The following is a 72,089-nucleotide window of genomic DNA, read 5'->3' as shown; positions in this document are numbered from 1 at the left end:
TTTAACTAAAGAAGTCCAACAGTATTAGTTAAAGAGCATCAACTTACTCTGTAGCTTATTCTGTGGCTCTGACCTCTGCTGACCTGTACACAGTCAGGGTGGGAAAATCGTCGCTGGGCTCCAGAGAATTAACCTGAGCTCCTCCTCATTTGTTTACATTGAAAGAAAAGGGGGGGAAAAAACAAAGGATTCTCTGACCTTGGACAAACCTTATTTTAGACAGTAGTACCAGAGTCTGTAAATTGCTCAGGTTTATAGTTTAAATAGCAAAGTAACAAAGAAAAAAGCATCAAGACTTAGTCAACCACCTGTTTTTAGCCTCTGTTTAGCCCCCAGACTGTCCTTCCAGCGCTAACACATGGTGTGGGAGATGGATGATGTCACTCTTCCATATCCCTTTGTCAGTCAGCTGGCTAGAGCTCAGGCAGAGTGGCAAAGGGGGACCAAAGAATTCGACGGATTTAAGCCAGCAATTCATGCTCCCATCACCAAAATGAGAAAATTGAACAAAGGTGCAGACCCCTGAGAAAGCACATTTAGCAAAAGTATTGGTTCTTGTATCTTGAGTGACTGGTGTGCCAACCCCTTCATCCTGTGTACCTCCCTCATTTTACAGCATTCAACATCCTGGTGAACGTCGGAGTAGTGCTGACATACCCAATCCTCATCTCCATTGGCACAGTGCTCAGCGTCCCTGGCAACGCAGGTACTGGTACAACGTGCCATACGCGCTCGCTTTATGCTCTGCCTTGGAATTACGTCTCTTCCTTTGGAAGATGTTTTTAGCTATCTCGAGGTGGAAGACAGCAGAGTGCGCAGCAGGTTTTAAAGCTGAGGCTACAGAGGCACTGTTTTACTTGGACGTGGTTTTAGAATTAAATACCAAATGTATCATTTGGGTTTCATGTAATCTCCCTGACGACCTAATTTCGTGGGTATTTTTAGAGGAAGTCCTATGGAAACAAAAGGCATCGCAGCACAGGGCTGTGAAGCCAGCATCACTAATGAAAGTGCAAGCGATGCACAGGGTGTCGGCGCCCCATGAGAGCATCCTTGGGGAGCCATGGACACTCTCGTGGGGGCTGAGCAAGCAATGCAAGGGTGTCGGCTCCCCATCAGAGCATCCTTGGGGAGCAGTGGACACTCTCGTCGGGGCTGAGCAAGCAATGCATAGGGTGTTGGCTCCCCATCAGAGCATCCTTGGGGAGCCGTGAACACTTTCATAGGGGCTGAGCAGGTGGCCCTCCAGGAAAAGCCATTTGTCTCACTTCAAGGCAGAGAGGAAAATCTATTAGTGTTTTTCTAGGACGTTTCTAGTGGAACCTGCCACTGAAACTAGTCACGGAAATTAGTTCTCTGGGTTCAGTCATTTTGACTTTAAAATTCTTTGGCCCCAAGTCTCTAGTAACATCTTTCTTTTCTTCAGAACAATTAGTCAGTGTTTATTAAGCACTTACTATGTGATCGGGACTATGTATAAGAAAAGAAAATAAATTACATTTGTTGTTCCCTTAAGAAACTTACAGATGAATTTGGAAAAGACAGTAGACATACACAAAACAGGACCTCTACAAAGAAATTTTTTATTAAGTGTAAAATTGTGTGAGATAGACTCCAAGGGCTGTAAGATATTCAGAGGAAAAATGTCAGACAGAAGTGGAGTTGTCAGGAAGTTCATTTATTCATCCATGGATTCGTTTATGCAACAAATAACTTCTAATGTCTTAGCACATGTCAGGAGCCATGCTGATACTGGTGACAGATCCTGACTGTGGCACAGTTTCCACCCTCAAGACCACGAGAGTGGCACAGAGTGGGAAACCAGAGGAACTGAATAACTCTAGCACGCAGAAACAATTGCTCTGGTGGATGTTTGCGCAGAATGCACTGAGCACACATAGGTGTGGCACTCTTTGCGGGAGCCCTTTGTACAGAGGTCTAAAGAATAGCTCAGCAGAATGAAGTGGGACGCAAGGATATGGCGGTGGGGCAGTGAAGCCAGCAACATTGTGAGTGTACTAAATACAGCATATTAAGGCCAAAACAAGAACAGGTTTAACTCATTTAAAAAAAAAAAATCAGTGGTCCAGTACAGCAGAAGAAAGGTGAAAGCATGCCCAGGAAAAGTGCTTAGAAAGCAAACTGAAGACCTTCCTGGCCCAGTTGCATGGACTCTGAGCTGAGCCTTGAACAAGTGCGGATCACAGAGAAGGAACAGGACGCAAGCGTGACTAGCGATAGAGAGTAACTGTGGTATTTGGAAGTCTTGAAAAGGTCTCTGGTTTTCAGAGACGCACACAAACAGCCATAGACGGGTGTGATGGGTGTGGCGGGTGTGACAGGCGTGGTGACGACAAGTGTAACTGTGTGACCTTTCCTTCCCTAGCTGTGGACCTCGTGAAGCAGGAAGTGATCTTCAACGTGGTCCGCCTGGCCGCCACCATCATTATCTGTCTCGGGTTTCTTCTGATGCTGCTGCCTGAGGAGTGGGACGAAGTCACCCTGAGATTTATCAACAGCCTGAAGGAGAAGAAGAGCGAGGAGCATGCAGAGGACCTGGCAGATGTCAGCGTGCACCTACGGAGCAGAAGCAGGGCCAACGGGACAGTGTCCATACCGCTGGCGTGAAAGGAGATGACATCGGGATGCACATGTGTGTATATTCTGTGAATATAACATTTTCTCACTACCTGTACACTCAAACGACAGTATCAGCTCTGAGTTTGAATAAACCATATGTGAAATATTGCCAACAATAAAAAGTTTACATTTATATGCATATCAAGGAACTGATGTAAATAATCATAATAAAATTTTTTATTAAAAATGCATTTCCTTGTTTTGTTTATCCTACTTGGAAAACAGTTCACACAAGTTCATAAAAATAAGAGGTTTGGTTAAGTCATAGACTCATCATTTTCTTAAGTGTAACTGAGACCTTCTTATTAAGAATTAGGTGCCAAATAGAAAAACCTGTGAAACAGCAGAGAAAAACAATGACATCTTGAAATCTACAGGCAAATGGATGGAGCTAGAAAACATCATGTTGAGTGGAGTAACCCAGACTCAGAAAGACAATTATCATATGTACTCACTCATAAGTGGTTTTTAAACATAAAGCAAAGAGAAACCAGCCTACAATCACAATCCCAGAAAAAAATGAGGACCCTAAGAGAGACATACATGAATCTAATCGACACGGGAAGCAGAAAAAGACAAGATCTTCTGAATAAATTGGGAGCATGGGGACCATGGGAGAAGGTTGAATGGGAGGGGAGAGGCAGGGAGGGAGCAGAGAAAAATGTATAGCTCTTTAAAATCAATTTAAAAAGAAAAGAAAAGCCTATGAAAACAATAGATATTTTATATTTACTTCAGCCTGGAAAGTCATTAAACAATACCCACAGAGTCCTTCTGTACACACGCCTACACTGGAATGGCCAGGACATAAAGACAGAAAAGACCCAGCTGAACTCTGCATACTCAAGAAACACACTGACATCTTCACGAGAGAGACATTGCGCTGGAGAAGAGATGTGGAGACCTCACAGATCTCTACAGTCCCTCACCACCAAGTTCCCTGAGAGAATTTTCTATCCTTCCCATAACTCCACTTTGTACCCCTATTCTTTCCTGAACCCACTACCCTTCACCTTCTGTCCCCACCATTGCTCTAGAGTTCCCTTCTCTCACGTCAGTGAGGGATCCTCTCCAACAAAGTCATAGTGGCAATCCCAACTCTTTACTCATTCAGAAACAGTTGATATGATGATCTTCTACCTCCTGCCCTGCTAAAATAGCCTCAATTCTTGGACCCGCCACCTCCTTGTGGTTATCCTGCCTTTGTCTTCCTAGGCTGGTCCCATTGCCACCAAGGTTCTCTGGTCACACTTCTTAACTGTCTCCTCCGGGTTCAACTTTTTCCAGTGTTGATGACTTAAAAAATTCTTTTTCTGCAAACCAAGTTTGTACTTGGAGCTTTAGATCCATTAGGATCTCATCAGCTCATTTGGACACCTCAAATGTTGCAAAGGCAGACTTAAGTCAGTACCCCTCTCCAGACCTAGTCCTTGCTGCTTCCTGTCTAAGTTAATGACATCATTCTTCAGCAGCTACCCAAGCCAGCGGTCCGTCTCCACGCTTGCCTCTTCTCTTCACCGACACCTAACTAGCAGCCTTGCCTCTCTGTAGTCTTGGTAGAGTGACTTTCTACTACAAGTTTGATTCTATCTCCACTCCATAAAACACTCCAGTGGCATCTTATTGGACACAAAATCAGATCTAAAGATTTTGACATATCCTCCAAAGCTCATCATTGCCCGGCCTTGGCTAGTTTATATCGCAGTAATTGCCGCTAAAACGTTCTATGTTAATGGAAGATATCCACATCTTCCATACCTGCTAGGATGTTCTATGATGACGGGCATTGTCTGTATCTGTCTATATAGTCTCTGTTTATGTAGGGATGTATGTAGCCCATCACGCTGTCTGAGACGGTAGTTATGAGCGGCTATTAAAAACCTTGGATGGAGAAACTCTATTTTCCTTTTTATCCATTTACTATGCGTTTCCCATTCAGTTACCATGTTGGAATCTAAGCAGAGAGCCTGGACACATGACGCTTCCATGGTACTATGCCTCTTGTGGTCATTCAGTTAAGCCATGCTGTCTTTCTTATGTTCATTTCTTTCCCTCTCTCAGTGCCTGAAACATGGTACCTTATTTACACCCCCAGATATTACCTACAGCTGTTTTTCTAAGGAGTCTTTTCTTACCCCCAGTCTAATAATGTGGCTTAAGTAAGCCCCGCTGTAGTAATGACTGCCTTCTTTGTTACTCAGCTCTCTTTGGCTGTGACAAAAATATCATATCTGACAGAATCAACTTCCACGTAAGAAAGGTTTCTCTGGGCTTGCCACTCCAGAGCTCTCCGTCCACAGATATTTGGCCTTGTTGTTCATGGTGGCAGAAGCACAAGGTGGAGGAAACCTGATCACCCATGGTAGCTGGAAAACAGAGAGAAAGAGTCCAGAATTCCCATATCCCTTTGGAGTCAAAGCCCAGTGGCCTCACTTCCTCCAATCTGTCCCATCGCCTATGGGTTTCACTGCCTCTCCATAGCGCCCCAGTCAAAAGACCATCAATCATTGCGATATACTTGCTCAAACGCTAGCCCTGTCTATGCTCACTGCCAGCCTGCTGTTCTGGGTTTCCAGCAGACCATGAGCAGGGCTATGTGGCAGTCATGGTTGTGTTCCCAAGTTTTAGCACCTGCAGACATCCCATAGCCGAATGCGCACTCAGCAATGTGTTGGATGTCCTCGTGCCTGAACTGTTTGAGGTCAGTCTTAGTGAGGGACAGATTAGCACAGATAAGATTGGTTAAGTCAGGGACTAAACGACGGCAAGAGCACCACAGTCTCATTTTTCTTTGAAAGGCTGCTGAACTGATAAAAGGGACTTTGACCCTGAGAGGTTGGTTCTGCCTCTAGCACAGAAGATATTCTGTGCTTCACGGGAACTTTAGGACAACAAGTCAAGCATTTATGGTCTCTACCCCCACCACCTTCGGGTTTTCTAAACGTGTACGTGAACCAATCTCCAGGCAAGAGAGAGAAATTCCAAGTGCCTTGTTGGCTGGGTGTCATAATAAAAACTTTAATGTATCAAATCTTTGATTTTTCTGTTCCTTTTGGAGGAGGCACTGCCAGTGTCCTGGTATAGCTAAATGACATGGTATTAAATCAGATAACGAACATGTTAAGCTCCAGGACATGTTTGTAGCTTCGTGAACAATAACACAAAGGAAATGTAATGTTGTTAATACATTGAATTAGTTCCTTATCTACGGATAGTCACTTTGGGCTATTTAAATGCCACATTGATGCAAACATTGTTCTTGCCTCATTAAATTACTGTTAAATTGTAGTAATCACTGCCTAATTCATTAAGCTTGTGTAATATACATGACATTTAAAATTGCATTTTGACAACTTTAAGCAACGAGTTCTTTTGGTCTTTAACGTGGTTCCTTTTGAGAGATGGAATCCACTGCCCTAGAAAGCATTCATTCAATATACGGTGAGCTCTTAGAACTCAACCTGTATGGATCCCTGGAACTAACCCAGCTACTCGAAGAAAACATTTCCATTGTGTTTTTCACACATTTACTCACTCAAACGTTATTTGTTGTTTGGAATTGGCTCTTATGTGAGATGGTTATCAACTGGTCCCTGCTGTTCTCTAGCACTGGAGGCCAAGATTCCTGTAGTCTTAGCACTAATCTATATCTCATAGACAGGGAGGTGGGCACACAGGGATTAGGCTGCGTTGTAGGCGCTTGCTACCTCCGCAGGTAAGCTGTCACCTGACAAAGCAATAGCTTCAAACTGTACTTAGATCACCCTTAGGATTAAAGGCCTCCCCTTTAATTCAGGCACTCAAAAGGAAGGACAACACCTTTCCTTGTTGCCACTCACGGTCATCATGAGAATCAAAGGTGATGTTGTATCTTCAGTAACTGGGCAAATGGGATTGTGTCTGTGTTGTGCCTTAACAAGCCAGCAGCTGGATCGTGGAAGACACTAGAGGAAGTCAGACTAGCCCCTGCTCCGCAGTCGGAAGCACCTTGCTGAGTTCTCGTTACGGAAACATCTTTCATGTCTATAGTCCCCGAAGGCAATGGCTTCTGTGGATTACTGAGTGGCCAATAGAGTTCAGGGAAAGAGTGTCCATGTATGAATATAACATGCACTTCTTCCAGAGAATATTCTGACAGATGAGTCTGATGGTAGACTCTCCCTGGGCCTCAACTTCACAGTCAGTTAAATAAGACAGTACTGTCGCCTGAGATTACTGAAAATTAAAATAACATGTGGAGATCTTAACAGAATGCCAGAGTCAGAAACGATGACCATGCAAGGGCTTGTCTTCCTTCCTCTAAGTCCTTGTCACAGCCTTTGTGTACAGCTTGGCTCCCAGGCCCGTTTTTTTTTGGCCACTAGGCTCATGGCAGGGTGCCCTCAAAAAGCCACGCAGTCTAGTGCTGAGCAGAGAATTTTACCAAAATAAACCAGACAAAAGAAGGCTGGCATAGGGCGAAGTTGGAAGAGGCCGAGCAGGCTCGGGCAGCATTCAAGCCTGGTCTCCGCGGCACTGTGAGTCACAGCATTCATGCCCAGCCAGTGGAACTAATTACCTGACAAAAAGACAGACTAGCAACGTCGGCTCTGAAATTAAAATCACCCCAACCACGTCCTGATCTCTTCACAAACAGATTACAGGCGAATCAATTTTGCTCATCTAGGCCTTCACGCCTGTTAATTTCTTGCAGGCGCTTTGTCAAGATCCAGAGGACAAATGACAGGGAGAAGGACAATGTCTGAGATAAAAGAGGGGATGATATAACCAGCAGAGCATTAGAATGTCCTGCTACTTAAGTACAAATCCTCTTTCTTGCGGATCCATAAACCCCTATCAGAAGCACAAAGAGTGTCTGATGCAGGCCCTGCGGTTTATCTCTGGCAACCAAAACAAGAAGGCTCTGCCAGCTGTGGCTCCGTTTAGTTTCTTGAATTTTCTCCTCTATCCCTGTGACAACTGGAATTGACGTAAAAAAGAGAAATTATGGTGTACAGTCATAGCGCCAAGAGCCCAGAGACAGAAGGGGAGGCATGTTTTAATGCTGGTTGGTAGCATGCCCCTAGAACAAAGCAGCTTGCTTGAGACAGAGACATTGGATGCTTCCAGAGTCTAAGGAATTGAAAGAGCAAGAATCCTTCACCTTGGCTCTAAGAATGAACTTCAACAGTTACCCCAAGAACCCTGATAAGATTTTCAGAGTAGCAGGAACTTAGTTGCTTTATTCCAGAAGACTAACTTCAGAGACCTCTGTGGATCTGAGGGCACATGCTCCTATACATTAGGCACTAGCTAGCCATGTATGCTTCTTGAAATATGCCAAGTGCTAATCGAAACGTGTTGTGCCAAACACTATGAGTTTGGAAGGCTTTGTGTTTTTTCAAGAGAATGCAAGCTGGTTCATATTAGCTTTGTACTCATTTGATATTGGAAGTATTTTTGAATATATTTGGTTAAGTAAAGTGTATTTTAAAAGCAATTTCATCTGTTTATTTTTATTTTTTAGCAATGATGATTAGATCCAGGGCCTTATGCTTGTTAGGCAAGCACTCTACCACTGAGCTATACTACCACTGATCTACACTTCCAGCCCTGTTTCTTTTTTTAACTATAAAGGAAAGCATTAAGTTGGGGTTCACAGTTCCACAGGGTTCTTCATGATAAAGAACATGGAAGCAGACAAGCAGGCGTGGTACAGGAACAGTAGGGGAGGGAAATCTCCATTCACAAGTGTGTGTGTGTGTGTGTGTGTGAGAGAGAGAGAGAGAGAGAGAGAGAGAGAGAGAGAGAGAGAAAGAGAGAAAGAGAGAGAGATTCTGAGAGAGAAAGAGAATAGAGAATGAGAATGGCGGGAGGCTTTTGAAACCTCAAACCCTGCACCCTGATACACCTCCAACTCCAACGAGCCCACACTTCCTAATCCCTCCCAAACAGTTCCGTCAACTACGCATATATGAACCTATGGTGGCATTCTCTTTCAGACCACCACATTCCACTCCCTGGCTTCATAGGCTTGCAGCCATATCATCATGAAAAATCCATTTAGTCAAATAGTCAAATATCAAAAGTTCCCATAATCTTGATCAGTCTCAATAAGTCTTAAAAGTACAAAGTCAGCAGGCTTGACAGTGCGTGTTTTTATCCTTTAATTACAGCACTCAGAGGACAGAGCAGGTGGATCTCTGGGAGTTGGAAGCCAGCCTTGTCTAACAAGGGAGTTCCAAGACAGCCAGGGCTGTTACTCAGGAAAACCCTGTCTTGAAAAAGCAAAAATATAAAAGTGCAAAGTCTCTTCTTAGACATAAGGATATCCCCTAATTGTAATCCCTTATTAAATAAAAAAGCAAACCACATACTTCCAACATACAATAGCACATACTTCTTCTTAATATAATCAGGTTTTCTTTTGCTCATTGCACTGGATTGTCCAGAATGGCGTTGAATAGGATTGATGGGAGCAGACACCCTTACTCGTTCAAGTCTTAGAAGGAACATGCCCAGTCTCTTGCCATGATACTAGCTGTAATTTTCTTGTATGTGTTCTTTGTAAGGAGGGCTCCTTCCATCCTATTTTCTATGAAATGATATTATAAAAAGCTGTTGGATTTTCTCAGATGTTTCTTTTTTTAAAAAATTATTTATTTATTTATTATGGATACAATATTCTGTTTGCATATATGCCTCCTAGAAGAGGACACCAGACCTCATTACAGATGGTTGTGAGCCACCATGTGGTTGCTGGGACTCGAACTCCGGTCCTTTGGAAGAGCATGCAATGCTCTTAACCGCTGAGCCATCTCTCCAGCCCCTCAGGTGTTTCTTAAAGGTCTTTTGAGAGTTGTGATTTTTTTCCTAGGTCCTATTGTGACTATATTGATGGACTATTTCATGAATATATTCCTAGAATAAACCACATGTGGCTATAATATATTATCATTTGGGTATGTCTTGCTACATAGCCCAGCCTAGCTACCCTCAAACATGATCCTCCTCTCCTAGCCTACTAAGTCTTGCAATTATAGGTATGCACCCACACCTGTGATTTTAATCCTTGTATGTGTTGCTGTACTTGATTTAGTAATACACTGTTGAGAGTTTTTATAATCATTTTTGAGAAATACAGTCATTATTTTTTTTCTTATAAAATCTTTGCCTTGTCTTGGTATTAGAAGGATGCTGGCATCCTCAAGCAAGTTGGAAAGCACATTTTCTACTAAAACTGGAGTGGTTTTTGTAGAATTCATGTCAATTCTTCCTTTAATTTATTTTTCCATAATATTTTTATTAATTATTTGGGAGTCTCACATCATGGACCCCAAGCACCCTCACTTACCAGTTCTCCCAGGTCCTTCCACCTCTACCCTGGAGACCTCTCTCCTACAAAAAAAAAAAAAAAAAAAAAAACCTCGTGGTGGTCAGACCCTTAAAAAAACTGAGTCTTTCCGTGCCTGGACTCCCACCAGAAGCCATCAGCTGTGGAGAGCAAGCTATACTTCAACTTTTTACCACAGTTCTCAGGAATTCTATTCCATGACTTTCTGTCTAGGCTTGTCTAGACTGCTACCCTTTTGAGAAGGAGACTTGCCACAGAAGCCTTCTATGCCCTCATTCTCAACTGTGAGTCTGCAGTCATCAAACCATGGCAAAAGTAGCCTCCTTGCCCTTTACGGTCAACAGGAGCACAGATCATGGAGTTCCCTGTGGTTTGTGGCATCAACACACAGACCTCAGCATAGGCTCTGGTGTATTACACATCCGGACATCAGCCTGGCCCTCTGTCACTGCATGGACTGTGAACCCCATCAGAGCCCTGGGCAGCAGCACAGAACAAGGGCATCACCAAGTCCTCAGGTGGCAGAACAGGCCACTTACATCAACATGGCCCTTGGCAACAGCATAGCAACAGACATCAAAATCTGAGCTTGGTTCTCTTGTTGAGTGTAGCAACTAGAAACTTTCAGGTCACACAAGTGACTCCCATCTGTAGCTTACACAATATTTCTGTGGGCTAGCCCTGCTCTGCCAGGTTAAGAATCATTTATTTCAAGGTTCCATTAGCCAATTTGGGCTGTTATAATGAAATATCTGGGCTTAAGAAACAGCGCGTATTTCTGACAGTTCTCAAAGCTGGGAAATCCAAGACCAAGTAGCCAGCACTTCTGAGTCTGGTGGAGGCGTTTTTCCTGGTTCACAGAAACAATCCTCTCTGTGTGGGGGAAGGGGTGAGCCTCAGCCTCATTCTTGAAGACACCAAGCTTCTTTGTGAAAGCAGAATCCATGATCCCCTCCCTCAAGGCCCCCTCCTTATAACATGTTCAGGGTTCACATTTCAACATGGGATTCCGGGGAACACAACCTTTAGACTGTAGACTAGGAAATAATGGGATTCGGCAGGAAGATCGAGCTGCCTTGAAAGAGACAATGATCTGATCAGAGCCTGACAAAGTTCACTGAGCTCTCCTTATGTCAGACAAATGAGCGCTATTAGCCGTGGGCAATGGACAGAAGCAGAAGGACGGATGTTTGAAGCACAAGCTGTTGGCAAACTCTATGAAGAGTTAGCAGTAGATGAAACTAGTAAGGCACGTTGATCTGCCACCCTTCTTGCTAATGCAGAGTGATAGAAATTACCTTGACGAATGAAAGGCAAAAAGACCCTGTGAGGGTGAGAGCACAAGTAAGAAATGATCCTGGGAAAACCTCTTTGACTTTAGATGTTATAACTAAGTTGCGAAAGAGAAGGCGGCTGAATTCCATAGGACGTCATACAGTTGCAGACTGCTCTGAAGACAACAATGCACACGTGCTTGATGACAGGGCCTGAAGAGACAGTTAGTTCAGTGGCTAGAGCAATACTGCCTTTGCACCTCTGCAACTTTGATTCCCAGAATCCACGTCACATGGCTCACAACTGCTGGTAACCCCAGCTCTGGAGGATCTAATACCTTTTTCTATACTCCACAAATAACTGAGTACACACACACACACACACTTCCAGACTCATGGCCTGGAATTCTGGGAAAGGGCAGGGTCAGAGCCATCATTGATAAAATATTTATCTTAGTTACTGTTCTAGTGCTACAATGAAACACTACAACCAAGGTAACTTGTAGAAAAAAGCATTTAATTGGAGGTTTGCTTACAGTTTCATAGAATTAGACCATTATTATCATGGTGGGGGGTGTAGCAGCAGGAGAACTAGCGTGGTGCTGGAGCACCATTGTCATCATGGCGGGAGTGTGGGCGTGGTGCTGAAGCACCATTGTCCATTGTCATCATGGTGGGGAGTGTGGGCATGGTGCTAGAGCACCATTGTCATCATGGCGGGAGTGTGGGCGTGGTGCTAGAGCACCATTGTCATCATGGCGGGAGTGTGGGCATGGTGCTGGAGCACATGTGAAAGCTCAGTTCTGATCAACAAGTAGCAAGACAATAGAGAGACACAGAGACAGAGAGACATGGAGACAGAAAGATACAGAGACAGAGAGATATGCCTATTGTGACATATCTCTTTCACCTACTCCAGCAAAGCCACACCTCCTAATTCTGCCCAAATAGTTTCACTAACTGGGATTCAAACATATGAGGTCATGGATACAGTTTTCATTCAAACCGCCACATTCCCCTCCCTAGCCCCCATAAGCTTATACCCATATCATGATGCAAAAATGCATCTTCAAAAGTTCCCATAGTCTATCACAAGCTCAACAACACCGTTTCAAAGTCCAAAGTCTCTTCTGAGACTCAAGGCAATCTCTTAACTGTCACCCCTGCAAAATCAAAACTCTAGCTATATACCTCCAACACACACAGAATGTACATTATCATTCCAAAAATGGAGGAGAGGGAGCATAATGTGGAAATATTGGGACAAAGTAAGACAGAAAACCAGCTGGGCAAACTCCAAATAAGTCCTGCAACTCCATGCCTGACGTTAGAGGGCTTACTAGATGGCTCTTCCCTTCCAGACTTTCTGACTGCAATATACTTCTCTCTCTCATGGGCTGGTTCCACGTGTATGTATTAGATATTGAATCCCTGCTTGCTAGGCTCCTCTGCCATCAATGCAATAAAACAAATCAAACCAAATTTATAAATTCAGATTTAATAAGCAGAGCAATGCATAGCAGAGCACTGTCTGGTGGCCCTCAGGAAGGCAGGGGCCAGAACACCAGGGCACATGTGGCAGATCTATGGGCCCATCTTAAGCAGCCGGTAGGCATGGTTCCAGGCATCTCCAGGAGAGATGAGGCAGGCTTTGGAGAGAGAGAAATAGGGGAGGGGAATAGAGGAGTAGCTTCCACCAGAACATTCCAGACTCTTTGGGTATATGGACGCCAGGGGCTGAGGTGGAACTTCCACCAGAACATGTCTGGCTGCTTCCTGCAGGCATGGGATGCTGTGGGGAGGGAGGGAGAGTCAGTGGGCTCCCACTCAGCACTTACGTTTACATTAACACCTTCGTATTAATCTCCCTTCTCCCTTCCTAGTTAAAGCCCTCCCTTTCCCCACTTCCCCTTCTAATCACTGTACCCTGCTATTCTTCTCTAGTAGAGCATCATTCTTTAAGTGTTCTCTTGCTCAGAAGTAACTGATGAAAGTTTTATACTTTGTAAAAGAATTTTTATCAATATAAATGTCTTGTCTCAAAAAGCCTTCCAATTTAATTTCACCACCTATGTTTTTAGCCAGCGGGGACAGGTAACTGATGAATCCATTGATCAAATAGTAGCTGACTGGTCAGAAAGTCACACTTGGGTTTGGCTCTTGCATTCTTCCCCGAGTGTGAAGTGCAGTATGAATTATTCATGTGCTCTTGGCAGGTGTAGGGAGTTAAATGAATCACCAAGGCTTGCTGCTAGTTGCTCACACTCACGAAGTCAAACTTGTTGCAGTGGGTGGTAGAGCTAAGGAGCCCCAAACAGACTTGATGTTTGTGCTGTGATTGACTTAGATTCTCCCAGACCTATGACTATTTTTTTTTTCTGGCACACGGCTTGTGTTTTTCAACTATAACCTTGCCATGGAGCTCTTTCTTGTAAATCAAGGTGAATGTGGAAGGAGATAAGCCTAAAACAAAATGGAACACAGTGGTCTTACTGTCAACAAGCAAAGCACTGAGAGTCCCAAAGAAAGTTTAGTCCGTGCTTACTTTGAGTTTCTTTTTCAATTTTTGAAGTTAATCATTCTGATGCAGGATAGTTGATCACACTGTGTGAAGATGTGTCTATTTCAGCTCACCTGCTTAAGGCAACTTCAGATTAGTTTAATAGAGAGCTGAATGGCCAATCGCTAGGAAGGAGAAGATAGGCAGGATTTCCAGGGAGAGAGGGGAACTATGTCGTCAGCCAGACATAGAGGAAGTGGAACTGCTGATACTGAGGAGAGGTAATGAGCCATGTAGCAGAACGTAGAGCAATATAAATGGGTTAACTTAAGTTTTAAAAGCTGGAGCAGCCCTAAGCTAAGGCCAAGTTTTTGTAACTAATAAGATGTCTCCGTGTCGTTATTTGGAGCTGGTGATCCAAAGGAATTCTGACTTCGTCATTCAATGTTCTCAGTCAGGATGGCGTTCCCAGTCTTCTCGGTATGTCTCCAGGCTCTCTCTTTGGACACTGCAGCTTGTCCTTAGTCTTTTGAGGTGAATTCCTCATCAGAAGACTTTGCTATTCCCTCCATTTGCACCCTTCATCTCTCTTACTACTCCAGATTTTAGGCTTTTCCCACCCCGTCATCTGCCTTTCCACTCTTTGCCTGCCCCACACCTTACCTTCACTGGGAATTAAACAAACTATTTGGTTTCTCTAGGCCTTCTGAATGTACAGAAAGAGGAGGGGTCAGTTTATCCCCTCACTATAGTAAAGTACAAGAGAAATGTCTTGAGACAAAGGATCTGAATGACAGCTAGCCTTTTTAGCCTCGGTGATTAAATCTAGATCCACACCTAGAGTTAATGTTTTGCTAAGATTATCTACCTCCACATAGTGTGGTATTGTAAGGGTTCACCTATCTCTGTAGCCTTTGTACATACATGACAGACTCGTTTGGGGATAAACATGAAGATAGAAATCTCCATCTAAGGCTCAAGTCTGCTGAGTCACTGACATTCTGAGCATTCTTTCAGCCAAGAGAGCAAGCATCTGTTTTCAGGGAGGTGGGCAGAATGAGAGGCTCAGAGTAGGGGAAGCAGGGAAGGAATAGAAGCAACCCCTTTCCAACTTCTAGTTGGATCTTCTCAGCACCTCTTCCCTGCCATGGCATTGAGAGAGAAGAAAACTTAGAGATGGCAAAAGCAAGATCTCCAAGAGTCCCAAGCCAGCTTGGACCATATACAGAGTTATAGGCCATTCAGGGACATAGTCTATGTCTCAAAAAAATAATAACAAAAAATTTTAAATGAATCTGCTTCCTTAAAGCAGGCAATGATTCCATCTCATAAAAAATAGGAAAATTGGTGTGCAGACCTTTCAAAAGTGAAATAGAATACAAATTGCCCTTCTGGTTAAAGACAAAGTTGGTGTAAAGTTCTTTAAGTGACCATCATCTTGCTCTCTTTCATCACCAAAAGAGTGGACACTAGAAACAAAATGAAGATTAACAATTACAGTGGAAATTAAAGTGTATGTTATGTGTTTATCTGAAGATGGTGGATAATTTTTAGAATAAAACATGCTGGAAGAAAGAGAAAGATTATCCGGAGATAAGACAGGATGCCTTTGAAGTGATCTTAAGCATAAGTTATCGATCTAAGTTTCTGAGAGAAAAGCACGTGAACCGTAAACCACTGCTGAAGTTGTAACCGAATTCACAGGCCACGCATCCACCGAGGAAAAGACTCACAGTCAAGAGCATTCCGTAGAGGAACAGTGTTTTGAGTGTTTTCCACCAGGGAAGCACAACCAGTAAACAATTGTGGTGGTGTGGGTGGTAAACGGCACCCCGACTCACAAGTCTTTGAACACTTGGTTCCCAGGTAGTAGTGCTGTTTGGATAGGCTTAGGAGGTGTGGTCTTTCTGGAGAAAGTAAGGTCTGGGAAATACTCTGAGAGCTTGAAGACTTTTGTTATCACCATTCTGTTCCCTCTGCTTCCTGCCTGTGGTTCAAGCTGTGTGCTCTCAGCTTCCAGCTTCAGCCATCAGGCACTCAGTCCATCATGTGGACTCTAACCCTCTGGAACCGTAAGCCCAAGCAAGCAAGCACTGTCTTCCATAAGTCATAGAACAGTCATCAAGAGAGATATGTTAGGAATTTGCTCACAGAAATACAAGAAACGGGCTTATGCAGCTGTGGTGGCTGCCTAATCAATGCAAAACCCACAAAAACTGCTCTAAGTGGGCTGCTTTGTGTCATCTTTCCTGCCTCACCTCCCCTTTCTTCTTTCTCTTGTTGTCTTCCTTTACCTTCTTGTCTCTGTCAGAAGTCTTAGCTCACATTCCAAAGCTTATTGACTCTGTGTTTTGCACTTTAATCATACAATCTTGATTTCCCCTCTTGCACCCACTGCCCAAGCTTCCATTTACATACGAATGAAGACATGTGGTTATTCACGTGTGTATTGTACCTTTACATAGGAGGATGGTGATAACATCACTCTTGTTTGTTAAACACACACTAAAGGATGTGCAAACAAGGGACCCTGAACTTCAGACCCATTAGCATCATTAAAGATCTGCTGCTGTCTCTGGCGAAAGAATAGTAAGTTCTGTCTCTTCCAAAAGCAGTGAGAGATGGAGAATATGAATTACAAAGACAGTGCTCTCCTGCGTGTTGAGGAAAGCAAAACCAAGGGAAGTCACTAGTTAGTATGAAAAGCAAGCACACTTTTCAGTTCAGCAAAAATCGAGAGAATGCAAAAAACAATCGATTCAATTCTGTGCTGAAAGAAAAGAGAATGAATAACCTAGATCATTTGTTGGTTCAGATATTCATTAACTCACTATGTTTTACCAAGTACCAAATGCCAGGCCTCGTATCCCTAACCTCCATTGTGGGGCATTCAGTGGGCGACTCTCTCCCTAATCTAGGAATGGTATTTCCTGGGTTTGTTTTGTTATTATTGTTGTTTCTTGTTCTATTCGTTGGTTTTTTCTTGTCAAATAAAAACTATTTCCAATAGTTGGCTCAGTTGGTAAAGGCATTGCTATTCAAGCTTGATGACCTTGGTTCAATTCCTGGAACCCGACTGTGGAAGAGAACACAACTCCACAAAGTTGTCCTCTGACCTCCACATTTAAGTATGTCTGCCTCCCCACTGGAGACATATCATATACACACGCAATAATTCATTTTAAATTTTGAATAACTGATCCAGTATATAAACTCAGGCTCTGTCTTTCCCAAAACACTCACACACTCCAAGATTTTGACATGTGAAATAGAGAGGAAGCAGAGGGGTCCATACTGACTAGTGACCACAAACACATTTCCTCAACTCAAGCCTCACTTCTCAAAGATACCTTACAGGAATTATTCATTGCTTTTTCATTTTTCAGCAGGAAAATTTAGAAACCAAGAAATGAGAAAATTCAGAAAATACTGATGTATTTTTTCCTATTTCCTGATGCAATATTTTAAGAAAGAGGTATAGAATTTTGAATCTAAGCTAGCACAAGAGACAAAAGCGGGGAGGTTAAATGATTCTCAGAAGATGATAGGGCCAGGCTTAGAAAGAGGCTGGCCAGCATACCAAACCCTACCACTATCCCATGGAGGCAAAGGCATCTCATTCGCAGCGCCCCTCAGACTCCATTTGTGTCTTCACAGATTGCACACCCACTGTTTCTACTCTTTGTTCCAGACAACGAGCAACCAAACAACCTGGCTGCTGCTCTATCGGAGTCTGCAATGCAAGATCAAAGACATTTTCTGCAATGTTTGCACAAAGTAATATTGCTCACTTGAGTCTAGCTTTTGCTTTTATTATTTGTTTTAAGATAATAAATGAAGTGCTTCCCAGGGATAATTCTGCAAACACTTTCATTTCCTTGAGGTTTTCCAAGGACATCAAATGAAACCTGCTTTGTCCTGAGGGCCTGAGCCTATGGAGTGGAGCAGACCCCATGAGATCTTGAGCTATCACTATCCCAACACAAGGACCAGCAAGTGCGCTCTTCCGTATGCTCCACACCAATGCCCTGTTCTCTCCTAAAAGGATGCTGCAGGAGAGAGAGCCAGGATACCTGGGGTCGGTCTTTCTTAATGGACAAAATACTGGCCTTCCCATCTATCAACTTTTCCACTGAGGTGCTGTAAGAATGAACAGATAATCAATACTAAAGCAAGGTTAGGTGGTTTCTGCTTGGTTTTGTTCACAAAAGTCAATTGTGTTGTCCTTTCATGTCTTATTTCTCTTACCTGGGCTGTAGGACCAGATCAGTGTTCAAAGATACCCTCAGAGGCCTGGGAAATAACTGAGAAATGGAAGAAGGGCAGCTTTGGTGTAAAGCAGTAGCATTTGTCTAGGATCCAGCTAGTTTCATGGGCTAGCTGCCGGTTCCTCTCCTTCATGAATCCCAGTGGGCCTTGCTTGCTGCAATGCCCAGATGCAGCAGGCGTGCTGTCTGACTTCCTGGTCTCGACACTGATAGACTCTGTAGCCTAAGCCTTTCCCCCTCTTCAAAGTCCTGAGCTGCAAGACAGAGAAGTCAGGCATCCTTGTAAAGAGCCAGTCTAAAGTGAGCTAAGACCTCACTCAGTAGAGTCACCAGACTCTATGCCCTACGATATGAACAAGGCCACCTTGAAAATGCTAGCCTCAACCCAGCCACAGTGCAGCCCTTCATGGCTCGTGTGGCAGCTCTACAGATGTGTCCAGCCAACTCAGAGTTGTTTGGATTATGAAATCCTCCTTGCATTGTTCTCTTTTTCAGACAGCATCTCACCACATAGCCCTGGCTGACCTGTAAATCACTGTGCAGACCAAGCTTGTCTTGACCTCACAGAGAGCTGCCTGCCTTTACCTCCTAAGTGCCAGAATTGTAGGCATTTGCCACCATGTCTGATGGCTCTACTTTAGATCACATTATGCCAGACAATAGGCCCAGTGAAGACAGGCCAGGACCACGGGACTTTTAGACAGACATAAAAGTGTAACTTGGCCAACCCCTGACAGGCAGGCCTCTTGGAACTGGAGCTCATTTTCCAGTAAGGCCGCCCTCAGTGCTCTCTGTAGGACTTTCTCACACAGAAGGGAAACTCAACTGGGAGATCTGGCCTGAGGAAGACTGAGAGTCCTGTCAAGGTCATCCTGTCACGTCATTGCCAAGGTGAGATTTGAATTGGAGGCTCCGAATCAACAGAATACAAAGTCCCAGGCAAAATAATGCACCAGGTAGGATGACTGACAAATGCATAGGCGAAGTGTGAGGTAGCTCAGAAGAGGGAACTCTGAGAGCGGACCACTTCAGTAGAAGCCCTGAGCTCTCTCTGTACTCCCTTTATGACTTCTTTGGGCCGATTTCTTAAGTGGAAAGATCTTCCAAGGCTGAGTTATGAAAGTTCCTTATAACTGCTAAAAATACTCCGGAGATATTAATAAGAACAGAGCCTATATTTACGACTTTCCACTGCTTTCTGAGACTCCCAGGAGAGTTTTCTGAGTTGCTATTGGAGTTGAGATTTGCCTCAACTGTGAAAGTCCGACTAGAAAGGATACAGAAGATAGCTTCAGCCTGGCTGCTTTGCCCAGGAACCTCCCCCTCTGGACTCCCACAGCAAGCATTACAAGCGCAGCTGGGACTCATGGGCAGTGGTGAGGCCTAAGTGGACCCCACACCCTGCTCCAATCCAGTGTGCTCACAAGTCTTGTAGACTCCTAATCTCCCTATCCAACAGGAGTCAATAGACCTTGAGTCCAGACGCAAGGGAACAGTTTCCCAAGCTTCAGGCCGCAAGCCAACGCCAGATCTTTTAGGTGTACAAAGGGCAGCTGTTACCTCCATAAGCCCAGGAAATGAGGAATGGATTCCAAGACCTATATCCAATACTGCGAATGAGCCTTACCTTGTCCCAGGACCTAGAAATCACCAACTGCTCCTACTGAGGAGAGAAGAATGCTTGATGCTTTTTCTAAGACTCCTTCTATGTTCCCAAGATAGAATTAATATCAAAACCTCATTGGGGTGGGTGCTGAGAGCACCTGGTTTCTCCTAGGGGAAAATACATGCAGCTGACTTGCATAGAATTGCCCTAACCTTACCTCATCCTATTTCTTGCACCCTATTCCTATTTACATTTCCCCCCTGTGCACATTCTCCAGGACCCAGTAACCGAGCATAGTTTTCATTAAAGCACCATCGTGTTGCTTCTCTTCACTCACCCTGCCTGAGAGCCGCCCCATGAAAAATGGAAATTTGCAAATTGCAAGAAGCAGTCCCTGCAGCATCAATGCCAAGTGCGTATGTGGTGATAGGAGGAGATATGTCAGGCTGAAACCCAGCTGGATTTAATACCCATCAGCAAAGAGGGATGCCGCAGGAAGGTGCCTGCTCGGCGCAAGGCCTGAAGCTTTGGAAATTGTTCTCTTACAGAACATCAGAAACTGGGAGATGCTGAAGCTGGTACAGTTGGGGGTGCTCGAGGTTCAGCAGCTTTGAAGACCTGTAGAACAACGAGGAAAAAGTCATTTGAGAAAACATGACATTGGGCTGGGGAACCGTGAAAAACAAGGCCTGTCACGCAAGGTTGAGCAAGACAATTTGAGCTGGAAGCTCGTGCCGCATCAAATGTCCCCTTCCCTGCATCATCTAACTTATGATCGCTGAGTTGCATAGGTCACAGTGTTCTCTAACTCGAGCGTAAGCTCCTTAAAAGGCGTAGATTGTTTGCTGATTCTTTTCAAAGAATGTATCCTCCACTCTGGACCAGTAGCTATCTAAGACATACTGGATACAGACCTGCAGCATGTAGCTAGCTAGAACCAGAAAGGAACACAATGTCCTCTTATCTCCTCCAGGGAATTTATGGGAATTAACTGAAGAATAACAACATACAATTTCTTCTAGCGGCTGGATTTTCTATGCAAATGTATTTTTAGTTGATGAATCTGTGCTGGCTAGTTTATGTCAACTTGACGCAGGCTACAGTCATCTGACAGGCAGGAACCTTGATGGGGAAAAGACCTCCATAATGTCAGGCTATAGGAAAGCCTGGACAGCATCTTCTTAGATCATGATTAATGGTAGATGTCCCATCCCATTGTGGGTGGTATCATCCCCGGGCTAATAGTTGTGGATTCTACAAGAAAGCTGGCTGTGCCAGCCGTGGTGAGCAAATCAGTAAGCAGCACCTCCATGGCCTCTGCATCAGCTCCTGCCTCCAGTTTCCTGCCCTGCTTGTGTTCCTCGCCATAAATGATGAACAATGCTGTGGAAGTAGAAGCAGAACAAGCTCTTTTCCTCCTCAAGTCACTTTTGGCCATGATGTTTCATATCCTAGCCTTAGCTAGGATAGTATCCAACTTGCTATAAAAACGGTGAAGGGTTCGTCTTAGTCAGCTTTCCCTGGAATAGGGTTAAACACTTGGATTAATGGAGGATGCGGGATTGAGGAATATGAAACAAAGGAAAAAATTAATAAGAGGGTACAGCACTGAGATCATTGGCGTAGGCATTTGGGCTCAAGGGCATAGGGAAAGGGCCCGCAGAGAAACACTCTGAATGTTTCTCAGAATTGTCTGCCTAATGAATGGGAAGACCGAGTCCAGTCTCTGGCTCCTGGTCTTCTTAGCTGCCCATCCCTAATAGTCAGCATCCTCCCTCACCTGACAGACACAGCCAAAGCACTTATGAGATTTGCTTAATGTCATGGCCCTGCAGGATCTCCTGGAAGGAAGGGAACTCTGGGATGGAACAGTGAAAATTATGTGCTGATGAAAATAAGCCCCGGTGAGAGGTAAGTCCGTGTTCATGGAGGACTCTTGAGTTTAGCTGCCATGAAATCAGATACAGTCGGGGACTGTGATACAAGACATACGAAGGAATCTGCTAAAGCTGTTAATCACATGACTTCTCTTTCCCCATCATTGAAACTTTTCCTTTTCCAAGTGACTTATTCTAGCTCTGTCAAATACTTTTCCACATCCTTAGTGCTCTTATATGTATATTCAGTTTAGAGATTACTGGTTCTCAGTAAGGGGGAAGGGAAGCTTCAATCCCCAGGAAACACCTGGCCATGCCTAGGGATACACTCTGCTGCCTGTAACCAGGGAAGAGGTGTTATCGCCTTGCGGAGAGTTGAAGGGGAGACACTGCTTACTATCTGACCTTGCCCTGGACAATCTTCCACAACAAAGATTTTTCTAGTCCAAATATTAGGAATGCTAAACCTGAAAAGGCAATGTAAGAACAGCCAAGATTGCAGGACAAATCATATCAGAAAATCATATCAATCAGAAAATCCTATCAGAAAATTATATTAGAAAATCATATCAGAAAACCATGGTGCCAGTGCACCAGCTTAAACATCCCAGTCCTGTAGCTAGGCAGCTTTGACAACAAAACCTCAGAATTCTTTGGTCTGTCATCAGTACCTTAACTGGGCTGGTATACAGTTTACTCATATTCTCCAGGTAAAGTCACACAGCAGGTGACTGTGCGGTCAGCTTGGTCAGTTTGTGAAGTGCCCTGGGTGGTTTCAGCTCAGAGCTGAAACAAAGGGTAAGTGGAAAATCGCAAAGACAGAAATGCAAGCTTTACCCTTACCCTGTGAAGGTCTTTGGTTCGTTTCTCTTCTTCCCGAATGATGCTCACTCCCCCAACCCACAGAGATCTCAGAGCACTGCTAAGGGCTTGGCTAAGGGCCAACAGCGAGCTGACTAAGCAGAGGCCCCTGCCTCCTGTATGTCTCTCCACAAATGCTGATTCTGAGGACAGCTAAAAGTGTTTTCCTGGTCCTATCGCTTGTTCATGGTTTCTCTGATCCCCACACTTAACCAGGAGCTCACTGACGTCTCTCCCACACCACTACGGAAGGCCTAAAATCTCTAAGACGTCTCACTGAGAGTCCTTTCTTCTACATAAACCTTAACTGAGATTCCATTTTAAAAGGTGGGCCTTGGGGAAACACAGCCTGCTACAATACAGAAAGAATCAAGAGGTAAGTGATCATCCACCCAGCAGGACACCCCACTCTCTAGGTCTTCCTTACAGAAGCCCAAACCCTGGGCCCCTGCCCCACCTGCCTCAGCTTCTCTAGCCAGCCAGCAGGAGAGTTTTCTGTAGGTAGACTGCCCCGATAACTCCCCATCTATCTGACTCTGCAAGCTATAAGTCCCACCCCTCCCCCAAACACACCTATCTTCCTGCAACCTCGGTGGAACTCTGAAACACAGTCTGCTACAATACAGAGAAGATAAAGAGGTAATTGACCAGCCACCCAGTGGGACACCCCACTAGCTAGGCCCTCCATAGTGGGGCAAAATCCCGGGCCCCTACCCCACCTGCCTCGGCTTCTCAAGTCTTTCCTGCATGTAGGCTGCTCCAATACCCCCACACCATCCGTCAGACCATGAAAGTTAAAGTCCCACTCCACCTCCACACTCTCCAACCCACCCCACCACCCCACAACCTCAGAGGAACACTGAAACACAGGCTGGAACTACACAGAGAGGACCATGAGAGAGGACCAAGAGAGGAACTCTGAAGCACAAGCTGTGTGACTGCACAGAGTGGACCAAGAGAGAAGACCAAGAGAGACCTCAGTGGCTCCCTGATACACAGACAGTGACAGTACAGAGCAGAGCAAAAACTGTCCCCAAAGACACAGACAATCACTGCAAGGACTGGACCAAGACACAAAGACACTGCTGACATCAACTGAAGGAAGAGATGGGAATTCATCCAACAACCTAAAAAGCAACATGGTAACACCAGAACCCAGTGGTCATACAACAGAAGGACTTGATCATCCTAACCCAGAAGAAGCAGAAAAAAATGATTTTAAACATAACTTTGGGAGGATGATGGAGACATTTAGAAAGGAAATGAAAAACTCCCTTAAAGAAATTGAAAATTTGGAAGCAATTAATAAATCCCTCAAAGAAACACAAGGAAAAAAACAAAAAAAATTCAAACAGGTAAAGCAAATAGTTCAAGACTTTAAGACTGAAATAGAAGCAATAAAGAGAATATAAACTGAGGGAATTCTGGATATGGAAAATCTGGGTAAAGAAACAAACTACAGAGGCAAGCATAACCAATAGAATACAAGAAGTGTAAGAGAGAATATCAGGTATTAAAGATACCATAGAGGAAATCTATTCCTTAGTCAAAGAAAACATAAAATCCAACAAATTCTTAACACAAAACATCCAGGAAATCTGAGACAGCATAAATAATGGGGATAGAAGAAAGAGAAGAACTCCAGCTCAAAGGCACAGAAAATATATTCAATAAAATTATAGAAGAAAACTTTCCCAACCTAAAGTAAGATTTCCCTATGAAGGTACAAGAAGCTTACAGAACACTGTAATAGATTGGATCAAAAAAATAAAAATAAAATTCCCTCACCATATAATAATCAAAACACAAAACATAGAAAATAAAGAAAGAATATTAAGAGCTGCAAAGGAAAAAGGTCAACTAATATATAAAGGTAGATCTATCAGAATTATACCCAACATTCCAATGGAAACCATGAAAGCTAGAAGGTCCCAGGCAGATATACTGCAGACACTAAGAGACCAAGGATACAAGCCCAGACGACTATACCCAGCAAAGCTTTCAGTCACCATCGATGGAGAAAACAAGATATCCCATGAAAAACCAGATTTAAACAGTATGTATCCACAAACCCAGCCCTACAGAAAGTACTAGAAGGAAAACCCCAACCCAAGGAAGCTAACTGCACCCTCAAAACACAGGCAACAAATAACCTCCAACCAGCAAATCCCAAAGAAGCAAAACATACACACACACACACACACACACACACACACACGCACACACACACACTGCCACCAAAAAATAACAGGAGTTAACAACCACTGGTCATTAATATCTAATATCAATGGACTCAATTTGCTTATAAAAAAGACACAGGCTAAGAGAATGGATATGAAAACAAGATCCAGCCTTCTGCTGTATACAAGAAACACACCTCAACCTCAAAGACAGACATTACCTCAGAGTAAAAGGTTGGGAAAAGATTTTCCAATCAAATGGACCTAAGAAATGAGCAGATATAGCTATCTTAATATTTAACAAAATACACTTCAAACTAAAATCAATCAGAAGAGATGTAGAATTACACTTTATTCTCATAATAGGAACAATCCATCAAGATGAAATCTCAACCCTGAATATCTATGCCCCTAATACAAGAATATCCACACATGAAAAAAAAATTACTAAAGCTTAAATCATACATCAAACCACACACACTAGTAGTAGGAGATTTCAACACTCCACTCTTGCCAATGGACATGTCAAACAGACAGAAACTTAATAGAGAAATAAGAGAACTAACAGATGTCATGACTAAAGTAGCCTTAACAGATTTCTACAGAACATTCTACCCAAAGACAAAAAATAAACTTTCTTCTCAGCACCTCATGGAACCTTCTCTAAAATTGGTCATATACTCAGTAACAAAGCAAACCTCCACAGATACAAAAAAAAAAAATGGAGTGACCCCCTGTATCTTATTAGATCACCACAGTTTAAAGTTAGAATTTAACAACAACACTACTCTCAGAAAACCTACAAACTCATGGAATTGACAGTGAACAATTGAACCACCCCTGGGTCAAGGAAGAAATAAAGAAATAAATTAAAATCTTCCTAGAATTCAACAAAAATAAAGGTACAACATACCCAAACCTCTTGGACACAGTGAAGACAGTGCTAAGAGGAAAGTTCATAGCACTAAGTGCCCACATAAAGAAAACAGAGAAATCTCACACTAGTGACTTAACAGCACAAGTAAAAGCACTAGAACAAAAAGAAGCAGACTCACCTGGGAGGAGTAGAAAAGAGGAAATAATCAAACAGAGGGCTGAAATCAATAAAATAGAAACAAAGAAAACAATACAAAGACTCAATGAGACAAAGAGCTGGTTCTTTGAAAAAAATCAACAAAATAGACAAACGTTTATCCTAACTAGTCAAAAGGCAGGGCAAGAACATCCAAATTAGCAAAATCAGAAATGAAAATGGGGAAATAACAACAGACACTGAGGAAATCCAGAGAATTATTAGTTCATACTACAAAAACCTATACTCCTCAAAATTGGAAAATGTAAACAAAATGAAAAATTTTCTGGATAGATACCATGTACCAAAATTAAATCAAGATCAGGTGAACAAATTAAATAGACTTATAAACTACAAGGAAATAGAAGTTGTCATCAAAAGCCTCCCAACCAAAAAAGCCCATGGCCAGATAGTTTTAGTGCTTTAGAATTTCTAAGCTAATACCTATACTCTTCAAAGTATTCCACATAATAGAAACAGAAGAAACATTGCCAAACTCTTTTTATAAGGCTGCAGATACCCTGATACTTAAACCACACAAAGACTCAAACAAGAAAGATAATTATAGGCCAATCTCACTTATGAACATAGATGCAAAAATACTCAATAAAATACAGGAAATACAAATTCAAGAACACATAAAAAAAATCATCCACCATGATCAAGTAGGCTTCATCCCAGAGATGCAGGGATGGTTCAACATACTAAAATCTATCAATGTAATCCATCATATAAATAAACTGAAAAAAAAACTTTATTATCTCATTAGATGCTGAAAAAAACATTTGATGAAATCCAGCATCACTTTGTGGTAAAAGTCTTGGAGAGATCGGGGATACAAGGAACGTATCTAAACATAATAAAAGCAATATACAGCAAGCCAGCAGCAAATTAAATGAAGAGAAACTCAAAGGGATTTCACTAAAATCAGAAACAAGGCAAGACTTCCCACTCCCTCTCAATCTATTCAATATAATTCTTGAAGTTCTAGCTATAGCAATAAGACAACAAAAAGAGATTAAGGGGATTTAAATTGGAAAGGAAGAAGTGAAACTTCTGCTATTTGCAGATGATATGATAGTATACATAAGTAACCCCAAAAACTCTCCTACGGCAAACCTACAGCTGAAAAATACCTTCAGAAATGAGGCAGGATAGACTATCAACTCAAAAAATCAGTAGCCCTCCTATATACAAATGATAAGGAAGCTGAGAAAGAAATCAGAGAAATACCACCATTCACATTAGTCACAAATAACATAAAATAGCTTGGGGAAACACAAACCAAAAAAGTGAAAGACCTATTCGACAAGAACTTTAAGTCTTTGAAGAAAGAAACTGAAGAAGATACCAGAAAATGGAAAGATAGCCCATGTTCTTTGATAGGTAGGATCAACATAATAAAAATGGTAATCCTACCAAAAGCAATCTATAGATTCAATGCAATCCCCATCAAAATCCCAACACAGTTCTTCACAGACCTTGAAAGAACAATAATCAACTTCATATGGGAAAATAAAAACAACCAGGATAGCCAAAACAATTCTGTACAATAAAAGAACTTTTGCAGGCATCATCATACCTGACATCACACTCTATTATAGAGCTACAGTAATGAAAACAGCTCGGTACTGACATAAAAACAGAGATGTTGACCAATAAAATCGAATCAAAGACCTGGATATTAATCTACATACCTATGAACACCTGATTTTTGACAAAGAAGCTAAAATTACACAATGGAAATAAAGAGAGCGTCTTCAACAAATGGTGCTGGCATAACTGGATGTCAACATGTAGAAGAATGAAAATAGATCCATATCTATTCCCATGCACAAAACCCAAGAGCAAATGGATTAAAGACCACAATATAAATCCAACCACACTGAACCTGATAGAAGAGAAAGTGGGAAGTAGCCTTGAATGCATTGGGCATGTGCACTTACTAAATATAACCCCAGTAGCTCAAACATTGAGAACAACAATAAATAAATGGGAGCTTCTGAAACTGAGAAGCTTCTGTAAATCAAAGGACATAGTCAATAAGACAAAAAAAGCAGCCTTCCAAATGGGAAAATATCTTCACCAACCCCACATCAGGCAAAGGACTGATCTCCAAAATATATAAAGAACTCAAGAAATTAGACATCAAATTTTCATATAACCCAATTAAAACATGGGGTACAGAACTAAATAGAAAATTCTCGACAGAAGAATCTCAAATAGCCAAAAGACACTTAATGGAATGTCCAACATCCTTAGCCATCAGGGCAATGCAAATCTAAACAACTTTGAGATACAGTTTTACACCAGTCAGAATGGCTAAGATCGAAAACACCAATGACAGTTTATGCTGGAGAGGATGTGGAGTAAGTGGAACACTCCTCCAGTGGTGGTGGGAACGCAAACTTGTTCAACCTCTTTGGAAATCAGTACAGTGACGTCTCAGAAAATTGGGAATTAACCTACCTTAGGATCCAGCAATACCACTATTGGGCATATACCCAAAAGATGCCCAATCATACTACAAAGACATTTGTTCAACTATGTTCATAGCAGCATTATTTGTAATATCCAGAACCTGGAAAGAACCTAGATGCCACTCAACTGAAGAATGGATAAAGATAATGTGGTACATTTACACATTAGAGTACTACTCCGTGATATAAAACAATGACATTTTGAAATTTGCATGCTAATGGATGAAACTAGAAAACTCCATGATGCTATGTTTCCTACATCCACAAGGACCCAGAGTTAACACTCTGTAGGCAAGTGCCTTCCTTCAATTCCTACAGAGTCCATGTCTTGAACTAGAGTTGTGTAGACTGCCATCATCTTATTAGGAGGCAAAAATTTCAAATTGGAGTGGCTACTCTCAGTAACAGAGTTAGTAATCCACAGGAGGATGTTTTCACTTTTATGTATATGTGCCCAATGTGTGTGCACCACATGTATGAAATTACCCATGGAGGCCATAAGAGGGCATCAGATCCTCTAAAGTTACAAGCAGCTGTGAGTACTAGCTGCTGGAAACTAAAATTTGTCTCCTCTACAGAGCAGCAGCAAGTGCTCTTAACTGCTGAGTTGCTGCTGCTGGTGCCTCTTTATCCCCCACCCAATATAAGGAGTTCTTATTCTTATGTTGATACAGTAACTTTTAATTTAGCATTTCAATAGTGCATCTTGCCCAAGGGAGTCAACCATTCCTTTAAACTGGAAGCTGAAACCCTTCCCTCAGCCACTTTGGGTTCTTTGTGCTCAGTGAATGGTTCTTTAGGAACCAACAGTAAGACCTCAAAGCCAGATTCTCAGGGGCTACAGCAGCTTGGATTCTGTGCCATATGGCTTTCAGATAAATCTTGGCTAGTGGGAGATACTGATAAAAAAAAATCTTACTAGACCTGGATTGAGGTGGGTGGTCCTCGGACTTCCCACAGGTCAGGGAACCCTGATTGCTCTTTGGGCTGATGAGGAGGGGGACTTGATGGGGGGNGGGGGAGGGAAATGGGAGGCAGTGGTGGGGAAGAGACAGAAATCTTAAATAAATAAATAAATTTAAATAAATAAATAAAAATTCTTAAAAAGTGGGAGGAAGGACACGAATGTTAGCATTTGAGCCCTCTTGACAATGGAGTCCTTTCCAGAAACTTCTTTTTTGTGCCTATATCTTAGAGTGTTTCATGTATTCCTCTAGAAGTTTCAGTATTTTGCTTTTTAAAGTTTTTGATCACTTTTGAATTTGATATGGATCTGTTTTCATTCGTCAATGGTGGCGATCTTGTTTCTTTGGTACTATCTGGTAAAGAAGCTGTCTTCTCTCTAATTCATATTCTTGACATGTTTGTTTAAAATTAGATGGCTGGAACTTGGTGGGTTTACTTCTGGGTCCTGCATTCTGTTCCTTGGGTCTAGATGTCTGTCTGTTCTTGTGCCAGTACCATGTTTTTATGTTCATGGCTCTGTTACAGAATTTGAGATCAGGTGTTATGATTTCTGCTGATGCTCCTGGGCTCTTTTGTGCTTCCATGTGAATTTTAGGATTTTTCTCAGTTCTGTAAAGAATGTCATAGTATCTTTAGGATCTTTAAGACCATATCACCCAAGTAGAGATAATTTTACTTCTTTTTTTTTCCTGCAGGTAGAGTTTTTGTTTTGTTTTGTTTTTCTTTTCTTATTGCTATAGCTAAGACTTCAAGCTCTATACTGAATAAGAGTGGGAGAAGTGGACACTCTTGATTCATGATACTATTAGCTATAGATTAGTTACATGTGGTATTTATTATCTTGAAATTTGCTAGAGTCCTAGTTTCTTTGGGCCTTTTGTCATGAAGGAATGTTGGACTTGGTTGAAGGCCTTTCCTCCTTGATTGAAATGGTCACATGATTTCTGTTAAGTCTGTTTATGTACTGTATTATGCTTACTTACTTGGACATGTTAAACCATCCTACATTACAGGAATTATACCAAATTGATCATGGCATATGACTTCTTAGTGTGTTTATCATATTTGTTTACCAGACTTTCATGAGAATTTTTGTTCTGTTAACAGAAATTGGTCTATAGCTTTCTCTCTTTGTTTTGTCCTCATCTAGTTTTAATATCAGAGTAATGTCAGATTCTTAGGATTGGTTGGCCATTTTCTACTTTACAGAGCAGGTAGGGGAGCACTGGGGTGGTCATGGGGCAGGGAGAGGAGCACTGGGGTAGTCATGGGGCAGGTAGGGGAGCACTGGGGTAGCTCTTCTTTAAGAGTTTGGTAGAACTTGGTAGTGAATCTATTCAGTTCTGGGTTTTATTTTGTTGGAAAATTTTATTATTACCTCAATTTTATTGATTTGTCGATCTCTTTAAGTTGTTTATAGCTTCTTGATTTGATTTTTATAAGTCTATGAGTTCATGTACTCCTTCTAAATTTCCCTGTGTTTGGGAACTGTGCATTTTCAAAGTATCCTTTAATTATTCTCTGTATTTTATAGATAACCTTCTATTCTTATCATTTTGGGTCTTTTTTCTTTCCTTTTGGTTAATTTGACTAGGCATTTGGTAGTCTAATTTTTTTCAAAAAAACAAATTCTATTATCAATTTTGTGGCTTTTTCTTTGGATCTCTATCTCACTAATTTTCTTGTCATTTCCTGATTAGGGGGTTCTTATTTCGCTAGGACCTTGAGGTACCTCAGTGGTGACTGTTCACATTATAAATTTTTTGAATTTCTATTGTTTTGTTTATTATTGCTCCCATAGCATCTATAATTTTCTTTCTGAATTTTGTTTGTTTTCTGTGTTTGTTCTCACTCATAATTTCTGTATCCTCTCTTTGTGTTATTTCACAGATAGAAAGCACTCTTTTATTTGTTTCTTTCAGAGTAGCAATTAACTTAGAGTGTTTACCATATTGCTTTGTTTCCATTTCTGCCTCCAATAGTCAATGCTTCTTGAAAAATTCTGATGATTCTTATCTACCTGTTCTTTTTTCTTTTTTTGTTTTTGTTTTTTGTTTTGTTTCTGTTTTTTTTTTTTCAAGACAGGGTTTCTCTGTAGCTTTGGATCCTGTCCTGGAACTAGCTCTTGTAGACCAGGCTGGCCTCAAACTCACAGAGATCCACCTGCCTCTGCCTCCTGAGTGCTGGGACTAAAGGTGTGTGCCACCACCACCCTATATACCTGTTCTGAAGATGAATGAGCACAAAGGAAACGTGACCCTGCCAACACCTCAGTGCTGGGTTCAATACCTAGAACTGTGAGGTGATAAACTCCTTGTTGTTTGAAGTGTGTGTACTTGTCTATTTTTTAGTATGTGTCTTGTGAGCTGTGCTCTTCCTGGAAGATGATGAGGCCAGGTAATATCACTCAGGAGTGTCTAGATCAATGTCTCATGCCTTTTCTCTTAAGCTGGCTAGAGTACCCAGACAGGGGTTCCTTGTCTCCTGCCTCAAAGAATTTTGAACTTTGAGTACTTTTCTGGGAAGGGAACCAAAACCAGCATTCTAAATACAAGTGTTTCTCTGAACTTGGTAGGACCAACCTACAGCCATGTTGCAGAGGATAAACCACTAGTCTTTTTTGGGGGTAGGCTGAATTAAAGAAAGGCAATCAGGGTTTTAACTACCTCAAGAAGATTCCAATTATCCTTCTCTTTAGCTCTTTCTTTACTATCATTTCTTAGTGTACCTTTCTGCCTTTTTAAAACATACTTTTACAGCCACCATTGTGATGTTTCAGACAGGAAGTATGACAAACACATGCACGCAATTCACTTTTCAACTAGAAGGCACCATCAATGTTTGTTTTTTTTTCTGTCATTTTTCTGCCATAATCTTGTCTTAAGTTCCATGCAGAAAAATAAAAAGTGACAAAAGTTCTCACTCAATATTTTCTAAATATAATTCATATCAAGGATAGGATGACATTTTTAAAGAAGAAAAATTATCCAGACTTAGTGATAGATTATTTATAAGTGGTAAATAAATTAAGAAATCAGATGTAGTGCCAAAGTTTCTAGTCTGGGTTAATAGGAAAATGTGGTGTCGTTTACAGAGATAAGGAAATGGGGAAACGAACAGATGGGGTGGGATCACTAACAGATGGTCCTATTGAATTTAGACATATGAAACTAAAATGATGGGTAACAACCAAATGGAGATGCTACAGGGACAACTAGAAATGCATTGATGGAGCACAGAGAAGGTGAGGACCGGGTGTGCAGACGTGAGAATAAACTCTATTAGAGTTTATTAAGCTAAGTTAGAGGGGGTAAATATTGCAAGTTTGGGTGCTTAGGAAACATAGCAAAATCAAGATCGAGAATTGAATAATATCAAAGGAAAATAACAGATATATTAGAAACATAAAATTATTAATATTGTGTGCAAATGTATACTACCAATGTGGAGGTTTGGACAGCCACTGGGCTAGAAAGAGGCTGAGTCCAGTGTAGTAGGACGCCACTCTGTTGTGTGGAGAGGTGGGCTACGTTCCTGGTGCCCAGCCACCCGCACGGCTAGCTTTTTCAGAAATAATTACACGGAAGCTGTATTCTTTTAAACACTGCTTGGCCCATTAGTTTTAACCTCTTATTGGCTAGCTCTTACATATTGATCTAACCCATTTCTAATATTCTGTGTAGTACCACGAGCTGGCTTACCAGGAAAGATCTTAACCTGCATCTGTCTGGAGTGGGAGAATCATGGCGACTAACTGACTCAGTTTCTTTCTCCCAGCATTCTGTTCTGTCTACTCCGCCTATCTAAGCTGCTGTCCTATCAAAACGGGCAAGGCAGTTTCTTTATCAATTAAGCAACGAAAGCAACAGATAGACAAATGACCCACCTCTATCAGTCCAGGACAAGAGGCCCATAAAGGGTTGCTTCAGAAGCTGTGGGAGGACCCAAGTTCAAGTCCCAGAACCCACATGGTGACTCACAGTGGTCTGTAACTCCAGTCCTAGGGGATCTGATGACCTCAGACACCAGACTGACACGTAGTGCAGATATACATGCAGACAAAACATCCACACACATGAAAGTAAAAATTAAAAAACTGATGAGTGTCTCCCATTAGTGTAGTGGAGGAGAAGAGAGGTAAGAAGTCAGCGGGGGTTACAACAGGCAGATCCTGTTGCAGCAGAATCACCTAACAGCTTCTTGCTCTGTGAGCTTGCCTCAATCTTAATCTGAGCTGAAAGGTGACATCTCACATAAAGATGCTGCAAACTGGTAAACAGAAATGCTCTACGGCTCATAAAGTCAGTCTTGGTAGATAGCCTAGAAAACATCCACACTTGTGTGTAAAAAATAAATATGCAATATGTTCATGTTACTTTGTTTTAAAACAAAAAAGGAAAGGAAAGGAAAGGAAAGGAAAGGAAAGGAAAGGAAAGGAAAGGAAAGGAAAGGAAAGGAAAGGAAAGGAATGAATCCAGTATGTGCACATGCTGAAAGAAGGCACGGCCATACAGGAGCTGGAGATAGTTCTCAGTGACTGCTGTGAAAAGAACCCCACTAACAACATCAAATGGAAGAGTGGGAGGATGGGCCATGAGATTCCCAGCCACATGCAACTCATTCTGTGTTTCAGCGGGAGGTCTGACAAACATTATGGTAGGGTTCTAGAGAAGAGAAACCCAGCAAATGGCAATGGATCCTTACCCTTTGACTTGTTGAATTCTACAGAGATACCAAGTCAGAGAGAAACTAAAAATGGGCACACCAAAGGAAGTTGAGAGTACTCCCAGCTGAGCACTAATGGCGAGAAAAGCATTATGAAGGGAGGGAGATGGGAAGGTAAGAGTGGTCATGCTTTCTGTAACCAATAACTGGCCCTTCGAAGACAGCGGGTGTGAATCTTCAATGTAAACTTGACTGGACTCACAGAGGAGACACACAGACACGCCTTTGAACATGCCTATGATGCTCTGGCATTTCCAGAGAGAGATTTAATGGAGGCAGGAAGAACCATCCTTAGAGTGGACAGCCCCACGCCATGGGCTGACTCCTAAACTGAACATAAAGGAGGAAGTGAATGGAGCACCACTCTGCTTCCTAACTGTGGACCAGGTCTGGCAACTGCTTTGAATGCTCACTACCATGATTTCCCTGTCATGAGGGACTGTGGCCCTCAAACCGTGAGCCAGAATAGGCACTTCCTCCTGGAAGTTGCTTTTATGCCAGATATTTGATCACAGCAATGAGAAAAATTATCACAGAAAGGTAAAATAAAAACTTGGTAGACGAACCAAGATCTGAGTATATTTAAAACTGATGACATCAATCAGAGAACAGGACAAAGAGCAGTGGGTGTATAGACTGTTACAGCTCAAAACATCTCACGGGCTCCCTTTTTGTCTTATTGTCCAGCCTGGGAAAGTGAAGCCCGAGCATGAACCACAGGTAAGTGTTGTAAGGAGGGGCAGCTTGTTTGTCCCGGCTGCCTGGCTAGCTTATACCCAAAATAACCACACAGAAACTGTGCTAATTAAATTACTGCTTGGTCCATTAGCTCTAGTTTCTTATTGGCTAATTCTTACATCTTAATTTAACCCATTTCTATTAATCTGTGTATCGCCATGTGGCTGTGGCTTACCAGCAAGATTTTAACTGGCGTCCGTCTTAGGCGGGGGACCCATGGCTTCTCTGGCTCTGTCCTTCTTCCTCCCAGCATTCAGTTCTCTGCCTACCTAAGTTCTGCCCTATGAACTAGGCCAAGGCAGTTTCTTTATTCATTAGCCAATGAAAACAACATATAGACAGAAGGACCTCCCACACCAGGTAAGAGCTTGATTAAACCCAGACTTCATCTTGAGTGGCTTAGAAATTGCTTTGAATCATTATCTCCTCATCCTAGCAACAAGTGTCAAGGCTTAACAGATCTGCAAGGCTTTATTTCTTATAGTATTATCACTATTAATGAACTCTCCTCTACATGCTTCACCCCCTGACTTAATCTTTATAATAACCCTAAAAGATGCACTCTTCTAGTTAGTCTTTAGTACCCTCAGAAGCGCAGAGGTACGCAGCCAGAAAGCAATGGCACTTGGATTGTCTCTGCTCCTGGATCCAAGGTCTTCATCAGCTATTGCCTCTAACTCAGGTCACAGGTCACATGACTCACATGACACGATGCCTTGTGTGAGTAAGAGGTGAGAAAAGTGAGTAACTTGCAGTGCTAGTAGAGAAAGAGAGAGCTTTAGACACTTGCTTCCTGGTGTCAGCCACATTCATTCCTGTCCACAATGCTGCACTAGTTACCCTGCTTTTAACTTTTCTATTAAAAAAAAAAAAGCTACTCTTTTGGCAAAGAAAATCAGAGCTGAAGCAACAGAATGAAACTTTTCCAAGGGCAAAGCAGGACCTTGGCGCTTAAATAAAAGCCCATCCAAACACATGTTCTGAGTTCTTTTGTTCTGTTAGAATTGGGCTAAATCAAATACTGCTTGACTTGAGGGAATGAGAGGGTCTGAGGCTAGTTACCACTGTAACTGTGAGAGAGTATTTCACCCAGCTGCCTGGTTGCAGCACTATTGATACATGTACCAGTGTGACGGCAGTTCGCTGTGAGCGTTCAGAAACATGACCCAAGACTTCTAGACTAAGCTGGCTTCACAGGAGGCTGGTCGATCCCACACAGGAACATCTGAAAGTCTCTTAACAACTGTGGAATGTGCTGACACATCCTTTCACCTTCTGAGCAAGGAGGTCACTACTTCAAAATATGTGTCCTATTCCACAGGCTCAGGGGACCAAACAAGGGGGGAATGAAATGTGTGGTGAGCGTCCGGGGGGAATGCAGGTCAGCCTCGGGAAGGGAAGTCATCCATCTGTTTTCTGAGGATGGAGATGCCATATTCTTCCTGGCACATTCCCTTGGCATGGAATTTGACTTCTTAAAAGCAAAGTTCTGCTTCCAGGGAGGTTTTCTTCATAGGGAATAACTCAAAGGCTTCACTAGAGGCCATACAGCTGTGTGGTGAGGAAGACCATTACAGACTGACAGCTGCAAATTCAGACGGTCCCTGCTCTTCATTTGTGGTATGATAAAGCTCATTATCAGCTTGATGAGAATTTAGAGATTCTTTTCTATGTTATTCTGAAGTGTTAGCACTAAGTAGAAACCAAGAGTTCTTTCCCAAGAGCCTGGGGCAGATGAGAGAATAAGATATCAAATTCTTCCAAAAAAAAAACCACGTAGGGGAAACTTTAGAAGTTGGGTTCTGGATTAAGTGTAGAGAGGGATGGAAGGGGGAAGGAAAGGAGGGAGGGAGAGAGGGAAAGAGAGAGGGAGAAAAGGAGATCACGTAAAGGTAAGAGAGTTCATTATCACTACCCTTCACGTATTTATGGTTTTCTACATCAAGACATAGCAAGAACTGAGCTGTTAGACCCATAACTTTCCTGTTCATTCCTGGCTGTATGACTCAGCGTAGGTGACTTAATCTCTCTCAGTTATCATTGCTTAATGTTAAAAATGTTACCGTTGTTAACAATGACAGGATTGCCATCACATCGCTAGTATAAAAGTTAAACAAAAACATTAGTTATTGCTGGGTCTTGAATGTCTCCCAAAAGCCGCAGTTGAAGGCTTGGCCAATGACGAACGGCACTGCTGAAAAGTAATGAGAACTTAGGAGATGAGGCATAACCCAGCCGTCAGGCCATTAGAGGTGCGCCTCTTGAAGACAACGTTAGAATGTGCCCCCTCTCTTCCTCTCTTTCCACAAAGTGAACAGCTGTCCCCCATCATATGCCTACCCCTTACCACAAGGCCCAGGCAATGACACCAACTGCCATAGACTGACGCCTCTGAAACTCTGAGCCAGGCTCTTAAGTTGCTTTCAGGTACTTTGACATGCCGAGCCCTGGAAAGTTAGCACCGTGTGTGTCTAAAGCCTGTGTAGACACCCAGCGCATAGCTGGAGTGTTACATGTTGGGTGTTATCTGTTGTTGCCATCATTTGAAATAGCCAAACAGAGATGAGAATCACTTCAGCCATGGATATTTTTAAAGGTGAAAGTTGGGTTTACAAATATGTGTGTGGTTTGCAGTGGGATGGCCTCCGGTGAGACCGGAAATTGTCTAAAGCATTTGAAACCCCTAGATCTAAAGTTCTCTCAAGTGAAGGCTTGCCCTTCTCTCGTTAATGCTGATATGTTCCAGGCCTGCCTACACTCCATCTATCCTAGGCCCACACATGCTTCCACCAGGCTCTCTCCACTCGGGTCTTCATGGCCTTCCTGCCCAGGACTGTATCTCCCACTAGGCAAAAAGCTCTAGCTATGCCAATGACTGTTCTTCATACTAAAAACTCAGTTTGTTTCAAAATCTTTCTTTGAAACATGCCCCTTTTGTGCAGAACTTAGGCTACCGTCCAGGAACAAAATGAGACTAAAATCTGCAACAGAAGTCCAGGCAATTATTTTTCTTTCTTGCATATACTTCCACGTGTTCTTCACCCATCCAGCAAAATCTGGGGTCTGAGAGGAGAGCTAGTAGCATTCACGTGCTACAGATTGCTATGTTTCATATTCAGGCAAAACACAATTATCACTGACTGCATCTTGTAGGTCAGGGTGGAGGGACTCAGATGACAAGGAAACGGAGCAGCGGAGCAGTGAAAATGAAAGGCCCAACCAGGGCATCCTCCCTTAGGGCCCTCAGGGAAGCCGCTGCAGATCCAGAGACTACCTGAGAGCCGTCGTTCACCAAGTCAGTAAGAGAGTGGATGAGATCACAGTGGAAGTGACGTCACCATCTTGGTGTTGTGGAGTCTGTCCCTGAATTTAACCAAATCTGATTACACCTGCCTGACATAACTGGGAGTGGAAGCTCGCAGGTTCTCTGGACCTGTAGGGGCTGACTTAAGACACAAAGCTAGTTCTGTCTGGGAAAAAAAAAAGGGGGGGAGGGGGAATGGAATGGGGGGAGGGGCAGGGGTGGGGGGAGGGGAGGGGACGATGTGTGCGAGGAGGGGGAGGGAAATGGGAAACGGGGAGGAAGTGGAAATTTTTTTTTGCAACAACTAAAAAAAATAAAATAAACAAAAAAATACGGACAAGCTTGGAAAAGGAGGATATGTTCCTTCTGTTGATGGTCTGTGGAGTAAGGTGGTGTCCTTGGCGAGGGGCCCTGCACCAGTATCTCCTGTCTTGTGCCTCCTGGTCTCCAAACTCTGTAGTCTGCAAGAGCCTTGCAGGTATTGCCACATGAAGTCTCCTGCGTGGCTAATCTATGGTCATGGAAATGGGGCATATCTGGCCTGTACCTTCCTCATTTCTTTGTAAGAAACTTTAGTCTTCATTGAGGCTCAGCACCCTGATGATCAGTGCTGGCAGAACTCCTGCCTGGTTTGAATGTTGATGTTCCAACAGTCCTATCATGTATGGTTAAGAGCACACTGCAGAAATACTGTATATTGAGAGATCAGCCTGCTGACCAACCAGCCAACCATACAGCAGAACCATGTAAGAACAGCAACAGCAGGAAGCAATGTTCATTGCTCAAACATGTCAAGAAGCCTTTGGCTAAACTCCCAGTCTACGGAACTCCTGGGAACTGGAGATACAGAATGATATGGTCAGACCCCAGATATGGGATAGTCATAGTCAGGGATTGTCATAGTCAGTGGAACCCACAGTCTCTCAATAGGCAAGAGGCAGGAGGAAGGTGAAACGTTTCCCCCAGATTAAAAGATTTGAACATTTTAGCAATCAAACAGGCTGCGGGGGCAGGTAGACGCGATGTCATAAGCAAGCAGCATTAGCTTCCCTAACATCTCTACACCTACGTCGTCATCTGTACAAGGATGATGGTACTCTATTTCACAGAGACGTTGTATAGGTGAGCCAAAGAAAATGCCAAAAACTTAAACACAGAACCTGAGATTAAGTGTTCATAACAAGTAGGCTTCGATGCCTCTGGAGATCTGTGGGTTGACCACACTTTACCTGCCAATGGAAATCCTTATCTCTACAAATGATACCCAACATAATATATAGGAAGTGTTATCTTCTCCCCCCGCCCCGCCGAAAAATAGTTCCCCTCACATTCACCTCATCCTGAGATGAGGCTGGAGGGGAAGCCTGCATAACCACGTTCAACAGATGTTGATGGGCCCAGTTTAGTCAGCTGCCAGCACTCACATCTGTCTCTCTGCCTCAGCATTTGTCCACCCATGAGAGGCCATTCTGACCTCATGTCTGTGGCCCTGTAGAAGTTCTAGAGGACTAATATCTATTCGTTGGTCCCCTACCAGTGACTGACCAGGAGTTTGGTCACCCTGTGATGAGTGTCTCTGAAGCACGCCATACTGCCCCCCTCTGACTCAGTGTTAACCTTTCCTCGTGGTGTGCTATGCTGATGATACCTCTGCTTTTCCCTTTTTCTCCTCTCCCAAGTCTCCTCCTCCACCTGCTGCCTATTTTCTAGTATAACCTTCCAAATAAACCACTTATGCTCAAATCTTGGTCTAAGGGAACCCGTACCACCTAAGTGGGTTTGAACTCTACACTGAGAGGGCAGTGGGCAGCTATGCAAGCTCTCCCTGAGTGATGGCTCCTCTGAGCTCTGAGGTGGTTGGTCCCTGCTTTCCGCTGTACAGGCTAGCTTTCAAATCCAGTCAGCTCAGCAACAGCCTTCCTGTTCATCTTTACCAGCTTCTTTACATATGACACCCTACACAACCTATGGGATGTGTCATTTCCTATTTAACTACCTTCAAATCTGTGCCAGGGGACTCACCCCTGGGAAGGAAAAAAATACGTGTTGTCACACTGTATTGATAAAGAGAATCCCAAACCCTCTGCCTTGCTGTGCTGGCTAATTTTATGTCAACTTGAAACAAGATCCTGTCGTCTGAAAGGAGGGAATCCTCAAGAGAGAAAATTTTGCACAAGACCTGCTGTAAGCAAGCCTGTAGAACATTTTCTTAATTGGTGATTAGTGGGAGAGGGCCCAGTCCATTGTGGGTGGTGGCATCCCCTAGGCTGGTGGTCCTGGGTTCTTTAAGAAGGCAGGATGAACAAGCCAGAGAGAGCAAGCCAATAAGCCACAGCCCTCCATGACCTCGGCATCAGCTCCTGCCTCCATGTTCCTGCCCTATTTGAGTTCCTGTCTTGACTTCCTTCAGTAATGAACAGTGATGTGGAAATATATGCCAAATAAACCCTTTCCTCCTCAAGCTGTGTTTGCCCATGGTGTCATCAGAGCGATGATAACTTAAGACCACTTGCCTATCTATATTCAAGCCGCTTGCCCATGAGCAGCCGAGAAGATCCAGACGTGGTGGTAAACAACAAGAGCAGGAAGCTGGTCTAATCACCAATGAGGCTTTGTGCATGGCACTTGGGAATACTAGAGGGTCTATGTGGATACTACGATAGAAAAGTCTCTGACAACAAATCCTTCAGTAGAACTTGTAGCACATACACACCCTGCAACACTTCCGTGTAACTGACATGTTTTGCTGTCTCATGAGAGGCAGATGGGGCCTGTTGTTCTATCCATCCATAGGTAAAGTCAGAAACTCCAAGACCTGTGATCTTTCCCAGGCCTTAGGTTGGTAGCAAGGAAGCAAGCTGAAGATCAGCAAATCTTTGCTTCTATTGTTTTGCTTCATAATAACGCAGATCGGCTTTCTGAATACAAAACAAAAACTGGCAGGAAGTTTCTCTGGAGCCCCGAGAGAGATCATGGAGTTAGAGTTGGGTGTCGTCGTGGGGATATAAATTCTGCCACTAAGGAAAATAATAAATAGCACCAGAGCAGTGGGAATACTGCGCCAGCAGCAGCTCTGCCAGAGAGCAGAAGCCCTCTTCTCCCTGCTGTGCCAAGTGCCCCAGGCCAGGGGGGCTCTTAGCACCTGGACAAAGAATACCACTGCCATTCAGGGGACCAGAGCAGAGAGGCTGGCATGGTGGCACTGCCTGGCATTACATTTAATGAAAACTAAGCAGAGAAAGGAAAGAATGGGGAGGAGAAGCCTTCTAAGGCAGGTCACACATATGCTGTCCTCTAAACTTTGCATCAGCCTTGGCTTTGCCTTGTTTTGTTAACTTAAAATACAGGCTTTCTTAGAGCCTGGTGACCTCCTTTCTTGGGCTAATCCTGGTGCCAACGTGTTTTAAAACACATGATTGACAGGTGGAAACTTCCAGCATTCCTGTTTCCTAGCAATGACCAGAGTGACAGTGATGATAACTGGAGCCTTTCTCTGGACCACATAGCCCACCATGAACCCTGGCATATCTGATACATCACACTCGTACCCACTCTGCCACTGTCTATCCTGGGAGCTAAAAGCTCACATCTCCACTGCTAGAACATACTTAAAATGAAAGAGAGGGAAATGGAGAAGAAAAAGAAGGGAGGGAGGGAGGGAGGGAGGGAGGGAGGGAGGAAGTTTTCTAAGGATATATTTTAAAAGCATCATAAGTAAAGGTTAATACTTCCAATGAAGAAAATCATGCAAAAAAATCTTTCATCAAAGTAAATCCCTTAGCAATCCCTTTTAAAAAATTTATCCACTGGCTGCACATCACATGGTAACCTGATTTTAATATTGACCTCAAGGATGGATTTATAGGCCAAAGATGCTGATTTTACTCAGCTGAACTCATTTAGCAGCCTCTACAAGAAGCCTCGGCATGCTGCTTTGGCTGAACACTGTCCAAACCAAGTGGGTCTTGGCTGCATGGTTACCTTGCACCCAATGTGTAGATAAATACAGGGAGAAGTCATCACTGGCAGGAACATTAAGGTTTGGATCGTACATCAGCCCTGCTTAGCTGGCAACTGAACACATAATTCACATTGCTGCGAAGCCTCCTGTGATGGCTTGTCCGTTACACATCCATTGCAGGAGAGGCTGTAAGTGTATTAGAGCCCAATTTGGGAATCCTACAAGCACTTGGGATTTATACTCTATTGACTGAGTGTACAATAATTAATCCATGGATGAAATTAAATACAACCCTAAGGAATATTTATGTGCAGGGTGTCTTAAATTCTGAGGACGTCTGTGACAATCACATGCCAACGGAACAAAAGACAGTTTAACTAGCCTGACCAGAGACAGCAACCTCTCCAGCCTAGACTGCTGCCTGACCATGAGTCTTGTGCCTCGTATCCTGGGCTCTCTGTATCCGGTCCTACATCATAGATCCAACCTTGCTTCAATGGAGGAATGGTTTAAGCAAAAGTCCAAATGTGCAGATATATTTCCTGTCATCCATAAACATTATAGTAAAATTCTTCTCCATATAGCATGATATTGTATTTGGTGTTATAAGTCATGTAAAGTACACATGATTAGCTGAGTATATGGGGTATATTTGCCAGTTAAATGTAAATACTTTGTAGGTTTTATTACATTTATTAGTGTGTGTGTATATGTGTTCTGTGCGTATGTGTGTGTGTGGATAGTGTATGTGCACGTGTGAACAGTGAGTGCCATGACCTGCATTCATGCATATGAAGGTCAGAGGACAACTTCCAGGACTTGGTTTCTCCTCCCATCATGATCAAATTCTGATCCTTATCTTAGGAGCCATCTTGCCAGCTAATTTTGCAATTTTTTATAAGGAATTTATGGATCCCCAAGTTTTGGTCCTCCAGCCAGTCTCCAGGAGATACCAAGGGGCAACTACACTCAATACCCAACTGTTGTTACCTATGGCTCATTTAAAAACAGAGCCTTCTTTGCTCAATATTAGATTGCTTAGACTTTAAGCTTTACTCCTCATTAATAAACAGTGCCAGTCGCTGGTTGTCTGGTCTCTTACATGCTACTGTAGCAACAGTTTCCTGTGAGATTCATAGAAATCAATCTAGCATTCTTTATCCTGGGTATATCCCTTCTCTTAGCAAAGGGTGGGGCCATGAGAGTGGATGATTAGGAGACGTCAAGGGTTCAAATTACAGCCCCGACCCCGAGGACAGAGCTGTACGTTTTTCACCCAAGAAGAAAATCTCTTGCTGGCTCTAACCTGTTCTAGGTTGTTGGATTTTTGTTTGTTTGTTTGTTTTGTTTTTTGTTTTTTGAGAGGGTTTCTCTGTAGCTTTGGAGCCTGTCCTGGAACTAGCTCTTGTAGACCAGGCTGGGTTCAAACTCACAGAGATCTGCCTGCCTCTGCTTCCCGAGTGCTGGGATTAAAGGCATGCACCACCACCCAGCCGGTTGTTGGAATTTTTTAACTCTGCTCAGCTACTATTTCTTCCCAAAGTGTTTGCTATGAAAGGGCAGCTCTCGGACTTCCCTAAAGCCCTCTCTGCATCTCAGTTAACAGTCTAGCCTTGGATATTTGTTTAATGATCAATAGAAGTTTCTGGCCCTGCCAGCGAGTTTTTCAGTAGAATAACCAAGTCAATGTTTAACCGCATTCTTTAGTTCTGGAATGGCAAAGTAGAAGTTGGAGGGAAGTCTCCATGGAAACGAGCCTCCCAGGAAGTGGCCAGAGAAGTTAGTGTCGGGGGACAGAACTGGAAGGATGTCATGAAGGAAACACCTGTTTTGGTAAGCTGAGGTGATCTCCTGAAAATACTGAACTAAATCAAACTCCATATGGACCGCCAAGCCCCCCCCTCATGATTTTCTTCTGAATATCTTTAAGAGAAATGGGCCTGGGCCACTCCAAGCATCAGTCTCGGGTGATCAAAGTCACACCTTTACAAAGCCAAGAGGCGGAGACTCCCTCAGCTGGCCCTGTGTTCTACGCATTAAATCGGAACCTGGAAGAAAAGAACTCATACCCATTCTCGAGACTGCAGGACCAAAATCTAGCTCTAGAAAGACAGCTACCACCTCTCCGAGAAACCTGGTATGGAAGACATCCTGCAGGTACACCTAAAACCAAATGTGACATTTGCATGTATGGGACTCGGGAGAACTGTGGCAGGGACTGCGGAAAGTCTAGATTATTGAGACGCAGGGCAATGCTTTCCAGTGAGGGCTGAATGTTTGTCAGCTGACTTTCTTCCAGTACATTCTAACGCTCGTGTCGATTCTGGATAAGGGACTTTTCACCCCTTTTACATAAGAAGGGAAGAAGTGTAGTCTCACTCAGTCCGTAGTGATGCCAAAGCTTGTGCCCACCTCCATCAGATCGCTGAAACGGCACAGATGTGATAGGTGGTGGCAAGAATGCTCCAGCTGGGTTCTAAATTTGTCGTTGTCTTCAGAGAGATTTAATGCATCAGGCTCTGTGGTTTCGAGAGCAGCACTTCAGGAGTAAACCTCTCCAATGTGGATTTGAAACCAACCCAAACAGAATCAGTTTACTACATGAAGAAAGCAGATGAAGTCACTGTTCCCTAACCCCATGCCCTTCACGAGCGTCCCAGAATTAAAGGAATTTTCCCCACTAGAGTGGGAAGTTCTGAGCCTGAGATGGCTCAAGTTGTTCATGTATTCTTTTCTGAAGGCCATAGTGATAATTAAACAGATTACTAACTTGGGACGAGAAATTCATGCTTATATGTGTCATCTGGCACACACTCCACATATTTGAATCATCTTTTCTCTTCTTCACACCCCACATCACTAACAAAACCGGGCTCTCCTTCCTGGACGACTCTGTCTGAACACCTTGTCCGTGTCTAGCTGACATAGCTACCCAGGGTATTTCCGTGGTTCCTTTCTGTACAAGGAAAATACTGAGTACAGTTGACTAGCACAGCTCCTCTAATGTTCTTCACTGTGGATGAGAACTTTCTCCGATGGCACTGCTTCATTTCTCTGGTTGCTTTGGTTTTGTGCTTGTCAGTGTCTCACTGTATAGCCCTGGGCTGGCCTCGAACTCTCCATGTAGCCTAGACTGGCTTACAACTCTGAGGCCTGCCTGCCTTTGCCTCACAAGTTGCTAGGATTAAAGGCATACGGTTTTATCCTCTTCCGGGTTCTAAGCTTTTGGTAGCTACATGACAAGAGCTGATTTGGGTACATTGGAGTCCCAGCTGAAAAACTGTATTTGAAAGACAAAAGTCACATTCGTTATAACAATGAATGAATGGAGAACATTCTCTACAAATACTGACTGTACCAAAGACATTTTGGGTGCTGGTTTTAAGGGTCCATGTTCTAACCCCAGCCCTACTAAATACATCATACAACCTTAGACTAGTTACTTAGCAGTTTTGTTCATCTGTGGTCAGGAGCAGAAGCGCATGTCTGGTACAGTTTTTACCATATGGGACAGTCCAACTAAAACACAGGATATCCTCATTCACATCACACATCATAGGAAGGTCCGTGTCAGAATGTGTTCTGATTGTTCAAAGAAAAGATCAGCATCCATGCAGCTTCGTCATGGCAGCACTCTTGAGTGGCCCAGTTAATAATCAAGCCAAACACAGCATGCGTAGTGTCACCATCTGAATCTCAGCAGAGCAATTCTGTAGCCCTGGCTTACTGTATGGGGAAGGACAGTAACATGCTGTATCCTAGCGTAAACTTGGGGACTGTCCCTGGTAACCTCCTATTTACTCTGAGAAGATATTTTCATTTATTAAAGTATTTTTTTCTGATTCCCTTTATTTGGGAGGAGGCTTCATGGTATTTAACTAGTGAGCTGGAGACAGAGCTCAAAGGTAGAGCATTAATCTCCTATATGTGAGACCCTGGGTTTGATCTCCAATAGAGGGGGTATAGGGGAGTTATAAGACTAATCAGTAAGTTTCTATTTTCCAGGTTAAATTCTGTGACTTTTCTAACTGCTTTTTTCCCCCAATCAACTTGGGAGGATCAGAAAAGAAGAAAACAGACTAAAATGTTCACTTACATTCATTCACTTCTTTGTGTGTCTGTTGTGGAATATGGTACACTGTGTAGAAATGTATTGTTGTGGTTGGTGTAATGAAAAGCTGAGCAGCCAATAGCTAGGCAGGAGATATGGGTGGAACTTCTGGGCAGAGAGATAACTCTGGGAAGAAGGCAGAAGTCAGACATGGAGAGGAGACAGGAGGTGTAAGATGGAACAGAGGTTATGCCACACGGCAGAACATAGCTTTACACTATGGGCTAATTTAAGTTATAAGAGCTAGTTGAGATAAGCCTAAACTAAAGGTCAAGATTTCATAATTAATACTGTCTCTAGATCATTATTTGTAGACTGGCAGTACAAAAACAGTCCAAGCAGAAAGCTTGCCACATGTGTCTTATCTGTACGTTCACCCAGTGAGTCGGGCATGTATAATTGAAGTCAGACATGTATAATTGAAGATACAAAATTGTGTAGATGACGACTACTAAACAGCGACCAGCCTAGATGTCTAGTTTAACAATAAATTGATTTTAATGCTTTATTATTGCCCCCCATCCTTCAAGTATCCAGGTCCATGTGTCTTGACATCCCACTGAAACATGAAGAATCAAGCATTATCAAAAGGCATCCACCCCGAAGAATTCAAGTAAGATGAATTTAAAAGTCCTTCTTAAAAAATAGCTTTGCTTTAATGCTAAAATCTCCTTCCATCTATAATCATCAAAGAACCTTAAGTACCTTGTAATGAAATTAAATACCATGAAAATGCTGTTACAAAGAATACTGACAATTGCAAAGACCATAGTATTAGAATTTCCTTTAGCAGTGATGTCACTTTTGAGGCTCATAACCCAAAGAAAGTATGCTAACAAGGACTCAGCTAGAGAGTTAAAGAACTCAAATCCAGCACTTAGTTGAATGAGTGTTCAAAAATCACAGCAACTACCACTTCAATTCAAGGCAAACACCACACCAGTCAACTCGGTCTTTGTCATTCATGTAATCCTTTAGCCCAATATAAAAAAGAAAATGTCATCTTTGTTTTCTACACATGGTTCAGAGTGAAGTAACTTGCCAATAGACACTGGAGCTGTTAGCCAGCCCTCTGATTCTTCTAACCATCAGTGTAAATTATCTCTATCTCCCGTTAATTCCGTCCTTTAATCATCCGAGATGCTCCAAGCAGCTGTTGAAGTTGGGGAGACTGGGGCCAGATATAGTGGTGCACACCTTTAATCCTGGTACTCAGGAGGCATATGCAAGCAGATTTCTGTGAATTCAAGGCCAGCCAGGGCTGCATCATGAGATCCTGTCCAAAAGAGAAGAAATGGGGGCAGGGACGCGGGGATTAGGAACATCAGAGCAATAATTTTTTTATGCATAGTATAAATTCTAATAAGACATCTCATTCTAGAAAGGGAAAGAGATTAGAGTGGGTTCTTGGGAATGAGCATCAGATAACAGAAGGCTTGGGACTCTCTCTGAGCAGAGAAAAAGGAGCCACACAAACCCCACCTGCCCCACAACTCACCTGGATGCCTAGACCAGCTCCAGGACTAATGGGAATCTCTGTTGAAGATTGTTTCCATTGCAGGCTGGTCACTTCTCTTCTTTGGAAGCTCAAAATTACTACTTTAATTGATTATTACTTTTAGTTCCAAAAGAGCATTGCTTCCAAAAATATTAGAAAATGCAAAAATATTACTTAGCTCAAGAAAAGTAAAGGGTCCATGTAATAAAGCAATGTCTAATATAAAATTGTGAGCACCTCTCTAGCTTAGCTGAGCAACCCTAAAGCTGGGTTTATTCTTAAACTAAATGTGCTCTTTCAAAGGTGTATTTAATGTACGCCTCTGTGAAACCCTGACACCAGCTAGCCAGGTCAAAAGAAGAAATCACTACAACCAGAGAAAGATATTCATGCTGTAGTCTCTAGTTCGCAGAATAATTTTAAGATTTATCAGTCCCAAATAAGTTAAGGTTAGGCTTTGATTTCCCCCAAATTCAAAAAGAGGAGCTGGCTATTTCAGAGTCTAGCACTATACCCCGCACACCAGCAAAGCTCCCTAAGAATAAAGAATCAAGTTGCAGAATCTGATTGCAAAGACCAGGTAGACTTTACCCAATCTTACATCTTCAGTCACTGATGACAGGTGCAACACTAAAGTCTAGGAATGAATGAGTGAAAAGAGGCTCCTTCCGGCTGGAGGGAAAGCACGCCACTGTACAGGTAGCAGTGTGCTTAATTAAATATAGAGATGTTTTGTTGATCCCGAGAGCTGAGATACACTAGACTCAGCAAAGTTCTGAAAAGCAGAACTCTATGCAGCTTGCCTGAGCTCTCCTCTGTGCTTTAATTTCTCTCCCCCCCCCCCAAAGATCTTTGCTCCTCAGGGCCAACCTAAACTTGAATCTTGTATATCCAGTCAAATGGACAAGATGGCCTGACCATGGCTGAGAGTCCAGTTCCTGTGGAGGAAAGATCTTATTGGCTCAGCTTTTCTGAGTCTAGCTCTGATCCGATGAGCTGGGAGAAGACGCTTATGCTGTAGAAACGTGGGCAGAACCACCCTGTAGGTTCTGGAGTCAGCTAGCAGAGAAAAGGGAAATGGCTAGGAACTTGGCAGACGCTCCCAAAGATATCATCTATAATTATCTGCACAAATGAGGCTCGGCACATTTTCTGCCACAAATGGGTTTTTGAGAGAATAATAAATGCTGGGTTCCCATGACATGCTAATTAATAGCCTGATCTCTGCCAAAGAAAATTCTAAAAGTATTTTTAATTATTAAACCAAGCCTAATTGCATCCTAAATAATTTGGGTTGCGTACTTGGCGCTCCCCAGTTCCTGAACATCTCCACTCCTCAAGCAGAGAGCACCTCTTCCTGGAGGTGAGAGCTGAGCCTCTGCCTGGAGCTCTTAATCAACAGGACTCCCCAACTCCCACTGTGTAAAAGAGTGGATCAGCAGCGCCCCCTCTGGCCTGCCCACCTTCCCCTTCCACCCCGCAGCCCAATAGGAATGCCTTCCAACCAACTCCCCACTCCCCCACACACACATACACATGCACACACACGCCCGCACACACACATGCACGCATACACATGTGCACACCCACACACATGCACGCATACACACATGCACACACACACCAATATTGACCCAAGTAATTCAGCTGGATAATTCTGAGTGCCAGAGAATGTTAAAATTTCATTATCTCTCTAAGGCTCACCCTGAACAACCTATTAACCACTGAGAACCCACCCAGCAGCCCTGATTCCCTCAGCCCCTCTCTATGTGCACACTATCTTCCTCTAAAGATATTGGGAATCCCTAGTTTTAACATGGAAAACCCAAAATATTCCAAAATCCAATTTTATCTAAACAACACTGGCATTACTACAAAAGAAAAATCTTACACCTGATCTCGTGTGCTGGTTTGTTGCCCAAACAGCAGAAACACTACGTAAAATTACCTTTAGCCAGGGCACATAACCAACAAATGAAACAAGCTTTATTGAACTTGGGTCCCATTCCCAAGACATCTCATTACACACATGCAAATATCTGAAAACCCAAAACAAAACCCCATGTTTGAAACACTACTGGTCCCAAGAATTTCAAGTAAGGGCTACTTAACATAGATAATATGTGCAGGAGGATTTTGATAAGTGCTGCCAACGTCCCCAAAGGAAACAGGTGGCACACTGAAATCATAGCAATTCAGGGGTATTTTCTTTGTAACTATCCATGCACAGAAGATTGGTTAAGAGGAACAGCCGAAGATATAGCAGTCAGCATTAGAGGTGGCAGATGGGTAACCAGCTCCAGGCCAAGGCAAGGGGAGAGATTTCTGGAGCCTGAAAGAAAAAGGCCAGATAGAGAAAGCTGGGTTGCAAATAAGAAAGACCCTCCACTGAGGGACACAGTCACCCCGTACCACCTTGTGAAGAATCAGAAGTCCAAATACCTGACCTCATCATCATCCCCTTCCTACTGGCTACACCCATTAGGAAGCCAGAGGCAAGGAGTTGCTGCACGAGTACAGGCAGAGAGCAAGTGTCCAGTGGGTGAGCAGATTTGGAGACCTGGTACCATGGCATTCAATTTCAGGCATTTCTTCCATGCTAAGACTTTCTATCTGCTGAATGTTACATTTTATTGATTTTTGTCCTCATCTATTAAAACAATCACATACACCCACACATAGGATGTGCCAGCCCACACAAAAATAAAAAAAAATGTGGGTTTTCTTTTTGATACAGTGTAGTTGATACAGTGTAGATTTTCTAATACTGAACCGTGCTTGCACTTCTGCCATTAATCTGACCTGGTCTAAGTATCTAAGTGCACGCCTTGCTGAGCTGGATTTCCTAAGGTTTTGTGTGTCCGCTTTAATGAGTGAGACAGAACTATGCTTTTCTAATACACTTTTACACCAGCTTTGCCACCAAGACCGAATTAGTCTTCTAAAATGAAGAGACTTCCCATCCCTCTTTCCCAAAGCATTTGTTATAACACAGGAATTCTCTATTCTCCAACCCGTTAGTAAACATGTCTCCCGTACTCTTCTTAGACTCCTGGACTTGTAAGGGAAATGATCATTTTTCCTACCGGCTTGACTTCTTTACAGTTCTGAGTTGCCTTGTGGATTTTATTCTTGCCAATTGTTTCTTGGAAATTATCCAGTTAACACAAAGCTTTTGAATTTATTGCCATGAAGTCTTATCTTCTTCATATACTATCTTTTGCTAAGTCTTATGAAATGAATCTTCCAGCTTACAGTGTGAAGCCTGTATGCGTGTGTGTGTACATGTGTGCATGTGTGTGTGTGCATACGTGAGTGTGTGTGTGTGTGCGTGTGTGTGTACATGTGTGCATGTGTGTGTGTGCATACGTGAGTGTGTGTGTGCGTGTGTGTGTGTGTGTGCATACGTGAGTGTGTGTGTGTGTGTGTGTGTTGACTAGAGATTAAGGTTGGGTTTTTCCTTTAATCACCCTCCACTTTATGTATTGACAAGAGCCTGGAGTTCACCAATCCAAAGTTCATTTTGTCCTAAGAATCTGTTTTCATCTCCCAAGTGCTAGGTCTAACACCCTAGTGGTGAGCATTTTATCCTCTGAGCCATCCCCAGCCCCAGACACCTTATTCCATGCTTACAGTGCTGTGGGTTGAACCTATGGCCTCATCCATGCTAAAAGAGCATGCCGTACTGCTCAGTTCCCCAGCCCCCCAGCTCTCTCACAATAAGTAACATGGAGGATAACTCAGCCCTGATTTCAAGTTGTGAACCTGGATCTTCTATGGAACGTTTCCTGACCCCCTTTATTCAATATAAATAGCTCACAGACTTCACCTGCCTGTCAGCTCCCCACAAATATTTGCCCTCCTATTCTGTTTTCTGATCTACGGAAATATTTGACTTGGGCTGAAGCCAAGTCGTGTCACGTTGACTGTATTGTTTCCTCTTCCATGGACAACTGTTGGGAACAAGGAATGCCACTGAAGTGTAACTACGTTGCAAGGACTTGATCAGAAATTCTTTCTGGGCCTTAGGTGGTCACCTACATAAAATAAAGCTGTCACAGAACACTTCCTCTACTTCCCAGAGCCTGAAGTCACAGCGCCAGACAAATGCTACATTTTCTGGGAGCTGCTCTGACCCTCCTCCCTTTTCTGACTCATAAAGGAAAACTAGCCTCTTTCAGGTTAGTGTTTATCACCAAGAGCAGCTATCTGTGCTGTATGGACGCTTTGTTTTCCATTATCAAAGCCCTAGCACATACTCCAACTGGCGATATTTATCACGGGCTGTACAGTGAATTAACTCAGAAATCTTCAAACAAATCAGATCTTTCCTAGTATTGAAAATGAAACGTTCCACCCTACCCTTCTCTGAGCACTTCCTTCCAGCACGTTTCCTCTGCAAGGGGCGAAGCCAGGACTCTTTCTTCCCCTTCAGGGCAAGCGATGCGCACGCGAACCCAGGATTCTGAAGCAATGTCACTTGGCTGGCATTTTTAAGTGAAGCCAATTTTCCCAACCATTTCTTTCTGTACGGTTTCTCAGGCTGAAAAATTCTATGCGGCTGGAAATCTGTTTGCAGTGTCGCTTGCTGCCATCTAGTGGCTTTGCAAAGGGAGTGTGCGGTTGTGTTCTTTTTTCAGAAAGTTGCCTGGAAAGTTCTTAAAGATATCTACCATTTAACCTTTATCAGAAATGTGAATCTAAAGAGAAGGCTGAGAACAAAGGAGAGGAGCCTGTTGTGACTCAGACATTCATGCTGTCAAATCAAAATGACTTAAGGATCTAGGCTTCTTCAGACTCAGTTTTCTGACTGCACACACACAGTAGTCCACTTCTGTAGTCCACTCTCCACAAATTCTTTTGTTTATTTGTGACAATGTTGGACCACTCTCGACCCCATCAGTGAGTGTCTCTGGAGGAGTTTTACATGCTATCCATTCCCAAGACGGATCCTGAACCTGGGCAGTCCGCATCTCCAGCGAAGGGCTGCACGGTTTCATTTCACAGTGTGAGGGCATTCTGAGGATCAAGTATTTGCAGGGCAAACAATAAGGCTTAAAACTGGGTACACATCTGAGATGAATCCTAGTGATGCCACTTCCCAGCTGGACAAACTTGGACAGGCCATTAGTCTTTCTAAAATGAGGACCCTCGTAATTCATACACAGAGCTCACCTGAGAATAATGTGTGATGATCAGTTTATTCATGGCCATAGTATGGAATAGTGGCTACACAGCCATGCAGACTCACACATACACAAATCTCGGAGACTCACCCATGCAGAGGAGACACAGACCCTTCTGTTTTTCCTTTTCCCCACGAGTGTCTGGAGGGCTCCCTCTTTTGGGACTCTCCCTCCAGGATCCTGACACAATCCACTGCTACTCCTAAACTAGCACCTTCCTGCCCCGGAAAACTGTGAGCAAGGGGAACGAACAAGCTTCTCTTCCTGTCTCAGTCACCTGTCCTTGCTTCTTTGCTGGACTGAGATACAGGGCCAGACCTCGTGGGAATGATCTCGTAGCCACCGTTGATCACTGCTGAGGACTCTGGGGATGCTTCTCTGGTGAGACTGCGCTAGAGAGCCAGCTCTTGCCTCAAACACAGACTGCCTGGATGGGAAGATCTCAGCTGTCTGAATGAACTGACTCTGCAGGCACATGCATGCATGCGCACACACACATACACACACACACACACGCACGCACACACTGCAGGTCAATGTGAGGGGTCCAGTTTTGTCTCCCATGCTCAGCTTGTAGAGTCCATTGTCATGTCTCCTGACGTGGAGGAGGAGGCAGTGGGCCAGGGCCATGGCTCAGTGGTAAAGCACTTGTTGTGTAGGGGTGAGGGCCAGACTTTGAGAACCCAACACCCACAAAAAAGCTACAACTCCAGGTCTGGAAGTATGCAGTTATGACAGTGCGCATCGGTAACCGTTGGGATGGGAAGAGCTTCATGTAAAGACAGATGGTGCCCAGGGGCTTGGTGGCCAGCCACCTAATGGAAACCATTCGCTACACGGGACATCAACCCTTGGTCTCTACATGTACACACATATATGTGCAACAGAGAGAGAGAGAGGTAGGTTGGGCAAACCCACGGATATACCTCTGCTCAGTCTTAGTGAGCCTTTTATGCTCCCATGAAGCCTAGCCCTTGCTAGACAAAGGTGACTGCCTTTTGTCAGCACTTTGCACTTCCTGTTAAGTGTGTCTTGTCACCCATGGTTACAGAGGGAGCTTCTCTAGAGACTTCCAAATATGTCACTTCCTAAGCCCTGGGACAGCTCAGTTGGTGGTAACGGGAAGGTCAGGTGTGTCTCCGGTCAGGTCAGGTGTGTCTCCGGTGTCTCCATCTCTGCTAGCCTAAACCCCAGCTGTTTGGTAGCTCTGAGCATGGTCCATCAGTCCAGCAGGAAATCGCTTCATTCTCTGACCACGATTTTGATTAATAACTCACTGGAAACGATGTGATAGAACGATAAAGAACCCCAGGGGTCAAAAAGCCTTTCTCACAGATAACTCTGATACTGTGGGCATCACCTTCTCTGCGCATGCCCAGGAGGAAGTTCTGCTTTCGCAGAGTGCTCAGGGAGTTTAACGTCTCTCCTTTTGTGTTTCATCGTCTCGTGCTTGTGGGATGCTGAATACTCTAAACACTGGACCTCTAGAAGCTTGACCCCATTGACCTGCCACAAGTAATTACCTCTGAGCAACTCCTGCGCCAGCCAGAAGCCAGAACAGGACACAAAGCAGAGGTGAGCGTGGCAGCCGCTGACTGGGGGAAGTGGGTGTGACCCGGGCAGCCGCTCTTTTCATGCCTCCCCATTCACACAGGAGTTCAAAGCCGAAGCAGACAGTTCAGTCCTTGTCAGGCAGGATGTTTGAAGCTGTAGCGCTTGTCCATGCCTGCCTCCAACTGGCGAGCGCTCTTCTCTTTTGGATGAGGCCAGGCTCTGTTTGCTTTGTGGATCAAACAGGGCTATGCAGATGAGAGGGGGATTTTACATGGAAACAGGTGATTTTAGAACTTTTAAATCCACAGTGAGGGAAAGCCAGTAAGGCTCTTCCCTTCACCCCTCCTGAGTGGAAAACTAACCCTCTATGCCCTCTCCAGGGAAGATCTTATCCAGAAGTCCTTGGCTTCCAGGTAACAGCCCTGAGAGGTCTCTCAGCTCTGTCCTGCTGAGAGAAAATGAATGCTGTTAGTAGAAGGGTCACTTTCCTGCCCTGACCTGACTCACGCTGGACCCAGCCAGACCCTGCTGTGGGGCTGGGTAAGAGGCACCTGATTGCCACAGGTCCTCAAAGTCACGCTTAAGGTGCTGACTGCGGGGGACAGCCTCCCCATAGACTTCTGCACCGTTGGACACAGTGTCCACAGAGGAGCAGAATCATCGGCTCTCTCCTTCACCTCTGGACAACAGCAAGTGACAAATGAAACTATGTGCACCTCTGCTTGCCCTCGAGAGCCACCTTTTTCATGACGGGAAATTTCATGACAGTCACTGAATTTTATGACAGACTAAGGGAAGACCACCAGACTTCCCAGCAGTCACTTCAAATCCTCCTCAGCTGCCATGCTCTCTCGGGTTTATATTCGGATATGAAAGTATGTTGTAGGGAAATAGGTTCCACTGAACCCCCCAGAGTGTCTCCTCTCACTGCACGGCCAACCCATCAATCGTAGAGGACACAGGAAGAGAAAGGAAGGCCACAGCGGACCAGAACACTTTTCTAGAGAGCTAGGAAAAGCATCTGTTGGCCAGGAAAATGGTATGTTGTCAAAGTGAGATTATCAAAATGAAATCGTCAAAACCCTCACATTCAAGGCTTGCAAAACCCTGCAAGAACCTTTAAGCCAGTCTTAGATGCACAGCACAGTGCTACTTAGTTCTGTGACAGCTGGACAAAGGACTTGTCAGGGACACGGCGGCAGGACACCTTTATCATGACAGGAGATCGGCTACAGATTATGAACGATTAAGACCCACTGCTCCAGGAAGGGTTGAAGGCGGTGGAATTACAATCCCCCATACTAATAGACACGTCATCTCTCACAGCAGGAACCTGGGAAGAAAATGCAGCTCTCCATGTACACCTCTGGGAAGAGACAGTATTTACATAAGATGCAAATGCTGGAGCGGATCCATAAAAGGCAGGAGGTAAAGAGAAGATGGTCACCTTTACCAGATTTGGAGGGCATTGTCACTGTCCCGCTGAGCCAGTCAGTTCTCAGCAGCAGAGCAGAAGCCGCCACTGCCTGAGCTGGGAAAAACAGGAAGATGACCTTTTGCTCCCAGTCTTGATGAGTCCTTACTTTTTCTTTTTTTCTTCTTGCAAGGTTAGATCTGCGCTTCAAACATCCCTTTCTATTTTCCTTTTTGTTTTTATCTACTTCTTTATTTCGTGAGGGCAGAGAACACACACATGTGCCGCAGAAGGAGGACAGTGACTAATTTTGGGTAGTAGGTTTTTTTTTTCCTCCATCATATGGGTTCTGGTCATCAAACTCAGATTGTCAGGCTTGGCAGCAAGCTCCCTTAGTCACTGAGTCATCTCACTGGTCCTTTCTCTTTTCTGTTTGCTTTGTTTTTGAGAAAGGGTCTCATTCTATAACCCTCGCTGGCCTAGAACTCACTCTGTGGGCCAAGATGGCCTCCAGTCTCCTGAGGGTTGGGGTTAAAGATGTGCAAAAGCCTAGTCTGTGCCTCTTTTAAAAAGCTGCCCCTTGGCCCTCTTGCTGTAGCCAGAACATAGAGTAAATCATATTCTTTCCTTGGCTTAGTAAGAGAGGGAATGGAAGTCAGTCTTTATTCTGAGATAAAGACCTCTCCCTAAAATCCATGGCATAGAACTAGTGAGGAGCACCTTCTGCCAGGATGCTTGTACCCCATGCTTGGGAGGCTAGGGAGGAGAACTGCCACAGGATCGAGGCCAGTCTGGGTTACACAGAAAGTTTCAGGACAGCCGAGCTATGGAGTGAAACCCTGTTTCCAAAAGAAGAAACAAGCAAGGCTTTTGTCTTGCTCCATTTCTGCTTCTTTAAGAGAATACTAAAGACACGGTAACTAATAAAGATGATGTCTTAGTCAGGGTTTCAATGGCTGTGAGGAGACACCACAACCACGGCAATTCTTATAAAGGGAAAACATCTCATCGGAGTGGGCTGCTTACATTTAAGAGGTCCAGTCCATTATCATCATGGTGGGATGTAGCTGCATGCAGGCAGACATGGTGCTGGAGAATTAGCCAAGTGTCCTACATCTTGACTTACAGGCAACAAAACATGGTCTCAGACACTGGGTGGTATATTGAGCGTGTATGAGACCTCAAAGCCCAACTCCATAGTGACACACTTCCTCTAACAAGGACACGCCTCCTAAGAACGCCCCTCCCATTAGGGGCCATTTTCTTTCAGACAGCCAGATGGTGACCATATTGAGGTGAGGAAGTCTAAGGCCGAGATACTGGCAGTTGATGCGGCACAGCACAGCGGAGGACATGGCGGGCGACATTGTCAGTGAGAGTGAGAGTGAGGGGTCAGGAGCAACGAGGGCAGCCTTTGCAACCCTCCAGGGAGAGCTGGCCTCCTCCTGTGGTGATAGTTTTACTCTCCACCCAAACATCTCTTAAAGTCCCACCTGCAAATTAGCAAAAGAACTGGGGAGGAGTATGTTTCCAACCTGTGAATTTGGGAGGACACACTGGAACACTTTCTGCGGTAAAGCTCTGCAAATGACTTACCCTTAACCCCCCCCCCCCCCCAGACTCTAAGGATCTAAGGAACTGGTCTGTAGTTATGTCCGCAATTCCAAAGACCCACCTACAGACAAGGGTTGATAGGCAGACTCCTTTCATAGGTGCACGCCTCTACGAGCCAGCGAGCATGCTCGCCTTTCTCCAAACCAGCCTGAGAATAAAGCTGTCACAGAAGGTGATGGGAACAGAGCCATTCTGATGTGTTCAAGGGTGACCAGGTCTGTGAAATGTCCACACTTTGATGTTGCCGTTTGGGAGAATATTAACCACTTTTAGTTTATCATTTCAGGCCCAAATGGAGTTGATGAATAGTCTTCAGAGTGCAACAAGACTTGATATGCAAAAGCAGAAAGACCATAATGGCGATAAAATCACCCAAAGCTTGCCAAGGAACGATAGCTATGACGTTATCACCATACTGCCTGATGAAACCATAAACAGAGACCCAGGTGAGGACTGTCATTCCTTCAGTAGAACATTTCACATTCTGGTGTAGTTTGGCATGGTTTGGTTTGGTGGTTGTTTTAAGACGGGCTTTCATGTAGCTCAGGGTAGCCTCAGACTCACTACGTAGTCAAAGATGACCTTGAACTTCTGATCCCCCTGCATCTGCCTCCCAAGCGCTGCGTTGCACCAGTATGCCAGGTTTGCTTACGCCATGCTGGATAGCAAGGCCGGGGCTTTGTAAACGGCAGGCAAGCACTCCACCAACATAGCTACATGATGCAAACATACATGAAATGTCATCAAATAAATGTCCATTATGGGCAGGGGAAGGAGAGTGAGGAGAAAACCAATAGCTGCCACCGAGGGGAGATTCAGTGTCTCAGAATGAATGGCATGCTGCATTGTGTTTTACCTCTCTTAGAGAAAAAGACAAAAAAAAAAAAAAAGAAAAGAAAAGAAAAGAAAAAAGCACAGAGGTCTTTCTTCTTGTAGATTCCAAGTGCTTTATAGGCACTCCTGAAATCATAAGAGAGGCTCATAGCATCATCTTGTGTCAGAGAGGGAGAGGCTCTTATAGACATGAAGCTGCCTGTGTTTACAGGCCACATGACCGTCAGCCCCTTATCCCTGGAAGCACCCTTTGCCCTGTAGCTCAGTCTTCTTGAGTACCCAGAATACCTACAGTGAATCTAGCACCACTACCCTCTCGCCTGGCTCCTGCTTCATCCGGCATCTCTATGTGGGGGGCCCTCATGTCACTTGGGCCAGAGCTGCATCCTCAGCCCCACACGCTGAAGTTCTAGAAGCACTGTGCTGATCCAGAGTAACCTCATAGAAAACAAATCTGGCCATGTTACTCCCCTGCTAATAAAAACAATCACCAGGACGGGAGAGCTGGCTCAGGGACCCAGAGGACCAAGTTTGCTTCTCAGTACCCATGTAGGGTGGCTCAAAACTGTAACTCCAGCTGCAGGATATCTGGTGTCCTCTTCTAGCCCCCTCCAAAGCCTGCACTCGCATGCCACACAAGAACACAAACACCTACTCGTGAGCAAAAATAAATCTTTAAAAAAAAAAAAAGCAGTCATATTTCTACCAACCTGGGGACAAAAGCTCAGCTCTTTTACAGCCCCCCCCCCCTCGAGCCTTCGGGATCCAGCCAATGCCTATGCTCGGATTTCCTCTCCTGCTGCTCTCTCGACCAGCTCCACCCTCTAACCCAACAGCTATCCTCATCCACACCCTGCCTGCTATGCTGCCCCCACCAGAGTGCCCATTACGTTTTCCCAGTGTGAGGTCCCCAGGAGAAAGCTGCATGCATCCCATCTTGTTCCCAAACAGAGGCTGCTGTGCTGCGGGCACAACCCGCATCGGTAGGGCTGACCATGGTGGAGCGGGTGGCAAGTGAGCTCTACGCTGCAAAATCACCTGCTGAGGGGGACTCTGTCCCCACCCCAAGAGCACAGGTCTCAATCAATAAATTAATTAAACAAAAGTCAGAATAAATGAAAATCAGCTTGAGATATCCCTTTAGCCCATGACCTAGTCTCAGCAAAAACAGGCTTTGCTGTCAAATAAATTTTTGCCACTAAAAAGAGTATTGACAAAACAACTAAGGAAAAGGGGGCTGAGCTAAAGTTAACTCCCAGCCATCGCCCGAGAACAACTATGCTGGCGTTGGAAAATGTGCTGGGCTTGGAGGGACCCAGGAGGGACTGAAGACAAGGGCTTCCCATTGCTTCCCTGAGGCTTCCTAAAGAGGTTTCACTCTGTTCCAACTGCAGTTCTCTCTCTCTCTCCCGCCCCCCTCTCTTCTAAACCTGTAATCCCAGTTCTTGATCACCATGAGTACCTTAAATGACATAGTGAGTTCCAAGCCAACCTGGACTCCACAGTGAGACCCAATCTCAAAATCAGACAAACCAGTTGGTACTGTGATTGCTCATTTAAATCTCACCCAGCTAGAAGGTAGACGTTAACCCTCAGTTAACCCTCACCTGTGTAAGATAGCCAGAGTTCAAGGTCACATCTTCTTGACCTGCCTGCTACCACGACCTCCCTCAGATGTCAAGGATTTGTAGCTTTCTCTAGAACAACCTTGGGAAGTATGCAGGCCCAAAGCTCTGAGCCCTCACCCATCTTTGAAGATGGTCACTTTGAAGCTGAAGAAGGTCACAGATGCTGGCCTTCATATTCTCCTATCCCAGATCTTTGTAGGATGGGAGCAGAAACAGGAAGCCTAGCTGGAGACAGCTACTGACCATACAGGGAGGGAGAGCTGTCTCAACAAATGGAGAGTGGGCCAGTGCAGAATCCAGAAGGGTGGGGAGGGAACACCTTTCCCAGTTCCTATCCTCATCCTACTGAACCAGCATCTCCAGACAGAGGTGGTGGATGAACCCTACATTTAATTCTCCAATTGACTCTGAAGACCAGCTGACCTTAGCTGGCCTGGATCTCAGAGTACAATCAACACATCAACTGTCTGGGAATCTTTTCTCTGCGGTGACTGGATGTGTATGTGAATATACCTGCCAAAATGCATCTAGAAAATGCACCTTGCTAGCAGGAGATAAAAATTCGTATTGTTCTCCATTTAAATGAAATCAAACATGAGAGAGGGATGCCCCTCCCCTCACCCTTTGCCACCTGTGGCAGGTGGAAGAACTGGCCCCAGGGTCATGAGAGTGAAGAGCTGGGTGCAGCATGAGAAATTGGGCCCTGGCCTTCCCTGTGCAGCACAGCAGAACTGGCCCTGGTGGCATGGGTGGAGGTGAGCCAGCCCTGAGGGCATGAGGGAGTAAGAGCTGGCCCTACCCGCTCACCGTCTGTGGCATTGGTGAGCTAGCTGGGGTAGTGCTGGAGAGCTCACCCTGGTGGTGAGGATGCGGAAGAGCTAGTGGGATGTACAACTAACTCAGCTACAGCCCAGGTCCAGACCCAGGGCTGAGAGTTGCCCCGCTCCAACATCCACCTGTGAACTGCTGGAGCATGGGAAGGGGCCACACAGCCACAACAACAGGATATCCAAGAGAAGTCCCAGTGAGGGTCCAGTACCGATCCTCACTGTAGCAGAAGCCAGAGGCCTCAAGCCAGACCAATGACTCATTGCAATGAACATTTGTAAGTGATGATGTATGGACTAAAGGGTGCACTGTGTGACTCACTGAGACACACTACAGCTTAAATGACAAGACTTTTTTTTTTAATTTGGGGAGGAGAGTTGCAAGGGCAGAAGGTGGATATGAAGGGACAGGGAGATGAGTGGGGTGCATGATGTGAAATCCACAAAGAATCAATAAAACGTTAAAAAAATTAGAAAATAGAAAGTTGAAGGATTTTTTTTTTTAAATGAGATCAGATTTAACTAGGATCTCACGGAAGGAGATGTCTGCAGGCAATATCCTCACCTGCTGCTGAGGCTGCTAGAAACGGCGATCTTTTGCTTACTTTCCTGGCTGCTGGGACAATATTGCTGACTAGAGTTCCGCACAAGGAAGAGTTTGTTTTGGTTCACAGTTCCAGGATAGTTTGTCGTGGCAGGAAAGGTATGAGCGCAGGAGTGAGGGGCTGGTCACATTGTGTCTGCCGCCAGGAAGCAGGTAGACACAAATGCCTCCTTCTCTGTCCTTTCTACCCAGTCTGGAAGCCCAGTCTACAGGGTGGTGCCACCCACATTTAGGGTATGTCTTCCTCAATAGACCTCTAGAAGCAAAGTCGCAGGCGCAACCTCTGGTGTGTCTCCTAGGTGATCCCAAAGCCAGTCAAGATGACAATGAAAACCATCACAGGCTGTGACAGAAGTATCGCCACACACTTCTGTGACGATGGAGGGAGTGGGGGGTCACATAATGTCTGCCATTCTCCAGTTGCTTCCGTTCTTGCTGCACAGGGATAATAATGGACAGCTCTAGGATTAGAAAGTGATTTTAATCACAGTACTGAGTTCTCTACAACTCACAAGAGATCATGATTATTCACCTCAGTGTCCCATATAAGGAGAGGAGATGCAGAAAGGACAGGTCCGAGCATCGGGTCCCAGCCAGATGCTCTCAGGCTGCTTCACTCCACGCTTTCATCCTTGATTGCTCTTACCACTGGTTTTAACAAAGGCTCCTTCTCGCTCATCTCAGAGAACCTCTTTGCCTGCTTTCCCTGTCTTCTAAAAGCATTCCCCTTGGCTTTCCCTGTGAGTGGGATGCAGCCAAGCTCAGACACTGACCTGAGCATCCTGGTAGTCAGGAGCTGGCAACACAGGCACCTGTTCCAGCTTCAGCGATTTAATGGAATGGCCACCATTTCTCATTTGCCTCCGGAGGACTGGATGAGAATGTTAGCCTCTTGTGAGACAGAGACAAGCTCTATTTTCTGCTACCTCTTTAAAACAAAACCACCTTTAAATTTTTGATTTATATATTCACATGATAAATCACAATATAGCCGTATGAAATATGTAGTTAAGTACAACATACATGCCATAGCATCACTCCCTGGTGTACAACTCTGCGAGTTTTGCTGTGCTTGTGTGGCCCATGCCCTCTCCAGAGGCATGACTGGGACACAGCTGCAGGAAAGGCACAGAAGATGGGATCAAAGTCCTTTACTGAGCCCCAGCAGTGCGCTCTTCCTGAGAGCAGACACATCTTCCTGTTCCTAGGGCAGGGTCTGACAAGCGTAGTCTCTCAACCATAGATCCTTCTGCATTGTTTTAATTTTTTCAAGAGGAAATATAAATAATTTGTTGTTTCACTTCTGTGACCCTATCTTTCCAGATCTGTAAAATGGGAATAAATAGCCAATGGAGGACACATGTCAGGTTAATCTCATATGTATAAAGGTGAATATAAGGGCTGGGGAGGTTGCTCCACTGGGAAAGTGTTTGTTCCAGGAGCTTGAGGACCTGAGTTCGGATCTTTAGTACCCATGTAAAAAGCCAAGTCAGGGCAGTATGCATCTGTAATCCCAGTTTTAGAGAGGCAAAGATGGCGGGGGAAGGGGATGACCCTCGGGGCTTCGAGGCTTGCTAGCCAACCAAGCTAGCCAACTCAGTGAGCTCTGGGTTCAGTAAGATGGAAAGCAACAGAAGTGACACTTGTCCTAAACCTCTGGCTTCCACATGCACCTGTGCACACACATTCTTCTTCCCCATGTCCCGTGCACAGGCATCAACTGTGAGGCTCAGACAAGTATATAGGAATGTGGATAAAACCGAAGGAAAAAATGATATCTGTATCAGTAATTGCCTCGCCAAAGCAACAAAATACTTGACGGAAGTAACTTAAGGGAGGAGGGCTTATCCTCGCTCACAGTTTCAGTTAGTGAAGTCCAGCAGGGAAAGTACGGGGTCAGGAGTAGCAGGCAGCGGGCCACTCTACATTGGGTCGGGAAGCAGAGGGCAATAAATGCTTATACTCAACTCACTTTCTCTCTTTTATTTGGTCCAAGACCCCAGCCCATAGGATAGTACCACATTCAGGGTGGGTCTTCCCACCTAGCCTAGACAACCCCTTTTGGGCATGCTCAGAGGCTTGTCTCTTCAGGGCTTTTAGAACCAGCCAAGATAACAGCCAACCAACATTAACTACCACAATGTCTTATACTAAACAGCCACTCTAAATCTATTATTCCAGTGTTACCTTCAGAATTCTAATCTTATCTACCCACCTTTACTATTTAACTACTAAACTGCTAGGTGTTTTGGAAAATATATAGCTCCGTCTTTGAACTACTGTGGTGTTACAGTTTTATAAAACTGTGGTGATAAATTTTTCTAAAGCATGTATTATAAATATACAGCAGTCAAACATTCGTCATGCTGATTGCTCTACCACTCAGCTCACTCCTCGTTCCTTTCACACACAACAACACATATTGCCTCCCCCTGAAAACAAAATTAAAGCTTCATCCCAGAGCCTTATACACTGGCCTCTACTCTGCTCACCCAAAATCCATTTAGGTTTCTAAAGATCATGATTTTGGGCTGGCAAGCACACTGGGACAGGAGGGGTTCATGGTTTTTATTCTAACGCAGGTAGTGACGGTGTCTTTTTTCCATTGGCTGGGACCCACCCTCACAGTCTTTTGAAACTGGCTAGTTTTGAAAGAACCGTAGAGAGGAAGTGAAGGGAAGTGGGAAGGGACAGAGCACTAGGTCACTTAGACCAAGAGTACAAAAGGACCTCGGTGTAAATAAGTTTCAACTGGTTTTGTTGGGGGCAGGGGTACGAAGATTAAAACATTTGCATAAAAGAGATGGGGAGACGAAAAGATTTTAATTCCTTGTGGCAAACAACAGTTTAGTGTTTACAGAAAAGGCTAACATTTCATTTTTCTTCCAGTAGTAACCTCAAGTGGGTTATTCTATGGTAAGAGCATTTTAAATACTCAGTCTTAAGGAGACAGTAAAAGAAAGTTTGCCCTTTTTCAGGAAGTTCACAGGATGAAGAATTATTGGACGATCACAGAGAGAATGACTATTGTGTCCGGAAAATTGGCAAAATGGAAGCGTGGCTCCGTGAGCAAGACACCCAAGGACGGCTTTTCTGGAGCAGCTCCAGCTACGACTCAGACGAGTTTGAGAAGGATCAGAAGAGGCCGCAAGCACTGGTGAGGACCAGGACGGAGAGGATCCCACTTTATGATGAGTTTTATGACCGAGAATGAGAAAGCTACTCACGGCCCAGACAGAGAGGAGTGGTTTGCTCGTTTTCATCAAAAGCATTCCTATTTGCATATGAACCACTCAGGGGGAAGTAATTTACATCTGTCTTCTGGAGTCTTGTAGTTCATGGGTTTGTCATGTATGCTCTAGGTCTATGACTTAAAACTGAGGGGCTGAAACAAAGGTCACTTGTTTGTCTTACTTTTCTGTGGGTAGCTGGGCTCAGTGAGGCTGTTGCGTTGGTCTTTTCACATAGCTTATGGAATTTGACAGCAGACGGCAGCTCAGACTAGAGCCACATAAAGGCTGAGTTAGAACACTTTCCATACAGTCCATGCATGGTCTGTGCAGCAAGGTAGTAAATTTTTCCTTTCAACCAGTCCAATGTTTCTAACATCAAATATTCCAGCCGGAGGAAGCTGGAGGACACAGAATTGATGAATGTCTAGTCATTGAACCCACCCTGGACCACTTCCACCATAACCTATCAATTAATGCAAGTCATAGATCAAATGTTAGCAAACGAAGAGTCCACACAAGGAGACAGGTACCAAAAAGGGTGCATCCTGGGGACTTTAAACATCACCTCGCTTGTCAAATCTTGGAACTGGTTTTGCCTTTAGAAGCATGGTGGTAACCAGGCGGTAGTGGTGCACACCTTTAATTCCAGCACTCAGGAAGCAGAGGCAAGTGGATCTCTGTGAGTTTGAGTCCAGCCTGGTCTACACAGTGAGATCCAGGACAGCCAGGGCTACACAGAAACTCAGACTGAGGTCAGGGGAGTGGGGATGAAGAAACATGGTAGCAACTGTAGAAGGAGCAGTGGGCTGCATTCCTGCCACCCAGCTCCCAGCCGCCTGGCTAGCTTATGCCCCAAAATAACAACACACATATTGTATTCATTTAAACACTGCCTGGCCCATTAGTTTCAGCCTCTTACTGGCTAATTCTCACATCTTGCTTAACCCATTTCTAATAATCTGTGTAGCACCACGAAGTCGTGGCTTACCGGGAAAGATTCAGCATGTCTGACCTGGTGGCTGACTCCATAGCGTCTGCCCTGGAAAGGAAAGGCATGGCGATTGCCTAACTTCCCTTCTTCCCAGCATTCTGTTCTGTCTACTCCACCCACCTATGTTCTGACCTATCAGGCCAAGCAGTTTCTTTATCATTAACCAATGAAAGCAACAGATAGACAGATGACTTTCCCACATCAGGCAACATGCCTGTAATCCCGGCACTGGAGAGGCCGAGTCAGGAGGATCATGAAATCAAGACCAGCCTGGGCTACATGACAGAAGTCTGTCTCAATCAAATGATCATCAATAAAGGCAAATCAAATCCTATAAAAATATGAGAACATATTGTGAAAGACCCCCAGTGCTGGGAAGACTCTCACTCAAGTCTCGGGATAACACGACCCCCCCCCCCCAGTAACTCATGAGAAACCATCCTTGCTGCAATCACATGAGGCTTTAATGATGAGATGAGACAGGAACCAGTGCACTGGGGCCGAGACTCATAACCCATGCAGGGGAAAAGTTCGACCCCGAGTGACCTGGAGAAGGGGTTTTTATAGGAAGAAACCACAGCCCAGTAATCCAAAAGGGGCAGGGAGGGTGTTACAGAAAATCACAAGGGGGCAACTCCCTGCCTCTCAAGATCACTCAAGGTCATAATCAGCTAGTTCCTGAAACACAGTATTCCAAAAATGCCTAATGATAATCACAAGGGGGAAACTCCCTGTTTTTTAAGATTATTCTCAAGATTACAATCTAACTTTATCTTCAGCTAGTTCCTGAAACACAGTCACTGAATTGGCTAATCCTGGATTTCTGATTCTTCTCTTCCTGCTTAAATTTTTGGCTATTTTCTTCCTGGGGGGGGGAGCATCTGGATTTATCCAGCTCTTTCAAATTGTATATTTTAAAAAGTGAGTTTTTACAGAAACATCACTGTGATGCTGCAAGCAACACTAGGAACACTGAAGCTACTTTTTACATAAATTGCCCACACAGCAAGGACTCAAGAAAGAGGTGGGAAAGGTAATTGTAGAATTAAAGCTTAAAATCAAGACTACTGCACATAATCTACAAATGGTTTGAATCATTTCAAGTCTCCAAAAATTTGGTAAGACTTTTAAAAAAATCAAAACAAAAACACTTTTTAAAGCCTTCAGTAGGAAATTTCCCAAAAGAAAAAACTAGAGGAAAGCACCACCTAAAATGTGACCTTCGTTCTCCCCAAACCAGTCGCTGAGAGCTAGCCTGTCGAGAAGCTTGTGCCTTCCGAGAGTGGAGGGCTAGCATTGTTCCTTCTTGCATTTTCTTCCTGCATTTTCTCTGCTTCCTTTCTATACTTCTGACAAGAAGCTAATCTGTACCAAAAGATAATTAACAACATTAGGTTGTTTGGCCACCAGCTTTCTCCAAATGGTAAGACCTATCAGAGGATATGCAGATTTCAAAACACCTCTGATGTTGTCATGTGTTTAGAGTGTACCTGGAAGCCTTCAGATAGGAAGGGGAATTCCCAGTATTCAAGATAGTGGCATCAGGGACTAGAGAGGTGGCTCAGCAGCCAAGATCTCGTGTTGGTCTTGCAAAGGCCCCATACTGTGTTCCAGACACCCACAGGGCAGTTCACAACCATCTGTAACTTCAGTTCCAGAGGATCTGATGCCCTCTTCTGACCTTGCAGGCACTGCATGCATATGGTACATGGACATATTTTCAGGCAAAACATCCATACACATACAATAAAAATAAACAAATCTTTTTAAAAAAAAAAAAAAAAAAGTACCCACATGTGTTGTCCAGACTGCTCTGTCACAGATAATTAGACAAGGCTTCCTTCTACAGACTCACGGGGCCATGACTTCCACTAGAGCATGGACCACAGCCTCTCCCTGTGTTATCAATGCCTACACTCCCCAACTGGACATCTGGCATAGAGTTTGTGAATTGCTCAGTTTACATGTTGAGTCACATGTCAATCGGGAGGTACTTGTAGCTCCCAGCTCTGCAGTTGCTTGCACTAAGTCTCCTCGTTTCTCAAGACTTACACACACAAGGTTTGTGCCACAGCGAAGAGACTCCTCAGAAGTTCTTGGAATGCATGCATCGATGTGGATGGCCTCAGACACTGCCGTGAGGTCCAAAAGATATACCCTATGCCAATGAAGACTCCTCGGAGCGCAAAGAGTTTTGCAAAACCACATCAGACTGTGTTCGCGGCAAGGAGAACCGGTCCCAGAGCCTTCTGTGTGGGAGCGGATTTGCTGCCCTGTATCTTCCTTGGCCAGCTTACATGCAGGGCCTGGAAAGAATAACAACAGCTGGAAAGTACGCTGCTTGCGTGAACTGTGCTTGTCTGCCAGGCACTTGTCAACTGCTTCACATGACTACTGCTCCTCACAGAAGTGTTGTGAGCTGGCATTAACATCTCCAACTAACGAGAACAGTGAGACACAGGGGGGTTCAGTGAAGCCAGAGTCATCCAGCAGAACTTCCCTGCAGGCTTGACCATAGTTTACAGAAAGTAACCCACTTGCTGGGAGCCAGGGAACCTTCCCTTCTTTACCAGGTTTACTTCAAAGAATTCAAATGGTGACCAACATCCCATACTTCTATTGCCTGGTTTGTTTGTCTTTGCTTTTTGGAATTTTGTTCATGATCCTAGAGGCTAAGTAACAAGATAAGAAAAACATACATAGATCCACCTGGAAAGGGAAAATAGATAAGATTGCCTGACAAAATTGGGAGCATGGGGGTGGGGGGAGAAGGGAGGGCAGAAGAGAAAGAGGAGGGGAAAGGGGAGGGAGGAGGAGAACTTGGGGGAATTGGATAGATGAGATGGAGGAAGGACAGAGATGAGAGCAAGGAAACAGATGTCTTGATTGAGGGAGCCATTATGCGGCTAGCAAGAAACCTGGCCCTGGAGAAATTCCCAGGAATCCACAAGGATGACCCCAGCTAAGACCTGGTGTGAGACAATTCTGTATTCTGTCAATTATGTTTTAAATCAATGCTGATTGTCCAGCAGCCAGGCAGGAAGTAGAGGCGGGAGAACAAGACAGGAAGTAGAGGTGGGTCAAGAAGAACAGGAGAATTTTGGGAAGGAGGAAGCCCATTTCTCCCCAGTCCTGTCCAGACACCAAAGAAGCAAGATGTGACCTACCTTACTGAAAAAGGTACCGAGCCATGTGGCTAACATAGATAAGAATAATGGGATAATATAAGTTATAAGAGTTAATAAGAATCCTGAGCTAATGGGCCAATCAGTTTTATAACTAATATAGACTTCTGTGTGATTCTTCGGGACCTAACAACTGTGGGAACTGGGCAGGACAGAAACCCCAACAAGCAGGCCTTCATGTTACAAAGACCCCAAGCAAAATAGGGTCTCCAAACTGGCCTTGACCTGTAGTCATATTGATGAATATCTTAAATATCACCATAGAACCTTCATCCAGCAGCTGATGGAAACAGAAGCAGAGAACCACAGTGGAGCACTGGGATGAGCTCCCAAAGTCCAGTTGAAGAGTGGGAGGAGTGAGAATATGAGCAAAGAGGTCAAAACCATGATGGGGACACAGTTTACTTGAACTAATGGGAACTCACTGGCCAGACAGGGAAGGAACCATCATGGGACCAAATTAGGCCCTCTGAATTTGGGTGACAGTTGTATGGCTGGGGCAGACTGAGGGGCAACAGACAGCAGCACCAGGATTCATCCCTACCACTTGTACTGTTTTTTTAGGGACCCATTCTCTTTGAATGGATACCTTGCTCAGCCTAGATATAGTAAGGAGGGCCTTGGACCTTCCCCAAAGCAATGTGCCTTATCCTCTCTAAGTAGATGGGGGGGTGAGATTGGGGTGTCAGGTTGGGAATGGGAGGAGGGGAGGGAGTGGGAACTGGGATTGGTATGTAAAACAAAAAAAGTAGTTTGTTTTCTTTTTAAAAAATAAGTTATAAAAAAGGAAAGAAAATATAGGAGCTCATTGGAAAGGACAAGTGCTCTAGAGGGTTTTTCAGAGCGGGGAAGAATGGCCTGATCGCCAGACAGTGAGCATAGTGGAGGCTCAAAGCACCTGCAGAGAATGGAGACAACTCTACTGGCATCAGTGGGCCTGAAAGCATCTGAGTAAGCCCTGTCCACCCCGACCTCAGCCCCATCCCAGACACATTGGCCACGAGTGGGAACAGCACGACTGGGTGCTGGCCCCAGATGAGAAACACCTGTTGTGTGATCTAAAAGCTAACAGATTCAGGGGTCCTCTTTTTGTTTTGGTGCTGGTATTCAGATACTCAATTGTAGAGGGTTATTTCTTATTGTTAGTAAGTATTTAAATTCTCAAACATGTCCAATCATGACGTTCATTTATGTATTCATTCAAACATTCGTGGGGAGCAGTGTGCAGGCCATGACACACAAGTGGAGATGAGGAAAGACCAATCAAAATCTAAATTGCACTGGGTGTTGGTGGCACACACCTGTGATTCCAGCTCTTGGGAAGGAAGAGGCAGGCAAATCTCTGTGTGTTCAAGGCTAGCCTGGTCTATAAGGCAAATTCCACGACAGCCACAGCTACACAGAGATACCCTGTCTCAAAGAAACAAACAAAAAACTCTAAGTTAGATTTTATTTCTAAAGAAATACCATTTCATTCAGGTACACAATGAACAATGAAGAGCCTAGTCAGTAGTGAAGGCACATTTAAAATACATGCTCACAGTAAGTCTGCAATACATATTCTTTTTTTAATTTTTTAAAGATTTATTTTTATTTTTGTGAATGGGTTTTGCCAGTATGTAAGTGCACTGTGTGTGCCTAGTGCCTTTGGAGGCCTGAAGGTGCCAAATCCCCTGAAACTATAATTACTGTTTGTGAGCTTCTATCTAGGTGCTGGCAACTGAACCTGGGTCCTCCACAAAAGCAGCAAAGGCTCTTAATTGCTGACCCATTTGTCCATCCTACACACTATTCTTTTTTTTTAATATTTATTTATTTATTAGGTATACAATATTCTGTCTGCATGTATGCCTGCAGGCCAGAAGAGGGCACCAGACCTTATTATAGATGGTTGTGAGCCACCATGTGGTTGCTGGGAATTGAACTCAAGACCTTTGGAAGAGCAGGCAATACTCTTAACGACTGAGCCATCTATACAGCCCCCACACTATTCTTTTAATCCTGCATTAGACAACGGCTATGAGCATCCAGTCCAGGCCAAGCACTGTTTCACTTTCTGAGATTATAGCTGTAAATACATGCAATCCAGCAGGAGGTCGTGAGCAGGCAACCGAGTGTACAGTGAAATACACTATGATACAGTGGAAGTCATGAGCAGACAGCCGAGTGTACGGTGAAATACACCACGATACGGTGGAGATCGTGAGCAGACAGCCGAGTGTACGGTGAAAAATTCCTTATGGTTTAAGCATCATTAAGAAGAATAAAGCAAAGGAAAAGACTGAGGCTGGGTGCTGAGGGAGAGAGATTGCGAGTCCCTCACCCAGGACTCAGGAAAGGAAGAGTCCTCAATCAAAAAAAGGTGTAAACCTTGAGAAAACCCATGGAACAGAGGGCAATGTGCAAAGGCCCTGAGATCAAATGGAACATGAGGTATTTAAGGGGAAGCAAGACTAAAACAGCAAAGCAGCCAGATGGGAGCGCACCAATTCATTCTGCTGCTAGAACAAAATATCTGAGGCCACAGGCTTCATTTTCCTTCTTTTTTATTTTATTTTTATTTTATGCGATTCTGTGAAGGCCAAAAGAGGTTGTAAGACCCTCTGGAACTGAAGTTACAAACAGTTGTTAGCTGCCAAGTGAGTGAGTGCTGCTAACTGAGCCCAGGTCTTCTGCAAAAGCAGCCATCACTCCTAAGCATTGAGCCATCTCTCCAGCCACATACATGCTTTTCTTTAAAAAGAAGTCTATTTGGTCCAGGTTTGGGCAGCCCCAACAACTCAGCTTCTAGTGAGGGTTTCCCTGGCTGTATCACTGGGATAACTGGTATGACACATGCTAAGACACATGCCAGAAAGATTCAAAGGGCAGGCTCGATCTGGTGTGTGTGTGTTATTTGCACTTGTGCGTACAGTATGTACCACTCAGAGTGGAGGCACACATACCACGGTGTGCGTGTGAAGGTTAACACTGAGCATCAGTTCTCAACTTCTACCTCACCAAAAACTCAGAATGCACAACACAACCACAAAGTCTAATGAGAACCATGGAAACTGGAGGACAGTGATGTGTCATGAAGCTTCAGGCATAACTGGTGTGCAAAGACATCACTCATGCAGAAGGCTGTGCATTTCTGGGTGCAGGGGTGTCAACAAAATCTGTATCTTATGACTCACTGTGTCATCCTACAGCTTCCATCATGAGACTGATTTTTCTCCTTTTTTTCTCTTAGATTTTATTTCATTTTATCTCGAGAGGCAAGGGCAGAAGGCAGATCCAAAGGGACAGGGAAATGAATGGGCTCAAGATGCATGATATGAAAGATACAAAGAATAAATAAAAAGAAAGTTAAAAAAGAAATCCATATCTTCTACACAATGCTGCTGTAAGCTAGTACTACTGCTCTAGAGTATAAACCGTTTCGGTAACTTTAGCTTACAAAAGTTGCTAAACATGTTATCACCCCAGCTTCCTGTCTATCATACTTCTCTCCTGATCAGGTAGTATTGATAAGCACAGGTCAGTTTGGGAATCTGGCGAAAGCATGGCTGAATGGGGACTACTTAGCAGGATGCGCTTAAGGGATTCATTACAACTTCCAACTTCCACGCACAGTAAACTTAGT

The 72,089-nt window shown here is 44.0% G+C and overlaps 2 protein-coding genes across 6 annotated transcripts in view; both read left to right on the top strand.

Annotated features, from left to right (window-relative positions):
• Positions 1-2,628, top strand: part of Slc35f4 (solute carrier family 35 member F4) — a 242,646-nt gene extending 240,018 nt beyond the window's left edge. Inside the window, exons 7-8 of the mRNA XM_050162408.1 lie at positions 617-706; positions 2,387-2,628. Coding sequence (XP_050018365.1) covers positions 617-706; positions 2,387-2,628 — 332 coding nt within the window. The remainder of the gene's footprint in view (positions 1-616; positions 707-2,386) is intronic.
• A 40,868-nt stretch (positions 2,629-43,496) lies between these two features.
• Ccdc198 (coiled-coil domain containing 198) lies at positions 43,497-65,620 on the top strand. 5 transcript variants are annotated; one of them, XM_050162413.1, is made up of 7 exons: positions 43,497-43,618; positions 43,716-43,942; positions 46,427-46,509; positions 54,069-54,155; positions 55,461-55,562; positions 57,449-57,608; positions 64,034-65,615. In XM_050162413.1, exons 2-7 carry the CDS (start codon positions 43,720-43,722, stop codon positions 64,267-64,269), a joined length of 891 nt encoding a protein of 296 aa, XP_050018370.1. In that variant the 5' UTR covers positions 43,497-43,618; positions 43,716-43,719; the 3' UTR covers positions 64,270-65,615. The 5 variants fall into 5 exon arrangements, with proteins under 5 accessions (XP_050018370.1, XP_050018368.1, XP_050018367.1 ...); XM_050162411.1 differs by having other exon boundaries at positions 43,503-43,618; positions 46,434-46,509; positions 54,072-54,155; positions 64,034-65,620; XM_050162410.1 differs by having other exon boundaries at positions 43,503-43,618; positions 46,434-46,509; positions 64,034-65,619.
• Positions 65,621-72,089: the final 6,469 nt, after the last annotated feature.

The sequence above is a fragment of the Alexandromys fortis genome, unplaced genomic scaffold (genome assembly GCF_014885135.2).
Source record: "Alexandromys fortis isolate MF-2015 unplaced genomic scaffold, M_Fortis_MF-2015_v1.1 scaffold_130, whole genome shotgun sequence".
NCBI lineage: Eukaryota > Metazoa > Chordata > Mammalia > Rodentia > Cricetidae > Alexandromys > Alexandromys fortis.
This window is presented reverse-complemented; position numbering and strand designations above follow the sequence as displayed.

Excerpts from the sequence above, each read along its gene's own strand:
- Ccdc198 (XM_050162410.1), top strand. The coding sequence starts at position 43,598 with ATGAAGGAAACACCTGTTTTG. Across the intron at positions 43,619-43,715 it reads TGAAGGAAACACCTGTTTTG|AGAAATGGGCCTGGGCCACT; the intron begins GTAAGCTGAGGT and ends AATATCTTTAAG. Across the intron at positions 43,943-46,433 it reads GTATGGAAGACATCCTGCAG|GTCCATGTGTCTTGACATCC; the intron begins GTACACCTAAAA and ends TCAAGTATCCAG.